The 72089-nt window shown below is 34.6% G+C and overlaps 2 protein-coding genes across 2 annotated transcripts in view; one reads left to right on the top strand and one right to left on the bottom strand.

Annotated features, from left to right (window-relative positions):
* The first annotated feature begins 20839 nt into the window (after positions 1-20839).
* Positions 20840-64643, top strand: LOC145692119 (uncharacterized). The gene is made up of 4 exons (XM_081767415.1): positions 20840-20967; positions 43160-43219; positions 54101-54211; positions 64212-64643. The coding sequence occupies exons 2-4, from the start codon at positions 43166-43168 to the stop codon at positions 64641-64643; spliced, it is 597 nt and encodes a 198-aa protein (XP_081623541.1). The 5' UTR covers positions 20840-20967; positions 43160-43165.
* A 6336-nt stretch (positions 64644-70979) lies between these two features.
* LOC145692118 (uncharacterized) overlaps positions 70980-72089 on the bottom strand; it is a 1680-nt gene continuing 570 nt past the window's right edge. The window contains exon 1 of the mRNA XM_081767414.1: positions 70980-72089. This exon is cut by the window's right edge and continues 570 nt beyond it. Coding sequence (XP_081623540.1) covers positions 70980-72089 — 1110 coding nt within the window.

Raw genomic sequence — 72089 nt, 5'->3', positions numbered from 1 at the left:
ATTAGTCAGAGACTGATGAGACAAGGAATGCTCTAAATCTCCCTTTGTACTACTACAATTTTGACTGAAAAGATATACGAAAGCTGTAATCACTATGAGCTTAGTTTAACCAAACTTAACTTTCCAAAACCTACTTCATTATTCGGAATCTAGTTAAAGTATACTTTACTATGAATATTATAAGAGTTTGAAATTCGAACATGATTTAGAGGACAGACTGTAATATATGCATTGCTTTAATATTCCATATTGTTTTTCATCATATCAAAAAATGTTTCTTCCTCAGTGTACAATTATCATCTACATTTTCCATGCCTGTACTGGAGTGTATATAGGTTAATACAACATAGGATACCCTTCATTGATTTTAATATAAGACGAATGTGAATTTAACATTATATCGAAAATATAAACTATTTTAATATCTGAACTGTTAAAAGCAAAACTGTATATACGCATTAGATGCTTTGTGATATTATTATCTTTTCCTTAAAATAGTATTAACAGTCATTTCTATTGGTTTCAAATTCGTAGACTTTTATAAGAATCTTATGTTTTTATGATATATATTGTGCATTAAATTTTCAAAGATATAAAAAAATGATGTTGTATTATGAAGATTAGTAATTTATAATATCTGGAACTTTTAAAACTAAGTGGCCGCGACTACAATTTTACTCGAGGTAGTGTCTTGAATGTTACCGAGGGTAATTTCGTTATACAATATAGACGGATGTTACTAACAGTAAGACAAAAAAGATTTAATGAACGTTGTATTTACTTTAAATTCTATTGGTGTGATAAAAATATTTAATAACATTTAACGTTTTCCTTGCACTAACCAAATTTGATTGTTTTTTAACTATAAATATTGAATAGATCAACATTTCTGTATTTATTTTTGTTTGTGTTGAAAGGTTCGGAAGCGAAGCATCTGCAAACAGTAAATATCTGAGTGATAAATGAGTATTTAATCTTTCATTCTATTATTTTCATGGAAGTAGAATTTGAAGGAAATGAGAAATATCCATAATTAGATATATTATCATAAACTTCATAAATTGTTTTCAAATTACATCATGCTTTCAGTTGTGAAACTTTCAATGTGATTAATTATGGCTGAGAATTAGTGTGTTTACTTTACCTGTGGAGTTCCGTAATTGTGAGTGTCTCTTATCTAATCATTACTTACTGCTTTAACTATTCAAATCAACGAATCTTAAGAAATTAGTTAATCTTCTGACAGAGTACTAGATTTCCGTCTTATTTATTTTATACTTATTCATGAAGAGTTCTATGTATATCGGTGATTCCAACGATACATCAGGAATGGAAAGCATCTTAGTGTTGTTTTATTAATCCATTGGTTGTCAAGCCTCTAAAAAAACTGCGAAGAGTCTCAATTCTTTAAAAAAAATAAACTAACTTAATTAACAATACAAACAGAATACTAATAAATATCAGTGACTATTAATGCTCAATTGAAAAAAATAAATAAAAATGTGTGCTTGTATTATAGTGATGTTACTAATTTATATGTTAAATCTTATTGTAAGTAGTTTATTTATTAAATAAAAGAAATAAATTAACATTTTCAATTTTTGTTTACATATTTTTCCTACAGTTTTCCGCAGAAATTACGTCTTCTCTTTGGTACTAAAATGTTTAATATTATATATTTTACCACACGTTGGACGACTATGGAAATCGCCAAAAAAAGAAATAATAATAATAGTAATACGGTAAATAAACACGTCAAGTTACTATTAAAATTGTAGAAAAAGAAGAAATATAAATAAAAATTCTGAGCAAGAATTGAATATATGGATCATCGCCAGCAGTGTTTCTTCCAGACACGTTTTTGGGGGGGCACTGCCCCCCCCCCGGAGGAGACCAAAAAATTCTTGTTTAATATAATAATAAATTGAATCGCCAGGAAAGCGGATTTAGCACTCATCGTCTTATATTTTGATGAAGCTTAAAATGGTTATTCCTTTTATGGATTTAAGTAAGCATATTTTTATTTTTTATTTTATTTTTCTGGATTAAAAGATCCAATATATTTCAGGCAAAAAAATTTGCAGGCCTTATATCTCGAGAACTACATATATTGTAATCAAACCCAATCACTTAATTCAGTATGATGTTCTTATTCCGTAAAAAATGCGAAAAATTCGATTTAGATTCGTTCACAAATTTATGTGGCCCCTAATCCGAAAATGCATCAAAAGATCCAATATATTTCAATCAAAACGTTTCTTGTACCCCTTATATCTGGAGAACTACATATAGTGTAGCTGAATTCAAACTATCACTTAGTTCAGTACGATGGTCTTACTCCGTGAAAAACAGGAAAACTAGATTGAGGGTTCGTTCAAAAATTTTGTAGCCCCTGATCCAAAAACTAATTTTTGGCCAAGATCGCAAGTCTTTTGATCCATTTTCTGGATCATTCCTAAATTCTTGTTTTATTTTAATTTATTTATTTATCTATCTCAAGCAGTTTAAGTTGTACAATCTGTTAAAGTTTTTGGAATGTAGCAGTTCTTATCGATCGGGCATAGGGAATGCAATTTCGTTTTCTAAGGAAAATAAATTATATTTTCCTTTTTACCAATCAGTGTTGATGAAAATATTCACCAGTATACATCAATATGAAAGGAATCCAGAAAAAATAACCAGCAAGTATATATGGTCAGAAAGTCCTAAAAATGTTAATTGCAGATGTATTAAAATTAAAAAAAATATTAAGTTCAACGATATATGGTATATCTTCAAAACGTGAACACTCAAAACATTTCATTTTTTTTATTTTTGTTCTAAAAGATATGTTCTACTTATTTCATGCAAAAATAAAATGAATGTTTTTTTTTACACTTTCATTACTTTTTTTACCCTTTCATTACTTTTTTTTACATTATAATGATACAAATCACTTGATTCACTTATGGTCTTGAAATATTGGAATTAAAATTATAACTTAAGAAGGTTATATTAAAAATTGAATATTGTATATGTATTTGTTGGAATGAAAAATGTATGGCTACAGAACTTACCATTAACATTTTTTCAAATTCTAGGTAACTATTCTTTAATATTTTCTAGCATTCTCAGTGTTTGAGGGAACATGTATCATGCATTCTTGAGAAAAATGGTAAATTCTCATAGTACAAAAATTGTAAATTCTCCCTGTATGACTGTACAGCAAACTCTATATCGGATTAATACTCCTTTGCAGTAACCCTTGCATTCAGCATGTAATTCTTCTCTTTCTTTCCATCTTGAAGCACGATTTGCAAGTTATCTTCAATATTCTTTCATGTTTGTAATATCTGTAATTGTTTTCGGTGTGTAATTTTTTTTGATGTGATGTCTTTTGACTGCAGTTTGGTGTGTAAATTTCTTACTTTCTGAAGTATAATTGCGACGATCTTTTAACCATTTTCTTTACAATTGTTTATTAGATTGAGTTGAGTTGATTTTAACGTCCCGTTCAGCAGCGATGCTATATGAGTTATGTAGCAAATGCTATTGCCTTATCAGTATCGGTGGTTGGAGGCGTACCATTTACTACGAGAGGATATTGCGGACCTTGTTTCTGATAAGTCAGTCGTTTAAATAAGTTCCAGAATTTCGTCGGGTTCCTCTCATTCTGTAGTTGGTTACTGAAAAACTGGTATGCATTTTATTTAAATATTAATATTTCGCAAAAGAACAGTGAGCTTTTAGACTGGCGCAGTTTTTACTAATGTAATAAGCTATTCCAAAGTGCTTGCCTATACTAAAAAATATTTCAATAATTTTGACATATTAATATTACCAAACCAAACCACTTGGCTTCACGCCATCTGTTAGCGACTGGTGGAACTACGCCCAGCCTAATGAAGTACACGTGGTCCGTCACCCTATCGCCAACCGGCGTATCAGGAGTTTTCTAGACAGCCGGAAATTAGGGGAGCAACCGGCCGGGAATCAAACCTGGGACTACACGGACATGAATCCAACTCTGTAACCACTAGTTCCCAGTTCCCAGTTTGACAATTAATCATTACCCATTTATTCACGCATGTTTCGTAAGAAGATTCATTTTATAGGAAGTTAGAATCCTATCTTTAGGTATCCAACTAAACTAGTTACGTAACGAAAAAGTTGGAAAAATTAAAAAGAAAAGTAACTGACTTTAGAAACGCACTAAAACGCAGAAAATAATTTTATTAAAAAATAAGAACCGAGTTCAAGAAAAAAACTAAAAGCCACAAGATTGAAAAAACTGCTAAAAAGCAGAGTATAATATTAATAATAATAATAATAATAATAATAATAATAATAATAATAATAATAATAAAGTGATTGAAAGCACAAAATAATTTGTTACTGGTGCATATAAATTGTTTTTCAAAGTCGTGCCAAACCAAACATAATGCTTCGTGAAATTACCATCGAAATAATTTTATATTAGTTATTAATTTCTTCGAATTGGCGTGGTTTATAGGTAATACTGTAGATAAATATTTTTTAGACAATAGTTATAAATTATTTATGTTTTAAACGCTTCATTATTATTATTATTATTATTATTATTATTATTATTATTATTATTATTATTATTATTATTATTATTATTATTATTATTACTTTCTTTGAAGTCCGTTCATATTTTCCTTAATGTTTTGTTGAGCCTTCATTTAAAATTCAGGTATAGTTATGAATACACGACAAAACGTACTAGCGACAAAACGTACCACCGACAAAACGTACCACTTACCCTGAGGGCTGCTTGTGAAGGGTTTCTAAAAACACTTTAAATAATGACAAGCGACAAAACGTACCACTTGCCTGGAGGGGTACTTGCGAAGAGTCTTCCAATCAGCCATCAAATAATGTCAGGCGACAAAACGTACCACTTGAGAGGACGGTATATAAGTATATATATATATCGGCCAAAATAAGGTTAAAAGTTGAACAGATTGGTGGTGAGAAAAGTACCGATGCAAGACCAAGACCAAGAGTAAGACTAAGACTAAGACCATGCCTGCAAGATTCTCGCAACACCAAGACCAGCAAGAATCATGCAATATTTGAATATTTGCTTATTTCCATCACACTTTATCCAGGCTTTGGACCAAGACGGATAGGCATTATTAGAGTGGCGCGGGCGCTTTCTCCCACAAGGGCCACCAGCATCTCAATGTCACAAATCAATTGCACAGTTTTCTTTCTACAGTAAGTCAATAGTATTAACAATTGACAATTAAAACCTGATATTGTTTCATTAGTATATTATTCTGAATTGTTCAAAATATTATATGAAGTTCAAGGAGAACGTATACTATATTACAAAATTAGCAGGTGTTTTAGTGTACTAGATGCTACTGTATCTATCACTTTTGCATACGAAATATTTTTTATAAATCTTTTTCAATAGACATCAACAAAATGTTTTCAAATGTTCCTGAGACATGGTACTTGTTAGCCTATTTTTAATGTATTTCAGTTTATTTCAATTTTGAAAAATTTCTTTCACATGTTACCTGAGTTACGGGCAGTCAATAAAAATTTGTATGCTGGAAACCTGGATAAGTATTACTGCACAAATTACAATTCTTCAAAATTAAAAAAGCAGCACATTGGACAATTTTGCAACACGTTTTGCATTCGCTTTCCTTGTAAACAAATGTATTTTCTCCTAATTCTGAATCACTTGCACCATCAGCACAGTCATTTTTCCTCGGTTGTGCTCGTCATCAAGACTGACTTTCAAGGATATCCACGTCCTTCAAAAGTCCAAGAGAAAACATTTATTTCCTTGCAAACTTCTTAACTGAAGTTTTTCAGAAAATATGTAAGTTTATCGAAAGGCACGTCTGGAAGTTCTGTTACTTGGTTGAAGTGGCTAGGGTCCAAATAAAGTACATTGCTTCTTGAATCTTGAAAAAATACTCAAAACTACCATGTCCAATGTTGTGTTGAATGCTTCGATGCTGTACCTGGTCATTGGATAGAAGCAGCTTCATCTTCATATTCACAAGAAAATCTTTGTCCATCTCTGAGGGCGAATTGACGACAGGTCAATAGAAAAAAAAATGAAAAAAAAGAAATCATGTTCTAAGTCTTCAAATTTGTTATTGGCCCATTCTGCAAAGCTTAATGCTGCATTCTTAACGGATTCAAAATCATGTATCTGCTCTTTCAGTTGGAACAGAGTAGTCTGCACCATCCGATAGGACTTCACTAGCAGCACCCTCTATTTGGAGATAGTTTGACAAAGAGGTCGTCACTTGAAATATCTTAAGGAACTTTTCTGCTGTCCGAATTGTTTTGAACTTGAGAAGATCTTTTATATATCCTTTCGCTTTACACCTAGCTTTTGGTTTGATATTTTCTGTAGAAGCAATTTTCTTAATTGTTATGGTCAACTCTATATACAAAGCACTTTTTGGGTTCGAAAAATGACCAAACTTTTTCTGAAAAACAGTGTGTTCTACCATCTTGTTTCCGCAATAACTGTAAGTCGCCTTTGTTAACATTTGATCTTCCAAATGTATCCTCGTCGCCAAAAGTGCCTTTACATCGCTGTGACGGGTATGTGATCGCGCAGTACTGCAAGGAAGGGATGGTTGCATAAGAAATTGTGATTAATTTTGAAGAGTTTTTATTTTGACTAGGGAATTAACATAGGTGAAGGGAGAAAAGACACAGATTTGAAGCATCAGTGCACTGTTATTGAGGCATCAGTGCACGAAAAGATTCGTATTCTCAGTTTTTCTATTTATTGTTTTATATGTTAAGTTAAACACCACAATATGTATCACTGATATCGCAGATCGTATTATTTTTAAAATCGTGTTTGTAACCTATTGTCAAAACATTCATCTCCAGACATGATGTAGAGAGAAGAGAAAGAGATACGACATCTGTAATATATGTATATGTGATTCACTAAGTAACTGTAGAAATTAGTTAAAGGACACATAAGAGAGCGAAAAGCAGGTCTAGAAGTCTGAACTTTTTAAAAACGTCCTAGATAGGTGAAAATATAGTTAAAAATTGCGAAAGGTATCATGTAATTTACCTTTCTTTTCTAGTATACTTTTTCTTTCACATCCAAACATCTCTATTCAGAATTACAAGATAAAGGTGAGGAGAGAAACATTTCCATTTCAAGAATTATATCAGGAAAAAATCTTTTGACTTAGACTAGCAACCCTTGAATCCATAGCTCAGCGCTATACCGATTGAGCTAACAACTTCTGCAGGAAAAGCCTGATTTCTACAACTACCGGTTGCTGAATGGTATGTATTAACCAAGTTGGCCGAGATAATTGCTTCACATAGCTATTGCAATAATAATAATAATAATAATAATAATAATAATAATAATAATAATAATAATAATAATAATAATAATAATAATAATAAGCAGAAGAACAGAATTTAAAAAGTCGCATATGTTAAAAGTTTGAAGTGCAGAGTAAGTCCTAATATGAGATTTTATTAATTATATATAATCAATGTAAGCGTGGTTTATTCGTGCATGCTACTCAAACTGCGCAACTCACTACCGTAGTCCCATAAGGGTTGTACGCGCATGGTACCGTAGCCTTGCGTCCTCCAACCGTGAAGAATGTTTCAGTTTGAACCTATGCGTGTCCTAAGAGGAAGGAGGAGATTCAAAGAAAGAAAAGTGGTTTAGAAATTATGCAAACGTAGAATATCTCACGAGGTGAGGTGATATAGAGTTCAGCGTGTCTTTCAGCTACTACTCTATACAAGACGTGCATCTACGACTTAACATGAAACCCGAACCACACGACTCCTGACGAGAATCGAAACCCGTATCACCTCTAATTCTATTATGGGAGACACAGGAACATGTAAAAATAATCGAAAATGAACTATATTAATGTTAAATCCATAGCTTTTGAGTACCAAATTTCTCAAAATTAAATCCCCACGTTAAGCGGGTTTGCATATCCAGGCTCCTAACTATGAAAACATTTATAAATACGATCACTCTAACCCCAATCATTTCACAGATTCAACCTGTTGTATATAAGTTATTAGGACGTAAAATTGAACATAATTTATACGAAAAAGACTTTTATGCATTGCAAGACCTGTAACTGCCAAATATTCACCACAAACTTATAGTCGTATCGACATAAACAAAAAGAAGTGTGAAGCAGGAAACTACTTTACCCAAAAGTCAAAAGAGACGCACTGAAGACATAGGAACGGGTCGAGCGGTTTGGGTCATTCTTCTTTCAATTACAAGTTTATGTATTCAAACCGTGAAGTGTGTATTAGTTTTTTTTCTTTTTTTTAAAGTGTGTTCCTATTTTCATGAGTGAACTGAGAACATTTCTTTAAATAAATCTTTGGCAACTACTTTTCTCTCAAATTCCATTAGAAGGGAACATTATATGAATTGCAAATCTAAAATCCACAGCTGAGAACAAAATATTATGTTCAATATTTCATTATTATCCTTTGATTTGTAATGAAAAACTAACTATAAGCATTGACGATTTCAGAAGATTCTCCCCCGGTAATGGTCAATATATGAATGAGAGAAAACTGATAAAACATTATTAGTCCACTTTGAGCATGATCGAAGATAACTTATGGCCACGAAGGGGGAAATTTATATCGACAGAGTCTCAAATTCTCCCACAGGTCATGCCCTGAAATCATCACTGTTTGAAAGGTTTCCTTAACAAATAGAATATTACATTTATTTCTCGTTCTACGTTTTGAAATGGAAAAATCATCATTTTAAAGTGAATTGTAATACGATAAACATAAAGATTTATAGAACTAATGAAGTAAATATTCTTGTGTAAGGTATCGATTTCTAATCAGATTAAAACTCGAATATTCGTTTGCATCGCACTTTAAAGTAAATCCTCTCTATATATAATTCTTACTGGAAAGTATGTTTAACTCCAATTACTTAATCAATATTTTTAATAATATATTTTTATTGTAATACTTTTACTATTCAATGTCATATACACTACATTTCCCAAAGCAAAACCTCGCAAATGTATAGTAGACTAGTGAATATTATCAAATAAATTATCATTTTGTTTACGTAAATACTTCATTGCCTCATTTGCAACTTCGTACTTTAAATAATAATAATAATAATAATAATAATAATAATAATAATAATAATAATAATAATAATAATAATAATAATAATAATAATAATAATCATAACCATACCTTTATCAGAATTTCAGGCTTAGTCAATAAATGAATTCAACGTGGTCTCTATTTGAAGTTCTATTTAATCGAAACCGCTAGAAATACAGAGAGAAACTTCGAGAACAGATAGAAGAAAAATTTTACCTTGGTGGGACTGGAACTAATTTTTAAGAGTTCCTTTCAATTTACAGACAAATGCCTTAATCACTTTGTTTCTTTTCTTTAAGTTAACTGATTCACCGAATGTATCTGAGTAACTTGTCTCGATTTTCTGGTCGGTTATATACGTTTTATAATCATTTCTGTTAATCTTGAACGACAGGAACACGAATACAAAAACATCTAAGAGAATTAAAATTCCAAACTCCCCCACCGGGAATCGAACCCGGGACCCCATACACCTAACGCACACGTGCTAGCCACTAGACCAGCGGGGAAAGCTAGTGAAATGCAATTTGTAGTACAGTCGGCGAGAACTATCTTGGCAGTGACGTCAACGCTCTCAGTTGCAAGGCTACCAACTTACGCTATTCACAAATAGTGCTTAGATGGTACGCTTCGCACGCCACGTCGTAACTACAGTTTAAAATAATGCTGGTAGCGAACTAGAGAGAATTTAGATAACAATGTATTTGAATAATGCTAGCATATATATGTGCATTGTTTCGACAAAGAAAGAAAAAAATAAGATTAGATCCTATATTTATGTCGTCAAACAACAATATCTTTCCTTTTAAAACGCAGTTTTCTATTTCCAATAGATTTTTTTTTAAACCTAAATCCCAACATGCGCAGTATTTGTTGTAATGCCCACACTAAACCTTTGAAGTCAATGCTTTTCTTAAGTTCGCACAATAATTTATTTAAGGTGGCGACAATGTCTTCAGCATAGAGATTGTGAATTGTTCTACGAACTACTACTTCATCGAAAGAATCTAAATTTATTTGTCTTTTCTGTATATTTGGCCTTGCTTTACAGGGTATTACGACGGGTTGTCCAGACTTTACTCCTTCTCTTTCACAATTCGCCACACGGATCTCTCACTGACACATGTTGCTCGAGAGGTTTCATGAACACTGTCAGATTTATTATTGTTTGCTGCAAGAAAAGTTGTAAACATTAAAAACAATGTCTCCTGCATCACAATGCAACGGCTTGCCTTTCTTTAAGGTACTATCACCCATTCTTATACACTAAATTTCGAGAACGGGAATAAAACAAAGGATTGACAACTTTCACCAGTCAGCATAGACTGTACAGCCCTACACAAAGAAAACACGCGCTTTTCAGTTCATTTCATTTCGCTTTTGTTTTTTAATTTGTTTGTGTGTTTTTCCTGGAATGCTGTTCTTATGTTCTATTGGTAAATGTTATACTTTTCGAAGCTACACTCACTAACCCCCACGCTCTGTTTCCGCGACCAGGAAACACATTCATATATCATCCTCTAACTCAAGAACCGTGATAGGTAAAGACATGGGAGTTTCTTTAAAATAAACTTTGGACTCCCCCTTCTCATTTCGTCCACAGCATGTTTGTGTCTATCTTCAATAGAACGAAAGTTTGTAGCATGTTGAAATCTGAGTATTATTAGAACAGAATAAACATAAATGGCTATCATTTAAAATTATTTTCTACATACTTATAATATAAAATTCAAATATAAAATAACCATGTTCTTCATGAAAATTATATAAATATAATAGCAAAAAATGTAGCATTTATGTCTCCTCGAACTCCAGTTATCGTTATACAAAGATGACAAGTATATTTATCAAAAACGAGCCTCCCATTTCGGTTCATTTCCTTTCGCTTTCCTGTTGTAGAGAACGGAGCGTGCTTTTAAGTTGGTATTTGTGTTCGCGCATTTTCTCTTTCCTGGGATTGGACGTTGAATAGAACGAAGCGTCTGCTTGAACCAGTGGGATGGCATTTGAACAAGAGAGAAGTCTACGTCACTGCCAGGATAATTCTCGGGCACTGTAAAAGTTACTTCCAATCCCACCAAAGTAACACTTTTCTTTTACTTGTTCTCGAAGTTTCTCTCTGTATTCCTATCGGTTTCGATTAAATAGAACTTCGAATAGAGACCACGTTGTATTCATTTATTGACTAAGCCTGAAATTCTGATAAAGGCATGGCTATGATTGTATTATTATTATTATTATTATTATATTATTATTATTATTATTTAAAGTACGAAGTTTCAAATGAGGCGATGCAGTATTTACGTAAACAAAATAATAATTTATTTGATAATATTCACTAGTCCACTATACATTTGCGAGGTTTTGCTTTGGGAAATGTAGTGTATATGACATTGAATAGTAAAAGTATTACAATAAAAATATATTATTAAAAATATTGATTAAGTAATTGGAGTTAAACATACTTTCCAGTAAGAATTATATATAGAGAGGATTTACTTTAAAGTGCGATGCAAACGAATATTCGAGTTTTAATCTGATTAGAAATCGATACCTTACACAAGAATATTTACTTCATTAGTTCTATAAATCTTTATGTTTATCGTATTACAATTCACTTTAAAATGATGATTTTTCCATTTCAAAACGTAGAACGAGAAATAAATGTAATATTCTATTTGTTAAGGAAACCTTTCAAACAGTGATGATTTCAGGGCATGACCTGTGGGAGAATTTGAGACTCTGTCGATATAAATTTCCCCCTTCGTGGCCATAAGTTATCTTCGATCATGCTCAAAGTGGACTAATAATGTTTTATCAGTTTTCTCTCATTCATATATTGACCATTACCGGGGGAGAATCTTCTGAAATCGTCAATGCTTATAGTTAGTTTTTCATTACAAATCAAAGGATAATAATGAAATATTGAACATAATATTTTGTTCTCAGCTGTGGATTTTAGATTTGCAATTCATATAATGTTCCCTTCTAATGGAATTTGAGAGAAAAGTAGTTGCCAAAGATTTATTTAAAGAAATGTTCTCAGTTCACTCATGAAAATAGGAACACACTTTAAAAAAAAGAAAAAAAACTAATACACACTTCACGGTTTGAATACATAAACTTGTAATTGAAAGAAGAATGACCCAAACCGCTCGACCCGTTCCTATGTCTTCAGTGCGTCTCTTTTGACTTTTGGGTAAAGTAGTTTCCTGCTTCACACTTCTTTTTGTTTATGTCGATACGACTATAAGTTTGTGGTGAATATTTGGCAGTTACAGGTCTTGCAATGCATAAAAGTCTTTTTCGTATAAATTATGTTCAATTTTACGTCCTAATAACTTATATACAACAGGTTGAATCTGTGAAATGATTGGGGTTAGAGTGATCGTATTTATAAATGTTTTCATAGTTAGGAGCCTGGATATGCAAACCCGCTTAACGTGGGGATTTAATTTTGAGAAATTTGGTACTCAAAAGCTATGGATTTAACATTAATATAGTTCATTTTCGATTATTTTTACATGTTCCTGTGTCTCCCATAATAGAATTAGAGGTGATACGGGTTTCGATTCTCGTCAGGAGTCGTGTGGTTCGGGTTTCATGTTAAGTCGTAGATGCACGTCTTGTATAGAGTAGTAGCTGAAAGACACGCTGAACTCTATATCACCTCACCTCGTGAGATATTCTACGTTTGCATAATTTCTAAACCACTTTTCTTTCTTTGAATCTCCTCCTTCCTCTTAGGACACGCATAGGTTCAAACCGAAATTCTTCACGGTTGGAGGACGCAAGGCTACGGTACCATGCGCGTACAACCCTTATGGGACTACGGTAGTGAGTTGCGCAGTTTGAGTAGCATGCACGAATAAACCACGCTTACATTGATTATATATAATTAATAAAATCTCATATTAGGACTTACTCTGCACTTCAAACTTTTAACATATGCGACTTTTTAAATTCTGTTCTTCTGCTTATTATTATTATTATTATTATTATTATTATTATTATTATTATTATTATTATTATTATTATTATTATTATTATTGCAATAGCTATGTGAAGCAATTATCTCGGCCAACTTGGTTAATACACACCATTCAGCAACCGGTAGTTGTAGAAATCAGACTTTTCCTGCAGAAGTTGTTAGCTCAATCGGTATAGCGCTGAGCTATGGATTCAAGGGTTGCTAGTCTAAGTCAAAAGATTTTTTTCCTGATATAATTCTTGAAATGGAAATGTTTCTCTCCTCACCTTTATCTTGTAATTCTGAATAGAGATGTTTGGATGTGAAAGAAAAAGTATACTAGAAAAGAAAGGTAAATTACATGATACCTTTCGCAATTTTTAACTATATTTTCACCTATCTAGGACGTTTTTAAAAAGTTCAGACTTCTAGACCTGCTTTTCGCTCTCTTATGTGTCCTTTAACTAATTTCTACAGTTACTTAGTGAATCACATATACATATATTACAGATGTCGTATCTCTTTCTCTTCTCTCTACATCATGTCTGGAGATGAATGTTTTGACAATAGGTTACAAACACGATTTTAAAAATAATACGATCTGCGATATCAGTGATACATATTGTGGTGTTTAACTTAACATATAAAACAATAAATAGAAAAACTGAGAATACGAATCTTTTCGTGCACTGATGCCTCAATAACAGTGCACTGATGCTTCAAATCTGTGTCTTTTCTCCCTTCACCTATGTCAATTCCCTAGTCAAAATAAAAACTCTTCAAAATTAATCACAATTTCTTATGCAACCATCCCTTCCTTGCAGTACTGCGCGATCACATACCCGTCACAGCGATGTAAAGGCACTTTTGGCGACGAGGATACATTCGCTGATAAGACTCACGCATAAATATCACACAGTCATTCAGCAGAACAATGAAACAGAATCAATGCAATTTTTTGTCAAATCATATATGACATGATTGAGTATATGAGCGTAACACCACACGTGTAACTGAGTTTATTAGTAGTTAAGCGGTTAGCGTATGCGCCTTTGTCGTGGGGGACCTGGGTTTGATTCCCGGCGGGAGCTCATGTGCTTCGGATTTCCCGTAAATTAGTATGTCCCGTCTCATATAGCCTCGCTGCTAAAAGGGCCGTAAACTCAAAATCAACTGAATCAGACGTGTAACTAATCATAAGTGAATTGAAAAAATCCGAATATTGTCCTTGCATGTTACTTGAGCCATCGGTTGAATTTCAAATACACTTCTTAATATCAAGGTTCAACTTCTGCAGAATTTCCAGCAGTAAACCGCAAAGACACTGGCCTAAAACTACTATATCTTGAGTAGTGTCTAATAGAACAGAAAATATTGGAGCTTGAGAGACTTCTTTCGAAATATCTTCTCTGATAAGTGTGCTGATAGCATTCGAAACATAATTTACAGTGTTTAGTAAAAGTTATGCGACCACTATCCTGCTTACTTCCTCGTATATGACTCTTCTCGATGACCTTATCTAAATTACTTTTAAGCGGAAGATCAAATTTGCTTAAGAAAGGAATAATATCCAAAGAGTTTCTATGATCTATAGCTGTGTCTTTCAGTTTATAGGCTGCTACATTTCCTCTGTAAATGAGCCCTCTTTTACCAATGAGTTTCTGCACTTTGATAACTCGATACATTATCTGTCTGTTCTTCTCAATCTTATACTGTCGTTCTTTTACCTGTTCATGAGGAAGTAGTTTCTTAACATGAAGTAGTACGTTTTGTCACGGATAAATATCCGAAATGTTTTAATTAGTCCATGACAGGTTGTAATTTATATAAGTGGTACGTTTTGTCGTGGAATAAATATCAGAAATGCTTTAATTAATCCATGATAGGTTGTCATTTATGACAGGTCGTCAAAAGTGGTACGTTTTGTCGCGAAAATTCAAGTGGTACGTTTTGTCGCTGGTACGTTTTGTCGGGACACCATAGTTATAACTAAGTTTCGGATAATTATGCATTTTACATGTTACATATACAAATGCGTATTTATAGTACTTTTTAGTAGATATTGCATACTTTTCTTGATAAGTTTTCTTTTAAATCATATTTTATTATTTCTGCTTCAAAGAAGACCACAATTTGTAAGTCAACATGGAAATATGACTCATTCATCGCTGATTTCTCTCAGTAATACGAAGGAAATTCTACTTTCGCGCAGATTTTCTATCTGGTTCAGTGATCTTGCACATGTTACAAAACGCCATTGACCGAATTCCTTGCAATGGAATGCAGTTGAAATAGTTGGGTAGATGGAAAACTCGGCGATCATGTATCCCATCATTTTCAAAGATACACTCTTTGGGGCAAAAAGTTTGTCCCAGGCTTCCCCGCAGGGTCCCAGACGGGGTCCAATTCAAAAGTTCCAAATTTGGTAAAGTGTTTAAGTAGCACATCGTTTGAGAACTCTTGTGAAAGGAAAGATGGTGCAAGTTTCGATCTCTAAGAGAAGCCTGTGCAAAATGTTGACAGGTTAAAATTCAAATAAAAACTTAATTGAAAAGTCTATGGCCACCTTGAATCCAAGAAGGCCGCTTAAAACCTGTGTAGAAAGGATAGGCACTCTGAACTGCTGAAGCTAGGTAAACCAAATTTGGCATAATAATGATCAGTAAGCGTAGGTGACGAAAAGATACAAAATGGTCAAAAACGCGACATCTTGAGTTCACAATGACGGACTAGTTTATTTATGATACAAACAGAATAGGAAATGAAAATGGGAATGAGAGAGAAATAAGAAATAATCGAAATGCTAAATAAATAAAACAATAATAGTCTCGCTCTATGATGTTTCCAATCATCTGCTGGTACGGCTACAGCTAGGCCTACTTTGAAAATAATGTCACAGGTTCTTTCCTGTTTTCACATTTGTCTCGCCGTTTCCGATTTATAAGGGTGGTCATAAATTTCTCAATTAAGTTTTTGGTTACATTTTGACCTGCCACCATTTTGCACAGGGTTCTCGAAGAGAGTCAAGACTTGCTCAATCTTCTTTCATTTCACAACAGCTCTCAAACAATATGCTACTTAACTCCCCTTACCATTTGAAACTTTTGAGTTGGACCACACCTGGGACCCTGCGGGAACCCTGAAGCAAACTTTTTTTTTCTTTTTTTTTTTTTTTTTTTTTTTTTACACCAAACACTGTGCTCTTGAAAATGACGGGATAAGTGTTCGCCGAGTTTTCCATCTTCCCAACTATCTCCGAACAATTTTGTGGCCTTCAGGTATTGCCTATGATTCGGCGTTAGTGGTAAAAAAGTTGTAAGAAGTCTTCAGGTTTTATACCCAAAAATGATAAATGTAACCTGTGTAGTGCACGAGCTTCATCGTGTAGCTGAAGTGGATCGTACACTTTATCCAAAAGTAAAATAATGTGATTTCTTGTCATTTTGTTTTTGAAAGCTCCCAGTCGTGAAGCTAAATTTAAGAAACTTGCTGGAAATATTCCGCTCCCCTTTCTCCTGTTGTAACGTGATGATGGAGTATTTGGCTTGATTCTGTAGCTTACTACACAGATAATATTGAAATAGTAAGTAATGTCAAAGAAGTTGATGCAAACGACGCAATTTGCGTCAAAGAAGTGCAAATAGCTCTTAGTGCTAACGGTATTAGATGTGGCCTTGCATTTATTCATTTGAATTGCATGTGCATTTCAAGGACAATAAAAAAACTTGAAAGAAAGAAATTGTGTTTGAAGGAGAGTTTCGCAGAGGTGAAAAAACTCGAACGGACAACTTTTAACAGGCGTTAGAAGAACAAAAATGTCGGAAAAGTTGTAATATGTGTTGTCAAAGAACTCCGCGTACAACTTTCTACAGCAAACTGATGCAGTTCACGGCGGCAGGGTAAATTCGGGTAATATTACCGAACAAATGTGCTTGTCAGATGTTACTAAATTACAACACGCACCTATTGTTTTGTGCAATGTGGAAAAGGGTGTTCTCAAAATATAAAAATATTCTTCAAGATAATAGACATAGGTTCACTTTTGAACATTTGAAGCAGTACATTGCTATCAAGTGCAACAGTAAGCAATGACTCTCCCTATTTATTCCTCTTCCTCCCCCCGAAAAAACTGTAAACAAAACCATTGTAGTAAGTGTAACAGAAAGCTATAGCTGTAAAATGAAAACTGCTAGTGAAATAATTATTCTTAAAGTACTACGTACAATCAGGTAAGGTAAACACGAAACTTTAAATATGTACTTTTCGATTAAGAATAATGAACAAGTGTTCTTAAAACACGTTATTCAATCCATTTCTGTTATATCTGTTACATTTTTAGTGTTATACTTTTCATTTCGAATGACATACTTAGGAAATTCTAAGTGCATGTTTTGATGAATATTATAGTGATTTTAAGGACATTTTTGCTTGCACATTTAGAGGTTTTTAGTGCATAATTATCCGAAGCCTAGTTATAATCAATGTTCGAAACATTTTCTTCTGATCTATGGGCCAGTTGTAAAAACTAAATGTCGTAGTAATACAAATCTAATATACTCAGTACACACCAGTCTAATAATAATAATCGAACCAATATTCAATAAGTTGGCTTACATGTTTTGGCCGTAATTTAGAAAGATGCCAGATCCGTATTTTCAGTCATATAGCGACATTGCGTCCTTAAGTTTTTGAGCTCTGGTATAGTTACCTTAACATTCCAACATAAATACTAAGAACATTTTAAATACACAAGCGACGAAATCTCATTTATTCTTATTATAACACGTAACGACTACAGTCGTATAACAAAATTGAAGAAATTATTATTTATAATAGGCAGTAAATTTCAGGTTATGTAATACATTAAATGATACCAGAATTGAGGAAAAAATCAATATACATACAAAACAAATAATACAATTGAAGTGCTTAAAGGATAAAGGTGTCATGTTACATTTTTTGAAACGCTGAATTCTGGCGGTTCATGTACGTGTTATATGTTAATCATGCTACGTAACAAATTATTTAGTGAGTCCTGGTCTGAGTGCTGACGTTTAGAAACGATGAAGGCGGTATGTTAACGGACAAAGTTGTGAGACTCAATTTTCCCGTCATATTTAATTTGTTACATAACCTTTATCCTCTAAGCGCTTCAATTATCTATTCTTTCTTCTGCTCCTTGGATATTCAAGGAACTTCAAAATAAAATGTAACATTTTTGTTTACGTCTAGTCTACAGAGCATTTTTATTGAAAAAAATAACATTAAACATTTCGATATTCGAGATGAGACAAGAAATGATTATGATGCGTCTTATCTCGTCTCGAAAATTCAATTTATCATATTTCTCGTCTCTTTTCAACACAAGATCTCTGTTGTTCCCCGAGTAGCTCACAGTAGTTTCACGCGTGTTGAGTAAGAAATGAATTCGAATACAAATGGTAACGTCATTGACAATCTCGGAATGTAAACTACGAGACGTTGAAATGAATTGAAATGGAAAATATTTTGTAAATTTGCAGGAAATGAGGAATCCGTTTTGGCTCACACTGAACTTATGACTTGACATCATCGATACTTTTTGTTACGAACAAGTGACTTATCAAATGGCATTGGTTTCTTTCATACTAGAAGTAGCATTCAAAATAGTATTTGCTCAGCACAGCAGGCACGCACCAGAATATTCACGAATCCGACTACATTAAAATGAAAACATGCTGTGAAATAGTGAAAGATATGAAGCACATGGATGTATACTTGGACACATATATATAGTATTCTCTCTGACTAAAATAGTACGTATATTTTTCCTTTCTTTGTTTGGAACACATTGTGCCACATGGCCCCATTTTATGTTTTAACATTTAAAAAAGAAAAAGCAGGTGCATGGTTGATGGCGATACCTTCTCCGCCTTTAGGCCTTCATTTGTCAAATGAAAGCTTTCGAATTGCTGCAGCCTTACGTTTAGGCTTAGCAGTTTGTGAGCCTCATCACTGTCCAGCTTGTGGGGATGAGGTTAACCAACGTGGCCTGCATGGCCTTTCATGCATGAAGAGCGCTGGTAGATTCGCCCGACATTCCTCGGTAAATGATATAATACTACGAGCCCTCAACACAGCTGGATTTCCTTCAATACGGGAACCTTCTGGTTGTTGTCGTTCGGATGGAAAGCGACCGGATGGGATGACACTGATTCCATGGATGAGAGGTAAATGTTTATTGTGGGACTTCACATGCGCTGATACATACACTCATTCAAGTCTCCCTCTGTCAGTATTGAATGCTGGAGCTGTTGCTAATCGCAGAGAAGCTTAAAAGCAAAGAAAATACAACAACCTTCTTGAAAAGTTTGTTTTCACTCCAATCGCTATTGAAACAAGTGGTGCTTGGGGTGCAAGAAGTCTTGAATTCATTAGGGAGGTAGGAAGACGCATTTCTTGTGTTTCCGGCGAAGTTCGCTCCACATCCTATCTAATACAGCGCATATCCGTTTCTATCCAACGTGGTAACGTCTCGTCGGTCCTTGGCACTTTACCACCTGGCAAGGAACTGGATGAGGTGTTTATACTCTGAGAAGAATTGTCTTTGTAGAAGAACGTAATCAGAATATATATAATTGCTTGATATTGTAAAGATTTTAAATATATTTGAGAAAAAGTTAACTCAAAAGGTATATATTACAAAAGTAAAATTTAAGAACACATCATAATTAGTACTAACGAAAACAGAAATTATTTGTATCACTATATTATCCAGTAAATAAGCGGAAATTTTGGTAATTTTGGAAGATTACTTTTTATTTGTGTTCCATTCTCAGAAAATTCATTTTAACACTGTTCTAATAATCTGTAACAAACATAATTGTTAAATAAAAATTGCATAATACTGTTTTTAAACATTTTTTTGTTATCAAATAGGGAAATTAAAGATTATATTTAATAGTACAAATTATAAATACATTTTTTGGTTGTCAAATATTAAAATATATATAGGGTCTATTATAGTATACATATTTAATAAGATTATGAAATGTCACATTTCTCAGCTTTATTAAGTGGCAAGCCGAAATGAGGTTTGTAATGCAGAGCTCAATTTTTTCCCTCATGCTTTCTGAAGAACTTCTGTATTTAATACGTATATACGTGTTATTTTACATACTACCTATGTTCTTGTATATTTTAGGTAATAAAACTAGAACTAATTGCTGTTCCCAATTTATCACTTCCCACTTCTAGCTCCGGCGAAAACATAGACTAAATATCTATCCAAAGTTTTGCCTACCTTATAGTAATAACCTGCTGTAATGTGACTAGAAAACTCATTATGCTTCTTATCAAAATAAGATTATGAGAAAAGTCTGCAACATATAAGATAGTCCATGTTAATATTGCAATCGTAGCATGCGAATGGTAAAACAAAATTTATTTCTTTTAAGTTATTTTATGACACATCGAGATGATCATGTGTATAAATGAACATGGGAGATCTACCATTGTTTAGTTATATTCTATATTTAAAATACTTTCAAAGTGAATTCGCTTTCTACGCTGTTACTTTCACAAGCTACCAGCATGCTATTACTGACTATGCTACATAATAAAGAAGAAAATGGCAATTAAAAATCATTAGCGTCATAATGTTACGTAATAACAATTAATACATTTGTCATCTTGGTGTCAAATATTTTGCATTTCGGCTGGAGCTACCCTCACATTTCATTGTGTGTTGAACTGTGCTTCTGTGTAGTTTATAACCCAAGGACACTCTGAGTGATCTTGTAACTTATAAAGAAAATTCAGGTCATTACAAAGCCATTTGACAACTAACAGTCAGATTGTGCTAATTCAACATCAGATTGGTAAGTTTACCATCTTTAAGATTCTTAAAGAATTCCAGACGTTTGAATACTCTTTGGGTTCATTTAACTTCATATATACAGTATTTGTTAACATTATAACGTTGAAAGTTATCTAAGTAGAAAAATAATATTAAGAACTTAAAGAAAAGCTATTTTATTTACTTTATACATTTGGTCCATATCAAGGGACATGTGAACAGTTTTCTTTCTTTGGTAAAATATAGTATCCCAACTTATATGCACTTTCTAGTGTTCTCTAAATATACAAATGTTTTGAACTAATGCACTTTATGGGAAAAAAAATAAGATGTGTCACGTCAAAGTACAGTGTGTCCATAAAATACAATCATATTTTAAAGTGGTATTATGTCGCTTTGGATAACCTTATTAAATGAAATCGGTTGCATTTGAAACAAAAATTGAAATATTTTTGTGCATGTCAACAATGAGCAAAAATGTCATTAATGGACGTGGTCAAACGCAGAAAAAGTAAATTCACTTATGTTCATTTTGAGCTTACTAATTGGTAAATACACTTGTGCTTAACGCTCACAATTGGAAGACGAAGGCAATGACTATTTTCCAACAAGATGAAGCACCTCCTTACTGACATTTACATGTGTGGAACATGTGAATGAGCGGCTTCCAGGAAGACAGACTGGACGTGACAGAAATGATGATAATATCGTTTACAAATGGCCTCTGAGGTCACCTGACTTGTCGGTCTGTGACTTCTTTTGATGAGGATATGTAAAGGATTGTGTCTATGTACTCCCATTGGCTCAAAACCTGCAAGAAGTGCAAGCTTGTAGTTGGAGCGTACGTGGCATGAATGGGAATATCGTCTTGATCTCTGCATCTACATCTCCACTTGCAGGCCTCACATTCAATGTCTATGAGGTATAGTAAAAAGTATTTTTAAGTTTTTTCTTTCAAGTGTAACCAAGTTTATTTAAATACTATTATCCAAAGCGACGTAATGCCACTTTCAAGTATTATAGTATTTGTATGGACATGCTGTATATTGAAGTAATACAAACCCTGAGAGAACAATTAAAAATACACCAAAGACTTGATTCAATATCAAATAGTATCTAATACAGTAAAAACAAAGAAAATTTCTGATATGAATTCATGAATTTATTCATACCATGATTCAGATTGACAAACTTTATATATATGTTGAAATTGGATTCTACTAATACCGGTAATAAAATTGAGGTTATAAATTCGTATGTTTTGCGTTTATGTATCTTATCGTGATATAAATCTCTATCTCGTACAACATCATTGCTTGCTTCATGGAAAAGAAAGCTTGATTAATAATAATGGAAAAAGGAAAAAGGATCGTTTTATTAGGGTGACAACCTCTATTCATATCTCTCTATGTAGGTATGTATAGATATAAAATTAGCTGTAAGGAACGAAAAAAAAAACAAATTGCGGAAGTGATAGAAATAGTAAGATGGAACACAAGAAGAAGAATAGAAAGCGGTTAAAGCATTATTTGAGAATTAAATGAATTTTGAAGGAGGCATGTAAAGGAAGAAAACTTTTTGAACCTTTTAAGAACACATTCATCATTACATAACAATTGACACACGACTGGATCATTAACAAACTAGAAGTTAAGCGATCATTTAAAAATACAAATTTTCGCTTATATTGTTCCCTTAAAATGAAAGGTAACTAACGTCTCGTTTAGAGGTTATTAAATAATGGTTCGTAGCTTTTTCAGGTAAACAATTGAAAAACATACACAAAATCAACATGAACCGTGGTAAAAGAATTTAAATCTGTTTCCTTTTACTTGTCAGGTAGAAGTTACGAAGAGTTTATCTATGAAAAGAGCTGTTTCACCGAATCGAGATTAGGATTAGGAATTAGATTTCTGGGCTTTCGGCATCTATGGCCATGTCAGTCCTTCACGTATAAGGGATGACGTTCCTCGATGATCACACTATTCGAGGAAAGGGAAGGAAGGAAGCGACCTGGGACCTGTAAGTTAGATACCATCCCAGCATTTGCCTGGTGTGAATGAAGAAAACCTCATTCAAGATGGCTGGCCTGGAAAATTGTTTACATTTTTTCGGCCAAGTGTCCCCACCGGGAATCGAACTCTGAACCACTCGCATCAAGACGAGAGCGTTAGCGACCACCTAAGCATTGATGTAAATTCGGTGCTGCTGGTACTTGAGATGATGAATTCATTGATTTGAATAATTCAAAAGATGAAATCAAGAACAGCAACTAAATATATATTTTAATAAACATGGAAACCAATTATTAATAAGCACAAAACCTTGGCCTACTGACTAACGGGCGTACTTTCCTTCAATCATTCTCAGTTTGTTTTATAACGACTCTATAGAAAAGCGTCGTCAACCTGGTTCGTTTTGTAACATATAAATTACGAAGCGATAATTACTTTTCTCAATGCAAAAATCAACTCAGATATTTAAAGATTATTAGTCTCACCTTTATTGCTTGATATGTCTTAATATTCTTTTTAAGACCGTAAAATACATAAATTCACTTGACTAGGTCAACACATAACATGTACGTAGTCACAACTATCCCATAATAATCTCTCTTACAGATATTAAAAACATTCTTCTTTTCTGTTAATTTAAAATGAACATTCTACTAAGTATATTACATATTTATGAACACTTTTTGCCCACGGTACAGGTAAATATTATGCAAACTAAAGTATTTCGTTATAGAAAATGTCGCCCGATAAAGGGACTGAATATAAAAGTCATGAGTGGGCTTGGCTTTTATATTCAAGAACCACTGGTCTGATTAGATTAATGTTCGTACATTACGTATGTTCTTTATATTTCGATCACACCTCGTACATATCTTCATTACATTTTGGTTAACCCTCATATATATATAAAATATTAGTTATTATCATTCACATAAATACATTTACAATAAATCTTTGATTTCATTAATATTTCTCTTTTATTACATTATTATTTATTCTTTATCATTAAAGACATCGTCGCTTATAAATATAATTAACGAGGGTGAAATACAAACTATCAAGATTACTAGTTTCGATCATTATTACAAACGATGATATGACAAATAATATTTGTTCTTTTCGGGCGCATTGTATAACAAATAAGTTAGATGTTGCTATTGTAATGTATACATAGTAGCACTAAGATGTCCAAAATAAAAAAAGAATTTCACTCAAGGTAGTCATTGAATAATTGATTTTATAGAATGGATCTTATTCTTAACATAATCTTTGATAATTAAACACAAATCAATCTAATATAAAATAATTTTTGTCTTTAACTAATTATAAATTGAATTATGATTCTTCATATTAATAAGAAAGAATAAAAATTAAACATAACCTACGTTTGAATAATCAAATGGAAGTAAATAAATTTATTTTACAGAAACAAAAGACACCCTTTTGTTATTAAATAAACGCATTTTTCATTATTATTGTTATTTTTCATTCTTATTTATTTGATCAAGAATGTTGGGTGCTACTAACTCTTTAACTAGATGCATTTCAAATATTTATAACCATCGTTTTCATTATTAATATTAACACAAACTTTAAAACGAAAATTCACAAGAATCTATAATCAACATGGGTGTAACCTAATTTCGTTAACGGTAATCATGTTACATTCGCACTGGCATATGAATCTAATAAAGTGCATTGTACCGCACAATCGTGGTTAGGTTCTACATTAGGTTGTACATGTCTTTCATCGTGATTTGAATTTGGATACGAAGTACCATCTCGTGAACAATGATTATATCTATACATAGGATTGGTAGCATCTCTAGGATTTCGATATGTATTTCTATTAATTTTGTGTCTACTTCGGTTGCTTAGGTTAGGCGGATTCCCTACATAACCTTGTCTATTTTGTTCATTTTGATTGCTAGAGTATATTCGTCTTAGGTTCGGTTCATTATTATTCACACTTCGGATATTCAAATTCCGAACAGGGACCAAATGATCTGAATTATTCTTATTTTTACTCATTCCTGGTTGTGTTAGATTCATAGCATGATATTGAGTTTCGTAGCATTGTACAAGCATTAATAAATGACTGAAACTCATACACTGTGTGGAAAATAAGATCTGCTGTAATTTAAATGGAAGCAAATTGCGAATCGATGCAATTATTCTTGATTCCGATTGCAAGGGATTAACAACCTTTAATTCATTATAGACATTTACAACAAACTCTACAATAGATTTGTGCAATCGAGGATTGAAATGTTGATTTCTAAGAGTGGCATCTCTGTTTGCCAGCAAAAAGTCATTTTCGTAATTCGCGATCAATGCCGCTTTAAATTCCTCATATGTACTAATATGATCACGTATTGCCTTAAACCATAAGGAACAAGGTGGGAGTAATACATGGGGTATTAATTTCATGTATTGTGATCGGTCGATAGACATTATATTACATTCGTCTTGGAACTTCTCTAAGAAAGAACTAGCATTTTCATTGCACTTACCACTAAATTTACTCATGGCTTTGATTTCGCTCATCTTGACACTTAACTTAACCTTTCTTTTCTCACTCCTTGTTCTTGTGGTGTGATTGTTCCGGTCCGTAGCGTGCTGTGTCATGATACCATTTATATTTCGTTCATCAGTGATCTTCGGGCAATTTTCCTCTAATATAATATCCTCCTCAGATTCCGGCGAAGGCGTATTTATATCCGGTGATCGGGGAAACTCGAAGCGATCACTGCCCAGATTATTGCGATAAATGTTATCTCTCGCCTGTAACATTTTAATTTCTTCCTGCATAGTAGCCAACTGGATCTTTTGATGCTTAACGGAAGATTCTATTGACGTTAAATCCTTTTTTACAGCACAGATTTCATGATTTTGATGATCGTGCTTTTCTTGACATTCATCGGCTAACCTTTTTAACTTCTCTTCAAACTGCGAGGATATGTCGTTCATCACCTGGACGATTGTTTGTTTCGTATCGTCTGATTTCAGTTCTATCCGTTCTATTCGTTTACTTAATTCTTCATACTCCTTGCTAGCTTCGTTGAATTTCAATTCTATCTTCTGTTCCATGGTCTGGTTAGCTTCATAGAACTTCTGTTCCATGGTCTGGTTAGCTTCATAGAACTTTTGTTCCATGTTTGCGTTAGATTCATTGAGCTTCTGTTCCATGGTTTGTTTTATCTCAGTCGTCATTTGCATAATTTGTCGCTGCACAGCTAACAAAAGTCGATCCTCAGATGACAAACTTGGCGTTGCATTAATTTCATCTGGATTACTGGTATTAGATTCCTGTTGCACTATTTCACTATCCATTTTTCTTTTGATGACCTTACCGCTTCGTAATACGGTTAAGTTCGTATTCATAAATGGTAATATCCAAGTAAATTCAGCCCTACTTTCCTTCTTCGGGAACTGAATTTTCAAAAGTCCCGGGTTTGGTAAACCAAATTTTTATAACGACTCTATAGAAAAGCGTCGTCAACCTGGTTCGTTTTGTAACATATAAATTACGAAGCGATAATTACTTTTCTCAATGCAAAAATCAACTCAGATATTTAAAGATTATTAGTCTCACCTTTATTGCTTGATATGTCTTAATATTCTTTTTAAGACCGTAAAATACATAAATTCACTTGACTAGGTCAACACATAACATGTACGTAGTCACAACTATCCCATAATAATCTCTCTTACAGATATTAAAAACATTCTTCTTTTCTGTTAATTTAAAATGAACATTCTACTAAGTATATTACATATTTATGAACACTTTTTGCCCACGGTACAGGTAAATATTATGCAAACTAAAGTATTTCGTTATAGTTTCCAGATGCAAAGCAGAATAATGGTACGGATCTTAATTAAGAGACGCTAAATTCCAATCAGTTAATTAAGATAAAGTAAATGGAATTTCTCAAGTCTGTAGGGTTAATCTCTTAAGCTAGATTTTACGTTTGATTTGTTGTGGATAGATGATAATGTGTGATGTTCTGTATGTGGATTTGCATTTGAATTTGCGTCCCTTCCAATAACGTGGCTATATAAGACGTAGACCAACAGCTTAACGTGAGATCCGAACCGCATGAACTTTCATCGGGAATCGAACCCGGCGCTCTCGTTCCAAAAGCACGTATACTATCCTCATAGCCAAAAGTAATTTTTGTTAGGATGTGTTATACATATTAATGACTTGCTTTACTCATCATGAGAGCTTGATGGCATGATTCCAGAAAAAAAATAGCTATCTTTTAACATAATTAGTTTAACATAAGTTAGTTAGTTTAATTAGTTTAACATAATTAGCTATAAACCCTGGATCAGAATTGGAAAATTTTGTTATCATCACCGGACAAAATCATTTACGCAGATTTTGAAGAAAATGTGAGATAATTGGAAAAGGCATATATTTATTTGAAAATTTGACATGTTTAACGAAATCGTCAACTGTGCGTAATACGAAACACACCTTCACTTATTTATGTATTTTTATATTCACTGTATACGACTTTTGGAAAGTCACGTATAGAAGGACTTTAGGAGTACAGATTTCCTCTTCAAATATTTACCACTTTTAAAAATACTGTAATGAATGGTGATGAATTTCTAAATTTCAGTATAAAGTGGTATTAACTCAAGTACGTAGTTTTTTATTCGTTTCAAAATCATTGAGGAAAGAAATCTTATAAAGAGGTATATAAATTCGTACTGACCAATAACATTCACCAAATTTTAGGTATTTAGCCTATACACTGTACGGAACAGAAATGTCAATACCATGGAGAAAACGACAAAAAAAAATACTAGTGACCCTCGAATATCTGTTTGGAGAAGATTGAAGAAATTAGCTAAGCGTAACAGATGGAGAAGATGAAAGAAAATTGGCTAAGAATAACGGATGGAGAAGGTGGAAGAAAATTAGTTACCAGTAACGAATGGATATGGTGAAAGAAAATTAGCTGTGAGTAACGGATAGAGAAGATGGAAGAAAATTACCTAAGAGTAACGGATAGGAAAGTTGGAAGAAAATTAGCTAAGAGTAACGGATGGAGAAGATGGAAGAAAGTTGGATAAGCGGAACAGATGGAGAAGATGAAATAAAAATAGCTAAGAGTAACGGATGGAGAAGGTGGAAGAAAAATAGCTAAGAATAACGGGTAGAGAAGATGGAAGAAAATATCAAAAAGTAATGAATGAAGAAGTTGAAAGAGAATTAGCTAAGAATAACGGATGGGGAAGATGGAAAAAAATTGGCTAAGAGTAATGGATAAGTTTCCCTACAAGACAAAATTTGAGGCTGTCTCGTTTCAGAAAGATGTCTCGAAAGTATCTCTTCTCGTATCTTTCCACGAAAATTCTGTTTTGTGCTGTCTTCTGGGCAACTCATAGCAACAGAAAGCAAAATGAAGTATTATGAATAGTAAGGAAGAAAATAAGGATAAAATTATGAATATTTTTTAAATAATGTAGAGAGAATGGTGAAAGCAATACTTTAAAAGTTACATTCTGAGGGAGCAATATTGTGCAAGTAAAACAAAGGTAAGAGTACAACTAAAGAATGAAAAGTTAAATGAGTTGTCAAAATCTATTTTTGTTTCCTTTAGAAATCATACAGTGTTACATTGCTTGGTTTTAGATAAAAGATAAGCTGTGCATGTCCATCAGACAGAATACAATTCTGAAATAAGAAAAATAAACGTAAAAATTTAAAAGGAAAAAAGAAATTGGTTTTAGCATTAACCACTAAATAACAATATAACTCTGAATTTCAAGCAGCGAGTGATGAATTATAGCTCCTAGGCAAAATACCATCAACATATTTAATGGTAATAAAGTTTTTCTATACAACTATTTCAGCATTTCAGAAAGTTTAGAAGTATATTATTCATATTATGATACCATAAAATAATTCTTGTAATGAAGATGGTGAAGAGTAATACTGTTATAGGTTAATATAAAATTCGTGCAAGCGTTAATTAAAGCTTCTTACCTGTACGTACTTACTCATCTAATTAAGGGGAGTTAATACAATATACTCCTTAACCATATGATTACAGGTTTGTCAGTATAACCGTCCATTTATTCGTCTCGATGTATAAACACTCGCTTAGACCGCCATACCGTTCAACGTATCAGCATCAAATTTTAAACTTATGAAGCCTTAAGCAGACATACTAAAGGCCTGACTAGTACAGGAAACATATTTTGGTCGTACTCTTTAGTATGGCACTAATCACGCGTCAAAACGACTCTGCATAAGGCCCATGGTCTTTTCTTCAGGATGGATTCTCGAATTTTCTTCCTACCCTAGAAAATAAGAGCAGTTTACTGAAGAGTGAAAATTTGAAATTATAATTTTCTCGAAAACAGGCTCTAATGATTTTGTTTATATTCCATGCATCAATATTTCATTAATAACGCTTTAATGCGGTATATATAATTTTTCTGGAGGATATCCAGAAGCGATCATTTACTGTTGGGAGTGAGTCCTTTCCGGACGATTTTCTCTAAAACGACTCAGAAGATTTTGTTCATATCTCGTAAATAAATGTTCCATGAAACAGTCAAGTTTCTTGGTCTTCGGATACATAATAATTTGTCCTGGTCTCAACATATTGCAAAATTATGTCATGAATTGTCCTCTGTAATTTTCCTAATATGGTCACTTGTTCCCATTTTAAGCAGAAAAGCAGTACTAACAACATACCATGCACTGTTCCACAGCAAAATCAGATATGGAATAACCTTTTGGGGTTCATAAAGTTTTTATACTCCCAAAGAAAGTGATAAGAATAATCAATAATACTTCATATTATACTTCTTGAAGAACGATATTCAAAGACCTAAATATTCTTCCACTTCCTTCATTGTATATATATGAAACATTACCATTGGTCCACAAGAAACAAGAACTGTACAAAAAGAACTCAGATGAACATGGATATAATACGAGAACGAAGTCACATCTCCAAATTCCTCTTCATAATACCACTTTGTTTTCCAAAACAATTGCATGCAAAGGTATACAACTCTTTAACTCTTTGTCTAATCAAATTAAATCTCTTTTCAAACATGAAAGTTTCAAAAAGTCAGTACGTACTCTGTTGCTAAATCGCTACTTTTATAAGATGGAGAATATCTGCAAACTGATCTAGGCTCTGCTAGGTCTAACGAGGGAACCTATCCAAGTGTAACTCTGACTTCGAGTCGAGACTATGGCCGTTGGATACCTTGTCCCAAAAGAACATAACTCGAAAAGGGATACACCCTCGATCGCAACCGTTGCGGAGATATAAGCGTGAAAAGTTAGAAATTGAGCTCCATACTATACATTACAAAGTCGGATTCCGGGTCAGATTTTCCGGAAACGATCGGGTAAGGAAACTCAGCGAATACATATCAAATTAGTGTGGGAAGCCCAGCACCTTTTGAATGAAAAATGTGTGCCCCGGGGCACTCGCAGGGTCCCAGGCGGGGTCCAATTCAAAATTTGCAAATGGAACCTGGGGTCAAGTAGCATACTGTATGACAGCTATTGTTAAATAAAAGAAGATACAACAAATCTCAACTCTCTACGATAACCCTGTGCAAACGGGCAAGTGGTCAAAATGTCAATACAACCTACATCAGAAAATCTATGGCCACGCTTTAAAATCCGTTAAGTTGCGACAATAACAAAACAGAAAAACACGTTGAAAAGTGCAAGGTATTGAAGTAAAGCAAATTGTTGCAGTCTCTCACCGAGTTGCACAACGGGCCTTATCCAAGTATAAGTATGACTTCGAATGACCAATGGACCATAAAATGACCATGACCATTGGATTTAGTGTCCTAGAAGAGAAAGGATACATTGTTAATCGCAACCGTCGTGGAGGATGAGAAGGTCAAAAGGCAACGGTATATGCTTCTCGCATCGGGACCCCAGATTCACAGATTCCACCGTGAAATTTCTATCGGAGGTTTGGAGAAAACTGGAATAATGATGTAGAAATAAAATATATCCTGTTTTGTTACTATCGCAACTTAACGGATTTAGAAGCGTGGTCATAGATTTTCTGATGTAGGTTGTATTGACATTTTGACCACTTGCCCGCTTGCACAGGGTTATCATAGAGAGTTGTGATTTGTTGTATCTTCTTTTATTTAACAATAGCTTTCATACAAAATGCTACTTGATCCCCGGTTCCATTTTCAAAATTTGAGTTGGACCCCGCCTGGGAACCCTGCGAGTACCCCGGGGACACACATTTTTCATTCAAAAGGTGCTGGGCTTCCCACACTAATTTAATATGTATCTGCTGCGTTTCCTTGCCCGACCGTTTCCGAAAAATCTGACCCGGAATCCGACTTTGTAATGTATAGTATGGAGCTCAATTTCTAACTTTTCACGCTCTTATCTTCGCAACATTTGCTATTGAGGATGTATCCCTTTTCGTGTTATGTTCTTTTGGGACAAGGTATCCAACGGCCATAGTCGCGACTCGAGGTCAGAGTTACACTTGGATAGGTTCCCTCGAAAATGTAATTTATGTACATACTATATTTTTCTACTTTGGAAGAAAAGAAAATGCTGTATGGGTGAGTGATGTATCTTGTTAATAATCCTTCCAAGGAAACCACATTTTATCATGTTTTTCTATCACCTAGAAGATACTGCAAAAGTAGTTATGTTTTTAGAATTATATGAATATATATTTAGTACAATATCATTGACATGTTATATGCTATATGACAATCAGCCAATGTAAATGGTCACTGAACGCAAAAAAATAATTTTAATTCAATTAATAACCTGACAATATAGCTTAAATTGTTTGTCCGAAAATGTTCATATGGGGTAGTTTAGTCTTGGGGGTAAGTTCACTTCGGACGATTTTCTCAGAACACCTCAGGCGATTTTACTCATTTTAAAAATAAATAAATAAATAAATTATTCATCAACATTCTGACCGCATGGCAGAACTCATTTCTCAAGAAGAAATAAATAAGTGTATTTGTTGGTCATTCTTAACTAGCAGCCTTAATATTGAATTAAAGAAGAAATTGGTCAAGTGCTCTATATAGAGTATTGGACTTCATAGTTCAGAGACTTAGTCATTACGGAAGTTAGAGAAGAAATATTTAGAGAGCTTTGAAATGTGATGTTGGAGGAAGATGGAGAAGATAAAATAGACAGAGTGAGTAACAAAGTTTTTTTTTAAAACGGATAGGAGAGAAGAGGACGCTTCTAGCAACCATCTTTCGTAGAGAGACCAATTGGATTGGACACATTTCGCGAAAAAATTGTCTTCTTCATACAGCCATAGAAGGAAAGATGGAAGGAAAGCGAGGAATAGGAAGAAGAAGAACACAAGTGATCGATGATTTAAAAAATAGAAGAAAATATTAGGAGTTAAAAGAGAAAGCTGAAGATTGTGAAATGTGGAAGAAACATTTCCAGGCTCAAACTGAAAATTAAGAAGAAGAAGAAGAAGAAGAAGAAGAAGAAGAAGAAGAAGGAACTTATTAGTCCCAGACCTACCGAAAGCAGAATACTTAATAATAATAATAATAATACCAGAATTATTTAAGTTTTCATCTTTAGCAGTGAAATTTTAGTAGGCTCTTTAATTCTTATCTAATGGGAAATTTTCATTACACTCTGGCAACACTAAAAGCAAATCCCTTCCTTATTTCTTCGTTTTCGATATATATTCTTGTATTCAATCTGTTTTTATAGTTTACGGAAACTCACCTTCTACTAAATTGCATTTAATCTTCTACTACCCGCATAATTCATACTAACTTTCACATAGTGTAAACACATTTTAAACAATGTATTTACTGCTCAATAACGTGTGGTGAAAGCAAACTTGTGAAAGCAGATGCGGGCAAAAGAAAATCATTTTACCAAAAGAAAAAAAAATCATTTTTACACATGAGTTTTGTTATTATTATTATTATTACATTTTAAACTTCCACGCATTTTCGAAAATTCAGTTCGGGAGTTCAGGAGTACGATCACTCATGTATTGTGTCTAACAAGGAAACCGATTCATATGTGACATGAAATTGTTGACGAGTTTATGCCTAAATGAAGTATTTTTATGTACAATTAAACCCATTAGAGGGAAAAACCCCTCGATCTCAACCGTTCTGAAGATATAGAGAGGTAAGGAGAAAGCTGGTGCTCTGACATTTTGTGGATTTTCTGCTATGTTGCGAGTGAATATGTTTGAAAATTGCATTGAAACGTTAAGAAAGATGAACCAGAGCGAATTAGAGTCGTATTGAATGTTAAGGTGAGTGGCGTAGCTTTCACTCGGGGCCCGAAAAAGAAGGGACTATGAGGAATAACAAACGTGATTCACACGAAGAACAAAATTGTGATATTACTTGCTAATATATCATGTCTTTAGCTCATACAAAATGACAAAAGATGATACAAAAATGTATTAATTACATTGCCAAACGTTATTATGTGAACAAAAATGCAAGGTCATATTCTGTGCAAAAGCGTTATAAAAAAACAAATCAAATAATATGAAACATGAACGCATATTGTTGCAAACGTAATTACGCCAGTGTATGTGACATATTAAAAAGAAAACTATGAATCAATAAACAAAATTAGTATCTCCCTCTTAAAAAACGATAACCCGTACACCTTATGTATTGTATATCACATACAGTTCCGATCGGTTAATAATCACAGAAGTTATAAATGTTTGGAAAGTTCGGACGGTCATCATTTTTTACATTTTTCATCCTATTTGATTGATGATGCTTTGATTAGATTCAGCCTACCAAGGATCCTATACATATATACACCTTACACGCCTATTTCAGGCAACAACGGAACTCCGTTATTTTCACCTTCCCCCTCATTCTTTTCGAGGATTTTTTATGGTATCTTTGGCTTTTAACTCTCATGTCTAAGGCGACTTATTACTAAAGTTTCCTGGATGAATTAATTCTTCAATTTTAAAAGTCTCTATTACTTGTACTATCGCTATATATTGAAAAATTCGCAAAATATCGGAGAATTAGTCTTCCCCATATTCCTCTGTATTTCCGGAATGGTTCGTTCAGATCGAGGGGTTTTCCCCCTAATGGGTTTAATTGTACATAAAAACACTTCGTTTGCACATAAACTCGTCCACAACTTCGTGTCACATTTGAATCGGTTTCCTTGTAAATTTCAAACTGGTAAATCCGTTGAAATATGGAAATCGATTGTTTTAACGATCACAATACTTTTTTTTTCTCCTATCGTCTCTCTAAAGTAGAAATGTGGATTCAAATCAAACAAAGAAACACTCACAAAAGACAATAAGAAACCGGATGTAGCGCTTCCAGCTGATCAAGTGGCTCTGCGCGTGACCCTTTGAAGCACAAGGTCCAGGGTTCAATTCTTATTGGGAGAGTTTTAAACTCTGAATTCGTTACGCTGGTTCGGGTTTCATCTTAAACTGTAGGTTATCGTCTCATATCACCTCGTTACTGAAAAGGGACTTTAAAATAAAACGGTTAATATGACAATAAAAACGGTACAAAACAAAGAAGCTTGCCCAGTAAATGACAGTAAACAGCAGGTGAAGAAAACGCTCGTATTAGCAAACAAGGAGGATAAAAGTATAAAACAAAGAATCAAGATTCCAGTATCATCAAACAGGTCACCGAATTCAAGTCTCAATATTTTCTAGTAATAGACTCATAGTGAACACAGTCACGCAGAAAATAAAATTAACATTTTTACCCTTGTTCATGTCATATATATATATATATATATATATATATATATATATATATATATATATATATATATATATATATATATATATATATATATATATATATACAAAAAAATCTGTAAAACGTAAGAAAGAAATGTAATATAAAAAATAAGACAGGCGAAATATAATCATATATTTCATAAATGAAACTTTCATTAACAGCCTTCTAATACGACATAATTCACTAACCATAAAAAGTCCGTAAGAGGTAGTTTACTCGCTGGCGTGTTGTTTGCCACGATGTCGTTTGCCACAGCTCAATTTTCGTGTTGCCTTCCATAATTTTGTCAAAATATTTGCATTCCACTTTAATCAAATCTCATTATCGTGAAGATTCATCACACCTGATGTAAAAGCAAAGGGTTGCCAAGTACCTCTATTTTTTATACATTTTGAATAAATAGAAGTGTTCTCGCGAGAGCGGTCTCATTACCCTAGTTAGGCTTTTAACGTAGAAATATAAATGATTGTCTCGAGTGCTTGAACTCAACTTGATCGAATTTAACTGTGGCGTTAACAACTAATAGCACAATAATCCAATAACATGCTTGGGTACATTCGTACGTATTCTGTTTATAAATACATATAATGAATTGGATTGTTATAATATAGTCATCTGGTAACCTTTAACTTATGGGTTGATTTTGTGAAAATCTTCACGATTATAAGATTAATCAGCAAGGACAATAGAGTAGCAAACACCACCAAAATCGAGTTGTGGCAAACGACACCGTGGCAAACAACACGTAATTGTTTCCTCTTTGAACTGTCATTTTTCCTTACTTAAACACAAACATTTAAAAAAAACTATTCAGTTGAGTTTGTTCATATTTCATAAATATGTCCCTGATAATCCTGTAATATGGTATGGTTAGTTTCTCATACAAAAATCCACAAGCGGTAGTTCCAGGGGGCGATCGGGGCAATCGCCCTTCCCCCTCCAGAAGAGGAAACTTCCTCATTTTATATATAAATAAAATCCATCCCAGAGTTCGGAGCTCTTAAAAGTAGCTAACCCACCGCTATTGCCCCCTCCCTGGAAGTCCGCCCTGGATCCGTTCTTGCAGTAGTTTAATTTTCGGGTAAGTTCTTTTCTTACGATATTCCTAAATATGACTCCCCCTATAATTAATTGTTGCCCTCTTCCCCCTTTTTCGGCGAATGTCAGCTAGTACAAGGAAAGGAAACTCTCAACTTGAATGCTGCACCGTAGATTTGTACTAGAAGTAGATACTTATTTTGCAATTTGTTTTTTTATTAACGGTATGGACATAGCAGACATTCAAGGGGTCGCAAAAAAATGGCTTTTTGCTTAGAAAATGTTGGTCTTTGTAAAATATTTGAAGCTTATTGCAGGGATAGTGGTACGTAGTAGCTTATTTTTTCCATTGTAACATGAGAAAACATTTAATTTATGATTTCTGAAGAGAAAATCCTAAAGAAAATCCAAGAATTAAAATAAAATCAGTCATTCCATAGGACAACAAATATGCAAACCGGTGGGCGCACTCTACGTGGTTCCAATAAATTGTTTTGGAGATATTAGGCTAACGCTTAAAGACAAAAATGTTTTACTAAAATGTTGAATAGTATTAGAAATAACAATACTGAAAATGTAGTAGATTTCGAGGAACAAATTTATCATGTAAAACTTATTAATAAAATAGAACTTTGTTATAACTGTATACAAATTTATTGAAGCCGCTTAATTTCGGTAGAGAGAAATTTTGACACGCTATCCACAAAGTTCTTACTTCTAAATTTTTGACACGATATAACAGTAAACACCCACATAGCACACGGACAACCACGGGACGTCCGAAATTGATCCGCAATGGACAACGGGACATCCCGGGATTATCCGAATTTCCTCCCAGGATAGCCATAGGACCTCAGCGGGATATCCAGATGTCCGCTAATATCCCGAAAAATGGGATATTCAACGAGACCTCAAAGGGAGTCTACTGATAAATAGTGTGATAATGTGGTCCAAGGTATATCCGACGTGGGATTTCCCTGGGATCTTCTGTCCCATCCGGGGCGTCCCCTGGACATCCTAAGTGGAAATCATTTAGAACGTCCTATGCAGGACGTCCAATGGGACATCTACTCCTTGCCCCGATAATCCCGGGAACTATATGGGATAATTGAGATCAAAATGGGACGTCGTATGCTATGTGGGCAAGGAAGAAATTCTGTGTATAATAATGATAAACTAACGTCATAGCCAAAATAGCCGTTTATGGCCTCTAATTTTGTAAATTAAACTCTGAAGTTGGAGATACAATCTTTTCTGAACAGAGAACGAGTTGTAATTAATACAAGATTTTCTTTTTTAAAAAAATAAAAGAGTTCTGTATTTCTTTCTTGGTTTATAGTGTTTTTTTTTTCTTGTCTGTCAGATTGCATCTGGGCAACCAGTAGAACATCAAGATATACGTGTGTATAACATCCAAGAACCTGATAACATTAGGCCACCAAAACAGCATTTGGGATATGGTGGTTGCATAACGTACACTTGCTGGTAATAGCTTACAGTGCCAGTTTGGAAACCAATCAAGACTGTCAACCATGGATTGAACATAGAACTCAGAAGTACTGGATGTTGTAAACGCACTTTCTTAATTGTAGAATCCACTACACCGAAACAAAAGTGGTACTTGAAGAAGAAAGTCTTTAAAAGCTCGATTCGTTTTTTTTTTTTTTTTTTTTTTTAATAAGACAACTTTTAATGGGAAAAAAGTCCATTATTAAAAAATCCGGTTTTTTGCAGCTCTAGGACTCTAGGAAATGAGAACGTCGGTTAGACTATTATTGCACTCCATGATTAACAAAGTTTGATTTCGAAACAATAACTATTGCGTTTAGGCACTTTAAAGTGATAAATACTGGTAACCTATTGGTTTCAAGACAAATAGCTCTTTCATAAGTGAATATACTTCTTTCGAAACAATTTTAAAAATTAGATTTCTTTTTAAGACATTGGAAATGATATTATGCATTTCATGAGCCGTCTTCTATCTCGTCTCGAATTCTATTTAGCATGTGTGGTCTCATTTTTTATGAGACGAAACCTCATCTCGAACAAATCCATAGAAACACAGTTTCTATCTAAAGAGGTCATTAGAATGAGAGAACCAAGAATTATTTCCGAAGAAAGGAATTCACCCAGAGGCTCATGGATGTCTTGAGTTCATTGCTTTCTACGGTTCCTTGAAGTTATTATATATCTGTTTAGTGCTACCAATTTAATTTGAAACAAATGCATTAGTCGTGTTATAACAAACTCCTTTATGCTTCTTGATATTTGCTTTCTTGTGCAACGAAAAGAGCCTCTTATCTATACAGAATTTCTCAAAAATCAAAATGTGGCAACGCAGCATGGGTGTTTCAGCGATCCCCAAGGTACACTTTTTATACAATGAGCGCATACTTTAATTTCTTTGTACGCTAGTGGATTGCACCCAACTCAATAAAGTGACTGCAACGATTTGTGAAGCCTGGGCTCTTTACGCATGATAGAACTGCTTTTTCCTCATTTGTGATGAATCGCAAGACTTCGGTACTTTTCGTGGAGCTGCTTTCCGAACGCACACGAGATAAAAAGTGAAACAACAGGGAAGTGCACCAACAATGCTGTAAATCTCAGATGACATTGCGAACGAGTCGAAAAAAAAAAAACACCTAAAGAACTATAACACCGTAGTCCCTGAAGCACTCGCCTTCGGTGCGAGCGGTCCCGGGTTCGATTCTTGGCGGAGGCAATCGGTCGAAAAAGTGTAAAAAGCTTTTTCCAGGCCAGCCATCCTGAATTAGGTTTTCCCCATTCACACAAGGCAAATTCCGGGATGGTACCTAACATGTAAGTCCCAGGCAGCTTCATTTCTTCCTTCCCATTCCCAGATAGTGTGCTCACCGTGGGACGTCATCGATTATGCATCACGGGCTATATGGTCATTGATGCCGTGACCTAAATCCTATATAGGATCCTATCCTAATATCCTAAATCCTAAATCCTATCCTAATAACTATAACGCGAACACCAACAATTATTCGAACTAAACTGTAACAATAACAATAGCAAAAATATAAAACAACGACAACAGCAATAACAACAAAACAAAACTCAGCGGCAATCCGACAACCCTGTATTCTAGGGAGATGTTATTCGTATAGCGCAAGAGACGACACTGGCAAAAATTTATAGATGGGGGTTGACTATCGGAACACTCCCTCGTGTGCTATGGGTGGTGGAATCAGAAGATCTAGGTCAAGCTTCATGACTCCTCGCGATCACTATAACACTCAATGACATAACGGCCAGTGCCAAATTGGTGTTCAAATTATAAATGTAGACATCGCCCAACCTATTCCCTTCGATATCGTCAGACACAGTTGCGGCTATCATGACGATCTAAACAGAAGACACTTGTGTACTAAAAAGGATAGCAATAGATGAAATAGGAATCAGTAAGTTAATATTTTCAAGGATTGATATCCAAAGTTATGATGGCCGAATATATACTTATTGCTGTCTACTTCCAACAATGTGGAAAGAGAAGTATTACATTTTGAAAAAGGTATGCATTTTGTGTAAATGGTTACTTATTTTCCTGGTACATGATGCTAATTGATGTATTCTACCTTTCCAGGCAGACATTATGGTAAAATGACTCAACATTTACTACATAACCTATATGATTAATAAAATCAACAGTATCAAAATTTCAGTACGAAAGAGAGTACGAAATATCTAAGGAAAACTAAAGAAAAATGATCAGAAGTGCTGATATGCCCTGAAGTGCTAATATTTCATCCTTCACTTGGTTTTACTTTAAAAAAAAAAATCATAAGACCAGTATTTGTGCATATCGTACGTCCTGAGTAAACTTTGTCCCGATCTTCAGCAAACGCAGCTTATTTGTAGACTATGTCCTGCTTAGTATTATACAGGGTGTTTCAAAACAACACCGACAACATTTGGGAAGTGATTCCTGACACCAAGATAAGACGAAAAGTATAGACCAACCTGCCATAATAGCATGTTGGTTTGCAGCAAGTCTTTCACTATATTTGATTTTAACTTGCTGGACTTTCCGTGCATTGTACACCTGCTGCAGGCGTTTTGAAAGAGTTACCCGCAAATGTCGTAATTTGATTTTCACTTGCTAGATTTTACTTGCCTCGGAGGCTTACTGCAATTTTGTAGCAAGTGTGTCAGTTCTAGTTTCTACCAAGAGGTGGCACAAAAGTCTAATCTTAGAAATCTCCCCGCCAGGCCGCCATTTGTAGTAGATGCGAAGTGTGTGAAGCATTAAAACAAGTGGATAATTAAGATAATTACGTAAGCATCCAGTATGTAGAGATAATATATTTGGCTATATTTGGCTACGGGCATATATTTTAAACATGTATTGTTTGACAAAGTTGTTGAGAAAAATATACTGTGTGATTGTTCGTATACAGTAAATGTTCGGTTTGTAAAAGGCATGCAATGCAATGCAAATATATACCTCCACATTACTTACTACATTCAGTTGCTGAAGACTTCTTGTAGACTTGCAATACAAGTATATACTCGCAGAAGACTTACTACAAACTTGCTGTAGACTTGCAGTGCAAATGGTATCCTTGCAGAGACTTGCGTCAAACCTGCACTAACTTGCTGCCGACTTGCTGTGCACTTGCAGTGCAAGTGGAAACTTGCAGTAGGCTTAATGTGCAAGTAAACCCCTTGCAGAAACTTGCTTTGCAAACTTACCATAAACTTGCACTGCAGGCGTGCTTCAAGTTCGAAGAGCGTCAACTAGGAAGTTTGCATTAAACTTACATCAAACTTGCAGACTTGCATCACAAGTCTGCTGCAAGTTCGCCAGACTTGAATTGCAAATCTGCTGCAAGTTTGTTGCAAGTCATTTTTGCTATCTGGGTGGGTGCACAAATGTTTCCTTTCGGAGTTATAGACTGCCAAAAACATGAAAAACTGAAATTTAAAGGTCCATAGCTCCAAAATTATGGGATCTACCGTAGTCGGGGCAAGACTTGGCTCGGAACTAATATGTGCTTTATCCAAAAAATACATGTTTCAGAATCTTAAAGTAGGTACTCACAAAGCAATTTTTATAAAGGGGGTTTGGCTACGGGCATATAATTTGAAGTACTCACTAACTACCTCTATAAAAACGTTAAGAAAGTCCAGCAGGATTTTGAAACATGTATGTTTGGATAATGCGCATATTAGTTCCTAAGTAAAGACTTGACCGGACTACGGTAGGTCCCATAATTTTGGAGCTATGGACCTTTAAAGTTATTTTGTTCACGTTTTCGGCAGCCTATAACTCCGAAAGGAAGCATTTGTGCACCCAAGTTGGTCTATACTTTTTGTCTTATCTTGGTGTCATGAACCACCCCACAAACGTTGTCGGGAGCTATGGATCTTTAAAGTTATTTTGTTCACGTTTTCGGCAGCCTATAACTCCGAAAGGAAGCATTTGTGCACCCAAAAGTTGGTCTATACTTTTTGTCTTATCTTGGTGTCATGAACCACCCCACAAACGTTGTCGGTATTGTTTGGAAACACCCTGTATAGAAATGAAATATTTTCCTTTGTATCCTTTTGTAACTCCAAGCTCCACCTAGCGTAGTCGCTAACTTTCTCGTCTTCCGTGCGAGTGGTCTTGGGTTAGATTCCCAGTGCGGATACTCGGTCGAAAAAAGTGTTTAAAAAAGCATTTTCAGACCAGCCATCCTGAGTGAGGTTTTCTTGGGTTTTCCTTATTCACACAAGGCAGACTCCGGGATGGTACCTAACATATAGGTACCAGGTCGCTTTCTTCCTTCCCTTTCCTCGGATAGTGTGATTATCCCTCATATGTGACGGGCTAACATGGGCATAGATGCTGAAAGTCCATAAATCTAAATCCTAAACTTCAAAATCTCTTTTGAAACTCAACTTAGCAGTCAAAACTGCATTTGGATTCATGAAATTCATGAATATATCGAATTGCTATTTAGGACAAAAGTACATGGAGCATATATGGTAAACATTTATTTGGGCCACGAGAAAGAATTACCTATGTTATAAATGTAATGTAATGTGTGTTTATAAGAAAGATTTGCTAGCGTCAATGCTGTACGGTTTTCTTCGCAAATGTTGCTACTTATGGCATCAGTCTGAGATACATTATAAAGTTATTCTTGCAAATACAATCGCTTGCTAATGATTATTATCTTTCACTAAATACTGATGAGCAAAATCCCTCTTAGCATATGATGTTATTTACGCATTTTGAATTGTCTAAGACAGGGGTTCTCAATATATTTCTTCTCCTGACCCATTTTTATCATATCCTCTTGCCAGTGATTTCCAGGCTTGTTTTCCCGGTAATTCCCGGCTTGTTTTTCGCTTTTTATCACTTGTGAAGTCCAGTGAAATCACTCCAGGTTCAGGCTTCGCACAGGCCTTTATGCCTAGATACTATGTATTGAGCTGTATTTCAACATATATTTCTTCATCACTTTCACTCTTCTTTAATTCCTATTCTTTATCAAACGATTTTTGATCTGTTTAAAATTTTGTTTGATATTCTTTCTTGTATTTAAAAATTAGCATGAAAATAGAAGTATATCTATTAAAATAAGAAATTCAAAATACTTCTTACAAATATACTTTCCGCTGCTAGATTCTAATTACATTAATCTTTTTCACCTTCCTTCACCCTAGGCCCGTATTTAGGTAAGTGCTATTCTGTGCTTGAGCACAAGGCGGTAGAATTTAGGGGGCGGCAAAATTTTGGATTTTTATTTTGCAAGATTCACAATAAAGTAATATTTAAAACTAGCAATCCCCATAGTACCGCGCAAGTGCGATAAAATATGTTCATGTGTTTAATTCGCTCTAATTAGAGTAGTTACTAATTAGCTAGCTTATCTGATTATTTATAAAAAGTCATCCTCCCCCACCCCACCTCAAGGGTGAGGATGAACTTGAGCATCATGAAAACTGATACCGTCAAACCCAGCGACTTGGAAAACTATGAATTCAACACTAATATCTGTCTCGATTTCTCTCCCTATCTCCCTGGGGAGTGGAGTATGATCTTGAAGTTGAATTGGATTAAAACTGTTACTATTCATCTTAGCGACCCCCAAAACTATGAATTCAACTCTAATAGTGTACCTTTTCGGAGGGAGGGAAGCAATTTTGTGCAGGGAGCGGAAAATTATTTAGAGAACAGGGGCACACAATATATAAATACAGGTCTGTTCACACCCCAATGACTACTTCTCACGACCTTCCTCATGTTGAGAAACCTCGGTCTAAGACATCGTAAAATATCTTGTAAATGTAAAATATATATATTGACAAGTTAAAGCAGTCACTGATTATATTGTCTTAATTTTACAGCTCAAGATGAATACCAGTTGCTCTAAAATGTATCCAGTCTTTTTGTTACTTCTTGTAATGGTAAGTAACACCTCTAATCTCACCTTCATATAGCATAAGAGTTACTGATTTGGAAACAGTCCGAATTTAGATAAAATATTTTCATTTTCTTTCTAAACCTTCAAATTTTAACTATGAGGAATCATATTTAAACGCACACGTAGTAGTGGTCTGCACGGGCTCGGACAGTGCCCGCGGGCCTAAGCCCGACCCGTCCCGAGGTCCGGGCTCGGGCCTAAAAAGTATATATTATTTCGGGCCCGGGCTGGACTCGGGCTTTAAATTTTTAAATATACAACCATATTTCACGGGCCTTTTCGGCCTAACTTTGTAAATATACTGCACAACGATATATATATTTGCCCCGTTCTTTCTGGAGAACTTTTAAAGCACAACTGCAAAATTAAATCTGCAAAGCACAACTGCACAACTGCAAAGCACAACTGCTCGGGCCTAAATGCTAAAACATATTTCGGACTCAGATCGGGTCTTACATTGTAAATTCACGGGCAGGGCGGGCCAGGCTCGGGCTAAAAATTCCGGCCCGTGCAGACCTCTAACACACAGTCTGACTTACATATATTAGAACTCCGGGACAAAATTTCGTAACATATCTTCGTCTCTCTTCTTCCCTAATTACATTTGCAGACTCTGATAATACAAACCAGCTTTCACTAACAATGAGTGTGAAGATATATTTTAATAGATATGCTTAGCGTATTATTTTTATATTAAGTATTAAACATTCGTCTGATAGAACATGCAATACAACTTAATTACATGTTTTGTACAAAAATGAGCAATGGATAACACTCTACATATTCGTTTATTAAGATAACATTTTACAGCAATGTTTTCTGTATTAAAAAATAATTTTATAAAGATGTAAATACATAATAGACATTGCAGCATCAAGAAACTCTGTAATAAAAATTGGCTATATACGAGACAACTGCACAGCTACTATATCTCCTTCCACAGTTATGGCTGCGATACAGGTATTATGTCAGAGTGTACTATGTTTTGATGAGTTGCATCTTGCTTCCAAATACCGAAATTCTATTTATTTATTTGTTTATTTTATTCAGCCTCCACTGTTGCATCTCTACCTAGGTCAAGTTCTTTTGGTCTCATTTAGGGCAGACGTAACTGCCTCTTTCAAATTTTCTATTTCTACTACATCTATTAATTCGTTTTTTTCTTCATTTTTTATGATTTGACCTCAACAGAATGAGGCGAAGTTAATTTTTTTTTTACATAACACCTTTTTATTTTAAATCATGCCTTTTTCTTTTGTTCTTATTTACCTTTCCTTTTTCTTGATTTAATTGTTTATTCTACATTAAGATAAAATACAGGGTGTCTCAAAAGTCCCCTGACACAGGGTAACTTTGTTATTAAAGACTTACAACAAAATATAAGAGGAAAAATCATCTGCAAATATAATTTTCAATCTAAGGTGAAGGACTTTTTTTTTTTAATCGGACGAGCCGTTTGGACTGTACACTCTTTATGCGCCCACTGTTAAATGAAAATGCAACGTTGCCATTTACCTGGACCCACTAAGTGAATGAAGTTACTGTTTGAAATGGAGGCTGGTCATCAACATGTTGGCGCAAAAGACAGTCTTTATATTATCTCAATGGTGGATCCGCGTAGCGCATGCGCTGATGCTCTCGCCTTTCTTGAGAGTGGTCCCGGATTCGATTCTCGGTAGAGACACTTAAGTCGAAAAGATTAACAGCTTTTTCAGGCCAGCCATCTTGAATGAGGATTTTCCTCGATTTTCCTCATTCACACCAGATAAACGCTGGGATCGTACCTAACATACAGATCCCAGGCCGCTTTCTTCCTTCTCCTTCCCTGAACAATGTGCTCGCCATGGGAATCCCTTGTACGTGACAGGCTGAAGTTTATAGATCCTTGTATTGTCCAGAAATGTAAACAAATAAATAAATTGGCTTGGCTTACAAGCTTGTGAACGATAGGTGGGGCGTCGACTTAGTATATTTTCGAATCAATGCAGAATGACTTGTTTCTTTTGCAGTTAGAAAATTTATACTAAAAAACTATTTTCCGAGTTTCAGTTTCAGGATTTACCTTCCCCATTCTATTTTTATTATACTGATCTGTCAATATTTGATGCAATGGTCTCAGTCAATTGGTTTAGAGAAAAAAATCATTTACTTCCTTACTATCCAGACACTCGTCATTTCTGTACAAAATAAATTGTAGTAATACACTTTATTCAACTCAGTGACTAACGGATTGGGTACAAGATTCACCCAAAAAGGACACATGTTAGAATAACCGTAGAAAGAAGAAGTCCTATGTGACATAATTCGGAAATATGAACAGCAAGTCTTCATGTAGCACAACAATTTCAATGGCGTTTTTGTGGAATTGATATCTTGAACCGTTCCCTAGAGCTATAAAACGAACTGTCTTGGGACTGCAACACTGCAGAAAATCCTACAGACCTTTCAAACCACAGAAACAACGGCGTAGCGCCTGAAAAGATTACAGAAAAGTTGTGGCACGAAAGGTAACAAATCTGTTACAAGAAAATACGTCAGAATTGATTAATGACCTGTTTTAGGTACCCATCAAGAATACAGCAAACGGTAGCATGTGAGACAACGATGAAGTTAAAACATACTGCATTCAGGTTACCAGTAATATACAGGCGCAAATTATTTTAACATAATACATCAATACATACAACAGAAAAGCCATATATATTGTGGCAAAATACGTACATTTCTCGCCCTAGCCACACACTGGATATAACATATCAAGCCCGTTATTCACTGGATGCTGTGCATACCGTGGTTTACTCCCTATTGTAAATTTGTTCCTTCTGCAGTCCTGTTATTGTTGTACATTCGTTCTTTTCATTGTAAGGACCCCATAATTTCTCAACTTTAGAACCTCATATGTCCCTTGTTTGGCAATACTGATAACCGCTTTTTGCTTATTTTCTTTCACGTTTTATGTCAATTGTTTTAATGTCATAAAATGGTATATTTTCTATTTGAAAAACTATAAGTTTGTGTTGGGATGGCAACACTGCTTGTGTGACAGTATTGCCATGTTCTTGGTCATGAGTCTCCCTCCCGTAGGGATCACGTTACCTGCACACACTTTTCATTTTCTGCCTTTTTCCGGATTTTTGGAGTATAATACTGCACAGCCTCACCCGGTCACTGCTTGGCATATGTATTGTACGTAGCGGGTAAACAAGGCATTTCCGCATCGAGTGACTATCAGAACAATGATTAGAAATCCACAATTAATCAGGGTACCAATTTTCATAAATATCTAGCTGTTACGGTTTGAATACGTCCCTTGTAAGTAAACAATAATTTTGGGAATGATAAAAAAAAGGGGGGGGGATCAAAAGATTGCAATCTTGGCCATGAATTTTAGGAATGATCAAAAAATGGATCAAAAGATTGCAATTTTGGCCAACAATTAATTTTTGGATCAGGGACCACAAAATTTTTGAACGGCCCCTCAATCGAGTTTTCGTATTTTTACGGAATAAGTGCATCATACTGAGTTAAGTGATAGTTTGGGTTTGACTACAATATATTTAGTTCTCCAGATGTAAGGACTACAAGAAAATTTTTGACTGAAATGTAATGAATGCTTTGATCCAAAAAGTAAGGAAAGAAACTTAATTATGTATTTTTCAAAGACTTTCGAGAGACGTTTGTCTATGGACATATTCGAAGTAATACAGATGTGTGTGGACTTATATATAAAATTGTAGAACATGAAAAACATAATAGCATCGAATTAAGTATAAAATACCATAATGCTGAAGTACTTGAAATATACGAGTATTAACATTTATATATTTGTTAAACACAAGTATACATCAAATAATAGCGTTCAGTTTGCATACTACATGTAGCAGTTATGCCTTACATGTACGATTTAATAAATAAATAGAATTCAGTTTCGATTCTATTATATATACTTATTGTAAGGGCAGTGACGTATCGTACTGTTGGTGCTACTCCAATAAATTGGATACTTGTGTAGAGATATGAAAAACCTCATTATGTGGTTGCGCTGTTTTGTTCGACATATGAAACCCTATTGTCAAGTTTTCTGAGTTTATGTTATGTAATAATTTATGTAAAAATGTCTGGAAGGAATGATTTTTTAGGTTATTGTAATGAGTAGTTGTGTGCTACGCCTATTTACGTTTTAAATGTGCTATATTCTTTTGGTTTTTTTTTTTCCTACTTCAAAAAACGTGCAAATTTTATTTTGTATTGCCTGCTATGCAACCATATATAAAACGTAATTAAGTAGTTTTATAAACAATAAATAGGGCATTCAGAGCAGAAGGGAATAAACCCATTTAGCAAAGTAGTAAGGAAAAATATAAGTTTAAGGATCGTATAGCACGGTTAAGTTGATGGTCCCAGCTCGCGCCAAGTGAACTTTGTGTGCGTGGGTTTTCTCCGAGTTCTCCCGTTTACCCCGACTTTCTTCATTCCACAATTTCATTCATTTCTTATCACCGTCTCCTTTACCCTAGCCGGCATAATCGTGGGACGTAAAACTATTTTTCATTCCATTTCATTTCTTAAGTTCATGGAAAAATTACCTGTCACGCGGGAGACCGGGGTTCGATTCCCCGCCGGGGAGCCATGTTTAATTTAAATGATTTTGTTTACCTTTTAGTATAGTGGTTAGTATCTTTTTCATAATAATAGTAAAATTGTTAAATTTAGTAGTATGTGTGAAAAGAATAGAATTTTTAAAATATGAATTTATTATAAAGAATAAAATGTTACTTTACAATATGCACATATAATAAATTAAATGTTAATAATAAATAAGTTTAAGTTTGTTTGCAGTGATTTATAATAAAGAAATTAATAAATAAAGCAAAGTTTAAGAATTTGTTATTTATGAGGCCTTTAGCAGAAGACTGCCATAAAAGAAATTACTTTTTTTTTTAAAGATTAAAATTATTTAAAAGGATGAAACTTACATGTGTAGTTTGGAGGTCTCTCTCTCAACTCAATGTTGACCATTTTTATTGTGGCTTTTAGTTTAAATGCGAGACGCAAAGTATGATGTAAGATTTGAGTTGATGTTTGATTCCTGATTCATAAATAGTTTTAATTTTTTGAAGCTTATATACTGGTTGGAAAGAGTGAACTATGTGACAAACAACTTATTTCTTTTATGACGTATTTTGTTATTTGTCTCATGACGTATTTTGTTATTTTTTTAGTACTACACTATTAAAAAGTTTATGTTTGTACATTTATATAAAAAGTTTTTTTTAATATTTTAATAAGATAATTATAACAATATATTGCTTGTACGTGTAAATAGATGACATGATATTTTACATAGAAGTTTACATTTCCGAATTTTCTCATCACTGGGTAGGACTTTTCTCTGGGTACAGATTATATGTAAATTTTCACTGTACACACGTATATAATAAATGCAGTAAAACCTTTGATTTAGAAACAGTCTCTGTAGCATGCCCACCTGATTAAGTTGACCATATAAGTTTGAATCAGCAAAATCAAAGTCATGAGCTATATTAGAAAGAAACATACATTTCAGTTGACCATTCTGTGATATGTTTCAAAGAAACTATCCAACACACAAGAAGCTACTTTACGGATTAATAATAATAGCGCATGCCCTATATAATCGTTTCATAGATAAGGACAATCTTTGCTGTGTTTAGTCTGTATGTTATCCAATTCGATACACTTGACATTTTCGTTTAAATCAAGAATAAACAACTTTTATTACTGAATATAATGGGAAAAGTAGTGACTTTGATATTTTTCTCTGTGTATATATAGATGTTAAGCGTGAATGACGCTGAAGATGTTACAACTACTTCGGAAAAGACCTTCCAGCAGGAGAAAATAGATCCAAGATTCTTTCCGGGATACTTGGCCCTCTTCAGACCATGGCTTCCATTTGGAGACAATGGCCATACTACTAATGGCCATACGAATTTTGCACAATTCTTTGGTTATACTGTTGGATGAACTTATAATGCACTTGTAATGCTACATAAAATGAATATTGTGGACATCGTATTATTATTAGTTCCTTACTAAGACGCTGATCAATATTTAGAAATCACGAATTAAGCTACAAATGAACACTGTGTTCAAGACCTTCGAAAGCAGGCTATTAATATCGACACAAGGACAAAAATGCGTAAAATTAAGACTTTCAAGGACTGATGTGTGAAAATAATATGTTACTATGCAATATGTATCCATAGTATTGTATGTATGCACAGTATTGTTTCCGTTTCAGTTTAGATCTCATTGCGCTACATTGTTTTTAATGTAAAGCAAGAGATAATTGACATATAACCAAATTAAACATGTAAATTAGTATACAAAAACATCCTTATTTTCCATATTTCTAACTGCAACTGGTAGAAATTAGACTGGCTACAATAACGCCAGGGATAGCACCGTTTGTTTTTCAAATGTTTACAACACAGGAACTAAGCAGGTTGCAGCACTTTCCAATGTGCCAATGCGTGGGAGACACATCTGTTGTTTTTGCGCGTGAGTTTATTTCCTGTGGTGCAACGTGTGTGCTTTGTGCAGTTTTTGTGTTATCAACGGGTGGTATCACGAAACTTATGATGACATATTGCCTCTTACTGAACACTGCTGTTCTTGATCCACCTAATTGTACTTGTTCCAGCGTTATCTCAGTTCATTGGTTTCATGATAATATGAATAATGATAACCTGGCGCTATTGTATCCATAGTGTATGCAATACCGCCATTTCACTTTCAGCGACATTTTTGTGTATTACTTGTACTACATATATTTTCTCCAAGTTCTTTGCACTATGTTGTAATCACTGAACACTAAGCTACTAAACAATACAACATGTATTTTCTCCGTCAAGTATTAAATGTGAAATCCTCGAAAAACTAAGAATGGTGGCGTTATTGTAGCCACTTACCATAATAATAGATTTTCTGTTCGAGATAAAACCATTTCCATGTATATTTTGTTAAGTTTTCAATTTGATTAAGGCTCCTCGGTGAATTTCATAGCATGTTTTCACTTTTTTTCAATCAAAGAACTTCAAAACATAAGAGTTGTCAAAATTGGACAATCTAAGTTTATTATTTGTGAAATGCTAAATATATATATATATATATATATATATATATATATATATATATATATATATAACGTAACCTCTTAGAACTTGTAAAATAGTCTAATGCATTATAGCTTTTTGATAGGTGCAAAGTGCTATGATGAAACGTCACTTTTTATAGTAGCCACTTGAGAAATGCTGCAAAGGAAAGTAACTTTTTAGCGTTTGAAAAATGTTATAACACAACATAACATTTTAGTACTTGTAAAATGATGAAATACAACATAAAATTTTAGCATTTACAAAATTATAAAATAAACGTAGCTTTATAGTACTTGCAAAACACTATAATAAACTGTAATGTTTGTACCAAAATATTGTAGTAGAACATAATCTTTTATCACTTACAACATGATATAATACAAGGTATTTTTCAGCACTTGCGAAATGCTACAATGGAACGTAACTTTACTAGCACTTGCAAAATGTCATTGTCTAATACAGTGTAACTTTTTACTTCTTTCAAGGCACATTAATTTTACGTTGAAGGCACATTTCACTTAAATAGTTTAGCAAAGAACCTTTTCCACTGATAAACAATGTAAATTTAAGATAATTATGATCTCATATGTTAGGCTAACAATCTGTTCAACAGTGAAAGTTTCATGCAAACATTATATATTTTAAATTAAATCATTTTGTTCAGTAATAAAGAATCTTAATTACTTATTTTCATTATTTACAATATTTTCATTTCTTGAAATACTGAAAAGAAACTGGTCAAGACACTGTATGGGAAAATATAATTCTCTATAGAGGAGGCATGGGGAAAGAAAAAAAGGAGAGGAGGAAAGGACAAAACTTAGAGAACAATGTTAAAATTGGTAACTGTTAACACGAAAAGACTATGTGAAGACTGTATAGTATGAAAGCTTCTCAAGTTATGGCAAGGAACCTGTCAATAATGGCACAATACTTACCATCGTGATAACCATGAATTTAGGGAAATGTTAAATTACTCCATAAGAGTCAAGGAATATCAATAACACATCATGAAATTAAAATATTTTAATTTTAGTAGAAGACAATAATAACTTTACAGCCCGGATTTATATGCAAAATGCATGTTTATGGTAACATGCAGAAACGTGTGGAAAGTTTTTTTTTCTTTTTCTTCTCAACGGACTTGTAAGGATTCGTTTGAGACCCATATAACAGCACATGTAAGTGCATATTTTGGATGAATTTCGATGTGCATGCATATTTCGTAAACTTTGAAGGATACTGCATATTTCCGAATTTTATTACTGCATACTAGCATATTTCAGAGTATATAACAAGAAAATAGGTTATATTTAAAGTGTACTGAATCACATTGTAAATGCAGATGTAGAATAAAATGTTCTAAAGAATCATAAAATAAAGTGTTGTATACTAAATTAGTCCACCTGACTTGTATTACACACGGTCTTCATGGCGTAGCACATAACAAGCAAATGCCAATATTTGAAAGTAGATGCACTTGTATCAAATGTAAAGAAAGTATTTGTGAAAGCTCGATCGCGCATAGGTATCATTCGCGAAGTTCCGGAAAATGTTCCGCTACCTCCGCAACAAGTTTTAACACGATGGGACTTGTTGCAATAAACTGTGTTGTATTGTGCACATAACTTCTATCAAGTGAAGACAGCTGTAGACTCACTAAATCCCTATGATAAACCCGCTATTTACACCGCGTATGTGTGTTAAAAATGTTTCTCTACATGTGGCATTGTGAATAAAATTAAGTACATCACAATCACTTCTACTGAATATCTGAAATTATCACAGATGGAATTCCTTATCAATGGTTTGTAGCATCCACTCTCCTTGTTGTGCAAATTATCGCTGACTTTGTCCAGTGAAACTTGCGGTGTTGTGAAAATAGCGTCAGATAAACTTTGCCAAATATTACGCAAAAATCCCGGGTACAAAACAATCTGTGACATTGTAAATGTATTTAATGGTGAAAATATGAACATAGAATTAGAAGCGAACCTAACACATGAAGACATTATTTCATGTTTTTCATATGCATCAGTGACTTCTGCTGACATAGAAAGAAATATTTCGATCTACAAAACATTTCTCACTGCTAAACGCAGAGGGTTTACAGAAGAAAACCTAAGGAAGACGCTCATAGCTCATTGCAAAAGAGGTCATTAGGGCAGGATATTTTTGTACGTAGTTGAAATTTTATTTTCTTAATGTATATTTCAGTGCATATTAAATTTTTAAATACATATTTTAGTGCATATTTTTTATATTTTTCGTGCATATTTGCATACATATCTTGGGGTTGGTTTGTGCATAGAAATTCGGGCTCTAAATATCGTAAATCTTCGGTAGGCAATTCTCTATACCAAATAAAAGAATACTAATACACATATGGTCGATAAGTACGAAAAATCCATTTTCGGAGTGTTCTAACTTGAAAACTATTGGACCTATCATAAGGATATATTAAGTTATATGAAAAAAAAAAAGTAAGTCCTATATGAGTACCAATATTTATGGACCAATTCGTACCTACAAAATACAACACATATTTAAAAATTCAGTACTTCTAGGAAATTTTTTCGATTTCTTGCATTATTTTCCAAACTACGTGCCGTTCGTACGTTACGGTTCGTAATTTGTCCAAGTTTTTGTATAATTGCTCAAACTGCTTCAATTAGCTCCCATAGTTTTCAAGCTAAAGAACTTTAAAAACTAACTTTTTCCGAAATTTGACACCTTATAGCTTTGAAAGGAGTATTTCTCCATTCGTTTTTTTTTCTTCTTCATCCATCACATATCATTAGCAAGCTTAATCCTGAGTTCGATCCCAGTGGAGAATATTTGCTTCAGATACACTTTCAGTTCTTTGAATTTTGTTTTCGGCAGTAGGAATCGTCTCATATGGCTTCTGTGTTGAAAATATTAAATTCCAGTCAATCAAATCAATGTGATATACAGATTGTGAAAATGCTTTCTACAAAAACAAAATGGAATAGAGTTAACGTCTAACAGTATGTCCTTCAAGCTAAAGGAGATAGATGATTAATGATTGTCATTGATACTTAACCCTATATTGCATATTGTTATTTGCAGGTAACAAAATGTATCTTTGTTTCTAATTATCCGGTATAAATCAAATATTATCATTATTGCATGTTTTTACTCTCAGATAACTTTCGTGATTACATCTTCCGTCACTAGATGTCAACTATCACTGCCTTGATGGAAAATGAAAATGATTTTTACGTCCCACGATTATGCCGGTTAGGCTAAAGGAGACGGTGATGATGAGAGATGAATGAAATGGCGGAATGAAGAAAGTGGGAGGAAACGGGATAACCCACGCACACGATGTTTGTCCACCACAAAGTTCACTTGACTGGAGCAGGGTTTGAACCCAGGACCCCGAGCACCAGAGGTGAACGCTCTACCAGTGAGCCAACGCACGATCAGTGCACAGTGTTGCTCGATATCCCCCAAATGAAGGTGATAACTGTGAAAATAGCAGATCTCCTATAAGTCGATTCACTGTGTTATCCTCAAATAAGTACACAAATAAGGTCGTCTGCGTGTAAAGTTAATACAAAATACATTGTATGGTATTGATTTTTAAAAAAGTTACAGTAAATATGCAAATTTGTAAAATTTTATTTCGATGATATTGTTCAAAACGATAATAAAAATGTTACTTCCTTTTTAATTACTAAAATGACTTTGTTCTTCTTTAGACCAGTCACTTATGCAAAGGGATGGTTGTTCGTCGTAGCACTGAGACCAATGATGATGGCAATGATGATTATGGAATTAATAATAAACCTGAAGACAAAACAGAGATCATTGTAAGTGAGGCAACCAGAGAGGCAAAGATTCTGAAAGGGTTTGGTTCTAACGTCTTAAGGCCTTGGATCTCACCTGGAGGCCTTGGCGGAGGATTTCTCGGAGGTTATGGAGGGTATCCCGGAGGTGGAGGTTTCAACGGTTATGGTGGTTATGGAAATTACTATGGAATTTATGCTGGTTGATAGTCTAAAATGTTATTTACAGTGATTCGTTTTCTAATTATGCCTCTAAAACACATAACTAAACATGGACACAATAAGCATATGAAGTATGAACCGAAACACCGAACATAAGTACATCACGAAGTCTAAAAGCATCTTATGGTATATGTACTGTATAAAATATTTATTCTAGCTCCAATTTAGCTCCAATGACACGTTAAATAGCCAAATTAAATTTAACAAATACACCACTTTACCTATACACAGTGGTGTATTTACGATTTTGTTTCGGGGGGCTTTGCTAACTTTCGGAGGGGCTTTGCCTGAAAATGTGAAAATTCTGCAAAATATTTCATATACTTTACTATAGTAAGTAAGATGTCGGGGGGCTTGAGCCCGGAAGCCCACCTAAATACGCCACTGCCTATACATATCCAAACTAGCAGTTTTAAAACCCTTGACATTCAATAATCACAAAATACTGCTTACGTTTCAGTATCGTAGGTACAAAAAGTATGTATATAAATCTCATATAAATCAACGAACTTTCCCGTAAAGTGTATATTTAAATTACAATGTTAATAGTGTTGTAAACAGAATCTTTTCTTACCTCTCTAAAAATGTTATATTAATATTTACCAATTGAATTCAAACCACAGTAGATCTGCTTTAGTTTTGTCGTTAGTTAATAGCTATTCTGAATGTTAGATGTCAATGTTTTATTTAATATAAAATGCATAGCTTTTTAATTATTGTACATATTTAATTAAACCTTTATTTATATTTTGTAAAACACTGTTTTTCATTTCTTTAATGTGAGTGTCAATTATTCTATTTTCATTTCACATTTGTTCGTATACTATGATGTATTACCAGGAAACCTGCAACGATAAGTTTAATAGGTATCTTTATTTAACAGACAATGATTGGGTGTAGTATATTGAATGATATCTTGAACAACTACTGGAATTGGCCTATGTTTAGCAGAAGAGGTCCAGCTCTTTTCTGTAAAAATTTTACAATTTTAATAATTTATGTTCAGATTCGGTTAGTTTAGGGTAGGTTACGTTAGGCTAGTGTAGTTTGTTATATTAGTGTAGGGGTCCCGTATAATTTTCCAAAAAATGATAGAGTTTCGCTTATTTCTAGCAATATTAGGTTAGTTCAGGTTAGCTTAGCTTAGTTTATGTTAGGTTAGGTTAGATTTGGTTACGTCTAAGTACTTGCATCATTCATTTCTCCTGTAAATTTTGTGTTTTTTACATGCTTCTGGACCCCTTGTACTGAACATACTTGTATAACCTTTGTAAATGCCAATCAAAAATTGACAAATGATTTATTCAAAATTCAACATTTTAGAAGTAAATATAATATTTTTATTTTTTCAGAAAATGAATAATGTACAGGCTATTAACGAACTCAATGTCATAAATTTAGGATGTGATCTCTCATATCAAATGAAAGAAAAAATTCCAATGAAAATGGAAGAGAAAGTCCCATTTTTTTAGTTATAAAGTGCAGAAAAAGTGAAACATGACGTGACATTTTATTAACCCATGGCTTGAAAATTAAGGGATTTCATGAAAGTGGCTCAAGGTTTTACACAGTAATCTGTATGTGCTCCATTTAAATATCCATGTTTCACAATCCTCTGGTACTGACGCAACGAGTGTCACTAGGTAAATCTACTTAAAAGTGTATATCAGTACCTCAACTTACTTTGTGCAATTCGCTACTAATTCTTCTGTAATTTCTTGAACCGTTTGTGAGAGAACCCCGTAATTTTAAAGTAAGGGGTATTAAAACGTGATATTTCGCCTTGGCGGTTTAAAGCTTGAAAGAATGCGTTTCCAGACCAATATTTATTAGAAACTTTCGTTTCATTTCTTTCTTGCATAAGAAATCTCCTATTAAATGTATTATACAGATTTTATTAATACCATGTATAGTTTAAACCGTCAGCACAAAATCAGGTGAGTGAGCAAAGATTGGTTGTTGCCACTTCCATGTGCTCAAGTGCTTGTCTCAAGTAGGGGAGAGTTGCGTAAGTTGGGACGGCTCATAAAATGGGACGTTGGCAACATTGCTCTACTAAGCGCGTTGCATGACGTGCTTTGAGTGTTAGCGTGTAGAGGTTGTATGAAGAAGTGACACGACTATAGTTTAAGGATCTGCAACAAGAAATACATATGTAATAATTGCAAGTATGTTTGAACAATGTGCTTCTAAAATATTTGAATGGTATATAAAATTCGCCTGGATTGCTATAAGCGAGAGTTTTTACCTAGTTTTTCTGTGCTGACAAACAACTATATAGCTAAGTATGTGAATGCTGACAAAGCATGAAGGCATCACAGATATTATGGTGTCTTGTAAAAGGCGACAAAGGTGGAATAGAAGGATAGATACTTCGTAAGACGGGACAGTGGTTGAAAGCTTAAGAAAGGACAACGTCCCATCTTATGAACCTGGCTCAAAGCATATATCACCATCGTAGAAAAAGTGTAGAACGAAATATTTCTCGTTTTAACGTTGGTGAATAGCTCAATGTTCCTCGAAGAAGCTTTCGGTTTGCTTAACACAAGTTTATTTGCTGAGTATAGGCAATCAAAAATAGACTACTTCAAAGAAGGGAGAATTTTACTTTATTTTAAGGCAAACTGGCATCTATGGTATATGGGGCGTTTAATCATTCTAGTCTACAACCAATTCTGATGTCTATGTTTCGCATAAGCGTAACTTTGTCCAGATGTTTGGGGTGCAAAGAACTTGTTTGAAGGGGGAGAAGAAAAGGTCAAAATTCCAATTTCAAACTAAAGCAAAAATTAGTTTTAAGTTATCGTTTATAAAGTTACAGGAAATTTGAGGGAAGAATTTCCCCATCTCCCTCTCGTATTTATGGATTCAACAAAGAACTGCTGGTAACATCTACAACTGAGATGAAACAGGCAAGAAAAACTGTATAACCGTCGAAAGTACGGAAAGAGCAAGTGGGTGATAGTACTACTGCCGAGAGGGATAGAAATGTGTCAATGCATGTAGCGGAAATGTTGCACCGGCATTTATTTTCGCAAGAAAAAGGAAGCAGCCAATATTATTAGACAAAAGTACCCGCAGGTTCGATTCAGTTAGTAAGAATAAAGGAATAACTGCAGAATTGTTCTTTGCATATATCAAGCATTTAGCTACTCATGTTCAATCATCACAACAAAATATTGTACCGCTGACTCTAAACGGACACAGATCTCATACTTTACATCTATCCACATTTTGCTTCTCAGAAGGGAATCATCCTTCTCATCTTGCCCTCACATTGTGCTCATAAGGTGCAGTAATTGGATGTTTCCATATACGGCCCATTGGAGAAGTACTACCACCAGACTGTTCAATGTGGCTACTCCAACATCCTGGGAGATCCTTCACAGAATTAACTGGCAGAAACTTTCAATATTGCACATGGCAAGGCAGCTACCGTAGCCAATGCTTCAAATGGCTTCAGTAAAAAACAGGCGTTTGGCATATTGATTGTACTGTTTTCACTGCTCCTTTATCTGAGGCTTCTCGTAGTGGCTCTATGATTTCTGCAACGGCTGCTTTCAAAACCCACAATCACTTCATGAATGCAGCTTTACTGCGACATAATCTACAAGTAACGCGGTCATGATAGTGTCGACATCACAAGAAGTTTATAATATTGAACTACCATCCACATTCAAGTGCTTTAGCCCTACGTCTGAATCATCACATGTCAGCTTTGAGCAGATAAGTTCTTCTCGAAACTATTTCCAAATTACAGAAACAGGAATGAGGACTGTTCGTAGAAAGAAAATGGAAGTACAAGTACTAACTGCATCACCGTACAAAACCAGTTTTAGTGCCGAAACATCATTAGCATCTACACGTAAATGTCAACTCCACAACACAGCGCATAGTACGAAAAAGAAATATTCGTCTCATGAAGTTTCATCTCAAGTTATACCTTGTACACGCCGCAGAAGTAATAAATTTGATACGTCCGGTGTTGTTTAATATATACATACATCCGGTGTTGTGGTATTGTTTAATGTATAGTGAACCGTACACTATTTCAACACAAGAATGGATTTAGTGCTTGCAGTGCAAAGATTGGTCACACTCTTTTAGTGTTCTAGTGCAACTGCGGACGTTTACTTTTGTATAGAGTGTGACGACACAACATGTCCCATCTTAAGACACGTTCTGTCCCGACTTGTTCATAAGATCGGACATTTGCAGACTTTGTTTCAAATTATTTCTTTGCACATTTGTTATTTCTTTGGTACAAAAATATTTACATGTCTTTGAATACAATGTCCAATGTATCCAATGAACATATTTGTCTTTAATTTTTTGTACTAGAATTTGTAAAATAAATATGAATTCCAAAAGTGTCCCAACTTATCCAACTCTCCCATATTTATGCTTTAAAAAAAATCGTCCAATTAAATGCACGAAAAATGTAGAAATTAGTCTAGTAATGAAGCTTTTATTCATAATTTAAACTTTTGAAATGAGATGCCAAAACTAATGTAATCCTAAAAATTCATCACATGAAAGTTTCAATAACGAAGTTTCGTCTATGTCTCTAACCAACACTAGGAAGGCACAAAGGCACAATGGCTGAATGGTTGAGCGCTCAACTCTAATGCAATGGACCCTTATTCGATCATAGACCATAGAAGATTATGGGATTATGGTATGAATTTTCTAGAGTCTCCCGTTCCCTCTGACATTCTTATTCCACTATTTTTGCATAATCATTCAATTTTATTAATAATCTAGCCTACAGAGAATAACCGTTAGATGTAAAATTAAATATTACATTTCATTTGTACCTAATCCTCCAAATTTTGCTGTTTATCTGAGACATTTTAGAAAACAATTATAGTTTATTCAGACTGCAAGGCATCTCTGAGCGAAACAAAGATGTTTAACGAGTGAATATTCTTGAGTTCTTAAAGAAATATCTGAAGTAAAATCGAAAAATATTTGATGCGTTATTTCACCTTAATTATAGTAAAATTATTAATAAATCTATTTCTGGCATCTCTCTGTTCTATCATAAAATTAGTTAAAGGTGGGTCATTTTGGTACAGTGTTGTACGAAGCAACATCCACATTATTCCCATTCATTTTACGGAAAAGTCGGGTAATTATTTTTATTAATGTTGTGTATTTTACAAGATTGAAAAGGAAGTCATGGCATCAGGTCCATGAAGAACAGATATACTATTGTAGAATGTACAAACTATCTCATGTCTTCAATGCAATCTCCAATAAATTTATGACCAGCTGATACAGTGGTGGAAGATGCTGGACGCAGCAGCAGCAGTGTCATTTTCATTTATGTACATGACATAGTGCCTTACCACATGCAGAATGGAATCTCTAGTGAGAAAGTGGCGGCCTCAAAGTGGTTTCTTCAGTTGAGTGAAGATATCAAGGACATATGTGCCTATATTTAGGGTATATGGGGAATGTTCAAAGACTTCCCATCTCCACCATAGGAGTAAGTAGCTCACAAGAGCAGCATTGTAAAAACTAATATTGTGCGGATAATGTACTGACGAGCTCATAACAGCTGCTCTTCCTCCACAAAGAATAATGAAGATAATGCAATATGACAGCCTCCATATCATACGTCCCTATCAGTGTCACTTTAATATTTCCACCTTTTGGGCACAGTTTGTTGGGTCGGTGGTAATATGGCTCGTCATTACGCTCAGGTTCCAATTCTGGCTGTTATGATAACACTCAAGTTTCATTCATGAGGATGATACGGTCCAGAAACGCATGTCCTTCCACATTGTACCGTGCCAAATGGTCACTTGCAGTGTATGGCGTGTCTACTTTTTCAATGTCTCCAAGGTATAATCCACATTTCCATCACGGATCTTCTCAATCTTGATGCATGCTCATTGTTCCAACTTCGGAATTATAAGCTTAAGGCAGTCCAATTTCATATCAACACTTCACAGCTACTTCTCTGCCTTTCATATTATCTGTTTACATTTTATGTTACTTTTCTTAGTAACATATAGTGCATATAAAAAAAGCCGAGATAGTGAATAATATGTCGTAAACATTTAGGCAAGAAGAAATGCAACTTATGAAACAAACTGCGATAAAAGGACGAAATTTATACCAATATTTTTATTTTAGTTGCCTTTTTAATGAGATGTGGTTTGAGTTTCAAAGTAGTCAGAAATAACCAGACAGAAAGATTAAAAACAATTTACTGCCTGCCAGTATTTAAATGGAAGTAATGTTTAGGAATGGAAGTAATCATGTCAACGATTATGACAATGACCTTGACCTACATTTACAGAATTTAAGTAACGATTACAGAGCCCTCTGTATTGTATTTAATCATATTTTCTATTTATTCAATCTGGTTCTTTTCTACTAAATTTATTCTCTATTGGTTATTTTTTCTACTCAATTTGGACAATGATTAGCAGAAGGAGTCCAGCTATTTTTTCTTAAAAATATTATAATTTCAGTAGTTTCTGTTCAAATTAGGTTAGTTTAGGTTAGGTTAGTTTCGTTTAGGTTAGGTTACTTTATGTTAGATTATATTAGCGTAGGGGTCCGGCATAATTATCGAAAGAATTATAGAATTTCGCTTATTTCTATTAATGTTAGGTTAGTTCAGGTTAGTTTAAGTTAGGTTAGGTTAGATTTTGTTGAGTTATGTTAGGTGTAAGTACTTGCATCTTCCATTTCTCCAGTAAATTTTGTATTTTTACGTAGTTTTGGACCCCGTCTGCTAAACATTTACCCTAAATTTATTAAGTGATTGTTATTTCTTATTTGAAATTTGCATTTGCATGGTACCTCCGGAATGCGTAATAAGGAGGTTGGGGTTATGGCACAAAGAGCACCATTGTAATTTTAGAGGAAGGACGAGAAAAAATAGTTGAAAAGTTTTACTCAAGTCAGATACTAAAGGCTTGTACGGTATTTAAAACGTGTGATTTATAGGGAAAAAAAAACACGTTTTAAATATGGGTACCGGAGATAATTTAAGTATCCGGGAATGAGGTATTTCCTACGATTGCCCACATGTAACCTATACCAATTAACTTATTTTGAACAAAGGAGTTGATTCATACTGAAACTGGACACTTCCGGTACACGGTACATAATATTTTACTTTTCTTTACGGTACCTGAATTGATCGATACAAGAGGCGCATGTTAAAAAAAGGTCGATAATTTTTATAAAGGATTACTCAGAAGCATGCCTTAGTATTCCGTGATTGCACGAGAGAATCGTCCGAGTGGAGTTACGTATGCGAGTAGCAATAAAGTGCAGTAATACAAAACCCCGCCAAATGTGAAGTGATGTCTGCCATACGATTTCTGAACGCCAAGGGATAGAATCTAGCTGAGATCCATCGAGGATTATGTAATATTTATGAACTAATTAACTAACTAACTCTATGGCCTATGGAACCCGGAGGTTCAATGTTGCCTTCACAAAAGCTTTCCACTCCTTAGCCAACTGGATCCAGTTTTTACTTCGTATTCCTATCTCTGCGAGATCCATCTTAACATTGTCCTCCCATCTGCGCCTAGGTCTTCCTAATGGTCGTCTTTTGATTGGTCTTCCATTCAAGACTTTGAAAGCGTTTCTACTTTCTTCCATCCTAGCTACATGACTTGCACACGTAAGCCTCCTAGACTTGATGACCCTAACAATGTTTGGTAAAGGGATAAATTATGTAGTTCCTTGTTATGAAGCTTTCGCCATTCCCCATTCCCGTTCCTCTTGGATCCAAATATTCGTATCAGGATTTTGTTCTCAAATACGTTCAGTCTATGTTCTTCCCTTAGAGTAAGCGACCATGTTTCGCAACCATACAGAACAACAGGCATGATTATCGTTTTATATATTTTAAGTTTCAAATTCCTCGACAGAATTCGCGACGACATGAGATTTTGAACTGAATAATAACACGAATTCCCTGCTTTTGGTCGACATTTAATTTATTCGTGAATATGATTTTCGTCTGTTAATATTGATCCTAAATATTTGAAAGTATCCACTTTATCAAAAGTATTATTTAATATTTTAACGCATCCATAATTTGCCGTATTACGATCCCTATGCACTTCCATGTACAGTAGGAAGTCGAAAATCAGAATTAATTGGGACCACGGGTAATTCGGATTTCGAAAATGACCAAGAAAATGCCATTTAGGTTTAAATATACTGTACAGTGTACTCTTTTATCGATATAGTGGTTATACAATACATACAGTAATTACAACACTGTACGTAAAGCTACTTTCATTTAATGTTTCTGAAGAACCTACTTGTAGACTAAATTACACTGTTCTTGTAACTCACACTTAAAACTTAACTTATATAGGCCCAAGAGAGAATAAAAATATGTATGACAAACAAGTGCATAAGAATGAGCTTTTGTAAAAACACTGACTTCACACAACCCCGACGGACAATCCTATTGTTTGTTTATCGCTAACGCGAAGACAAAATGTAAGAAGCTTCTACGGACCGCATTCGGATTTTTGACATTCGGATTATCGACGTCCTACTGTCTTTAGTTTTCTAAACATTTATGAACCAACAATAATAAGTGAAAGGAAGGTCAGGCAATGGTGTACAAAGTGTCGGAAAGGGCCTTCAAATGTTAATTACAGCGATCTGGTAGAAGATGTTACGAGAAAGTGCTATCCAATTGCTAGTACACCATAACTGATCTCCGCAAAGTTTCTAGAAGTGTCTGCGAGAAGAGTGAATCGAACAGTGACTTACAAGCTGGGTTATCACAAACTGTGTGTGAGGTGGGTGCTAAAAATGCTGATAGTCGCTCACAAGGAAGTAACAAAGAAGAGTGTTTACAGCGTACAATACAGGTATTAAAGTTGCTTCAAGATTTCAACATGATTTGGAATACGAAACGATTGCGGTGAAATTTTCCAGAAGTTGGTCAGGAACTAAAAATGTGTTTCATAGTGAGTTTCGCATGAAAACTCTTTAAGGAAAGTTAAGAAATCTTACTACATTTTAAAATTTTTTTGAGTTTGTGCCTACTATAAATATACATTTTTCGCTGCCCCTAAAATTCCAGATTACTAATAAAACTCCAACTGACCAAAGCAGTATATATATTTTAAAATTATACATTTGTGTTACAGTTTCGGCTATGTTACATAGCCGAAACTGTACCACAAATATATAATTTTAAAAAATATATACTGCTTTGGTCAGTTGGAGTTTTATTAGTAATCTGGAATTTTTCAAAGCTACAATGAATAATTTACAAGTAAAACTAAAATTCCAGTAATGCTTTTTGCATCATGACTTCCTCTGTGAGTACCATGCCTTAACAAAGTCACTATCAAAAGGGTTGTTAATGGCTTTAGAAAGTTTAAAAATAGTGCTACTTTTGATGGGAACATGCCAGTAACAGAATTTGTAGAGAGAATAGCAGGGCCGGATTAAGGGGAGGGCTTAGAGGGGCTATAGACCCGGGCCTCCAGCTGGACAGAGGTCTCCACTCTGATTAAAATCTCAACTGGCCAAAAGAATCATGAAGAATCATCATAAAATAAAATATGACCAAAAATATGAAACATATTACCCAATTTTCTTATTGTACTTTCACAGAAATGTATTATATGAAATAGCAAAGTACACGTATTTTTTCTAGCTCCGGGACTCCAGATAGGTTAATCCAGCCCTGGAGAATAGGCACATGTGATATCTTACAACTAAATAATACAGTATGATATTGTTAGAAAATTACTTACTTAGTAAAATTTTAAATATTTTCTATTTTTTTTTACAGGATACTATTGGATCCAATGAAGAAGAAAATAATGAAAGTTTAACTGAAAGCTCTGCTGGTACTACTACGTATGAAATGCCACAAGCGAAATTCCTCTACAATCTATTCTTGACAATGTTGGAACCACTGTTCTTTGGATATAGCCATACAGTAGGCGGCTACGCAGGAGATTATTATGGGGGAATCAGCACAGGATATAGTCAAATATCGCCATACAGAGCTCAAGGTCATGAAGCTAGGATCGATAGTCGAACCTCAACAATTGAAGCTTCGCAGAGGATCTCTGATCTTACTCACGATAGAGGCAATGAACCAGAAATACCTGACAGATTAGATCCAAGTATTTTTAGATCATCCTCGTTTAGAAAAGCTTTCATGGAGAGAATTCGAAAAATTCAACCTCCTTTTGTACTTCATAGTAGTTCTGAATAAATATCTGCTGTGAAACTCAGACATGTAATCCATTTTTTTGTTATTTTCCTATTAGCACTAATGTTTTTTGTATCTTTCATCACTGCGCACACAAAATGGATCGGATACAATTTTAGAATTAAATTCATATTGGAAACTATAGTGACCATGATGACTGATGTCTACTTGATTTATAAAAATGCTTTCCCTCACAGTCATACATCGGAAAAATTCGGTACGATTCGTGGAGCTGCCTTCCGAACGCACACTTGAGAAAAAGCGAAACAGCAGAAGCGCACCAACAACGTTGCCAACCCTAGAGAACATAGCAAACGAGCGACAAAAAAAAACAGCACTTAAAGAACTGTAACATGAACACTGACAATAATTCGAATTGAATTTAAAGGTAATAATAATAATAGTAAAAATAAAATACGATAACAACAATAAACAAAACCAAACTAAGCGGCAATCTGACAACACTGTACCCTAACGCGAGAGACAAACACTGGCAAAATTTCATGAATGGGGGTTGACAACTGGAACACACCCTCTCGTCCAATTGGATGGTGAAATTCATAAATCTAGGTCAAGCTTCACGACTGTTCGTGGTCACTATAGTGTGAACCAAAAACTTATACACTTCATAAACATAAATAAAGTGATAACAACTATTGCTTGATAAAATGAGTATGCAGTACGTTTAATAAGACGCAGCAGTGAGCATGGTTGAACCATTTAAGACTGTCTTTCTAAAGCTTTTATCATGTAGGGACCACTTTTATTTGTTAAGAGTGTTCTACAAACTCCTTGTCTTCTTCAAAGGTATATGTTAATACTAATATAGTTATACTTGTATTAACAGGTATACTTGTGCATTTAAAACTAATATTAATTAAAATTATGTTAACTTTCTATTAGTTTTAATAGAAGAAAGTGATCGTATATATTAATTGTTTTAAAATATTCGAAGGCTGGCAGGAGATAGCAATAGACCTTTCCATATATAATTTCCAAACAGTGAAATTCTCAACTATAGGGTCTAGCACGTAACTTACTTGGACTTCTTGTTTCTGTTTCAATAATGTTCAGCCTTTAAAAAAAAAAAAACTATAAAGGGAAAACTTCAGGACAACAGTTTGAAAAACCCTGGTCTAAGGTATTTGGCTGACACTACATAAGATCTGAAAGTAAAATGGATACCATTGATATAGTGGTTTTATGGACTTTTCGATCTGACAACATTCAATTTGAAAATAGTCTGAAGTACTGTATGAAGAAGTCAGAATTTTTCGGAATGGAAAATTTAGTGAACTGCAAAAAAAAAAAAAAAAAAAAAAAAAAGACAGCCGTATCTTCAATACGTTTACCTCAAACTCAGTCGACTTCAGTTGTCAAAAATCAAAAATTTTCTGATAAAAGCAAATGTAATAGTCTGGTGTATCCATCCCACCAATGAATGTGCGAAATTAAAGTTCTATCCCATGATGAAAGTCTCAACTGCAAGCTTTAATTCTTCTGGTACGCCTCTGAAATAGGCCATTTAAAAGAAGTAAGAAAGTAAAATTTGCCAGGTGCTCTTAGTTTGAAATTTGAAATCAGATTTTGCTTTTGGGGGGAGTGATGGGTTTTAATCTTCCTCCTCATCAGGATATTAAGTAAAAATAATTATTTATCATATATAGATGTAAATACCTAAAAAAATCGCGATTTTTTTGAAAAGATATGAAGTTAGATGCTTGAACCCAAGGACGCCGATTTCTTGTAAATTTGGGGGGGGGTGGAATTCAAGTGCAGACGACATATATATGAGGATTGTAAGACAAATTGCATTCAAATTATGGCAAATATTGTATATTCACAAATCCAATGTGGGGCCACATGAGCTTTGGGGGAACCTTGCCCCCAAGAATCGGCGCCCTTGCTTGAACCCCTTCATGAAAAATTCTGAATAAACTGATTTTTTTATTTTCCTTTTCACATACTTATTAGCTAATGCCCCTAATTATTAATGCAGGTAATCTTTTCGTATAAAATTCGTCTTAATTAGAGGTCTGACACGAAATACCAAAGCTTGGTATAAGCATGTTAGCGAACCACCCCCACCACTCTTTATTCCATTGTATGTCAATTTTGAAAACAACACTGAAGCACGTGTTAAAATGAAAAGTGTAAATATCAAATATAATGTCTCGAACTTTACGAAATACGAAGTATGGACACCATGTTTTAATAATTTAAACTACTATTACCTCTCCTCCTTTCATGCCAAATTTCTATTCTTTCTTACTAATACCTTATGTTTTGGTTTGGTTTTAAATGACAGAAGTCATTATATAAAAAATGTGGACTGTATTTAAATAATGTTACACATTAGCTTCAAATTTTACACAAAAATTGGTTCAGTGCCACCACAAGTCCGCTTTCATGGCCTTACACATCGCCATCGACACACACACACACTCTCCTCTCTTTTCAGTGTTACCAGATCTTATGTTCTAATGATAGCTAACTTAAACAAAAATTACTAAAATATATAAAACCCAACATGCCCCCGCTCTTGAAGCCTTCGCTTCAACATATACTTACATATAATAATTACAATACAATTTTCGATTCATTCAATTGTTCAAAAGGCAAGATCGAGACTTTTACAATAGGCCTCTTACATTCTCCTTGCGCAGTGCGTACAGTTACCACACGTACCAATCCATCTGTACCCATATGAACCTTTGTGATCCTACCCAGTTTCCATTGCTGCGGTGGCAAATGATCATCCTTCAGCAAAATCACGTTACCAACCTTTAAATTTTCTTTTTGTAACAACCATTTAGGCCTCTGTTGTAACCTTGACAAATATTCCAATCGCCACCGTTTCCAGAATGTTTGAACCAAACTTTGAACAAGTTTCCACCTAGATATCAAACTTATCCTACCTACTGTACAATCTCCACTGGGTACAGCTAATAATGCCTGTCCAACCAAAAAATGCCCTGGTGTCAATACATGCAAATCATTAGGGTCACTAGACAATGGAGTCAAAGGCCTAGAGTTTAAACATGCTTCAATTTGAGTTAACACTGTTGTAGTGTGCCGCACGCGCCATCTCAATTGGCGCCAAAATTTTTGCCACACTCCACAATTACTCAAACCATTAACGACAATTATTTTTCTAATTGCGTAGACAAGTTTATTTTATTTTTTTTTTTATTTTTTATTATTTTTTTTTGCTTAAATCTTAAAACAAGGAAAAGCAATAGAACAGAGAGATGTTAGTCATTCTCTTCACGCTCATTCGGTTCCTTCCAGCTGTCTTTATTTATTATTTTTTTTTTTTTTTTGGATGAAATATTCTGTCTGCTTCATCCCTCCCAGCCAGCTGACTGTCTGCTCAAGCAGTTAAACTATAACCTTTCTCGTCTGAAGAAGATAATATTTCCTCCTACAGGAAAGTAATAGATTCCTACTTTTGGTTATCCCAATCTTAAATAAATAGGGACGACAGAATTAATCTGAATTTCATTTAGTTAACTTAAAGGTTAAAAAGGTCATTTTGCTAGCCAGTAATATATTGAATAACTATGACACAGAGTCTCTTTTTCTCGCAATACACCCACAAGTGTTCGATTATAAATTTGATTATTCACTCTGCTTTTGGACGTTTTAGTAATATAAATTGTCACAGACCTAAGTTATTATTTTTACAGCACACTTGCAAAGTTTGAACTTTTAAACTCTTGAAATTTTATTGGAAATATAATGTGTCTTTAGAGTCATGGTATAATTAAATTTGTCTTAGTAAATTGTACTATCTGTAACCAAACGTGACTCTTTGTACACATGAGGTCAAATGTCAACCTCCTCAGGTTATCAGGGTTTTTGTATCAAGAAATTTTCCCATGTAAAGGAAGCTTTTAGGATACGCCCTCCGACTGCTTGCGCAGCCGCAAATACTCAAATTCGTTTCATAAATAATTAGAAATCCAATCAGGTAAAACCCTGGCGTACCCCTGCATTCACACGTCCCTACCCTAGTGCCGTGTGAACATGATAAGGGCAAAACAAAAAGTGAGTACATCTCTCTTTTTGGGAATTATTGGGGAATTCTAATCGGGGAATAACTACACAGTTTTCGAAGAGGCGCGGGCTTACGCCCGTTGCCCCCTTCGGGGGGAATTCCAATAACCTTTCGAAGCGGCACTAGCTCCCGCTTGTTGCCCCCTTCGGGTAAAGTTCCATCAAACTACAAGACATGGACTTATCGTCCGCAGTCTAACTTGGAATTTACGCCGGAACGTTGACACTCTCATTCTAGCCTGTTCTTCGGTCGGGAGAAACTTTGTTACATTCCTCACCGACTTGTGCTATTGTGTCGGTAGTGACTGTTAAATTCCATCATACGGCGTAAGGACGGTATTTCTTTCACCACGGTCATTTCGTAAAGATTCATCATTGGAGACGAGCAGTGTGTGTTATCGCTAATTCAATCCTAAGTGCTCAACTGGACACTACCCCTGTTCTCACTGTGAGTATACAGTCAATCTACAAACTTAGTTACTACTACTCAGATTCTGCTTTCCTAATCTGAGCACTGGCTCTACACGGATCTCTTCAAGATCTCTCATTAACTCAACTCTTGTGTACCCAAATGCTTCCTAAAACAATATTAGTTAACCTGTGCTAACGCTGAGTTACGTATCTATACAAGACCTCATGTAGGAAGTCACACCTGTGTTGTATGAAGTCCACGGACTTATTCGAGCTAGCTAATAAAATTCTTCCTAACTCGAACTTGCGTTGTTTACGTCATTCAAAAACATTCTCAATACTTCCTTTTGGTGAACGTTTCATAATTCTCTCAATATCTATATTAACGCCTCGTATCGACGTGCCCATGTTGTAGTCAACTGGAGACAGCAGATGACCTTTGGAATGAAATCCTGTTGGACGTCGTTCTAACCTGGGAACTGCATTTTCCATTCGACTCACCTCTATTCCATCGTCCATCCAGGAGAAGACCAGCTTGTGCGAAGTCCCAAATTTCCGAAGACTTCTAATCCCGTACGAAGCTCAGTGACGACATCGTCTTACATGAAGTCCTGACCATCGTCCGTCTATCCTGCTCTTGTATTTCAGCCGCTCGAAGTACAAGTGAGAAAGTTTATCGTAATAGTGTTTTTAGTGCTTTTAAGTGATTGTGCTACCTGGTGCGTACGAAACGGCTACAGCAACGTCGAGGTAACCCAGAGTCTTCCCATCTCGACTTGGAGTGCCTGGAGGTAGGACCACGGACCTCAGGTGGGTTACCACTGTTTATTTAATATTTTCATGTACCTGCCATTTGTATCTCTTTTTCATCAAGTCGCTTAACTGTAAAGGGGATCACCTCCCAAGTAGTTTCAAAATTACTTTGAAACGTTTTGTTGCTTAATATCGTTTGTATGAATTGCTAACTACTTTTGATTTCTAAGATCTCTTTTAATTCGAGCAGTAATCTCGTGTTTAATTATAACGATATAATATGTTTTGATATGCTAATTTGCTAAGTATTCTGAACTGGCTAATAGCAGTGGTATTCCAACTCGCTGACGCCTACTCGCTAATATCATAATACTTGTAATCATTCGTTCTCTTGCGTACTGACCACCCTCGTCCTTATTCTGACGAACACCGCCCTGCTTTTGTTATTTGTATTGTTACGGGACCCTAAACCTGTCCCCTTGACGAGTGGTCATTCGATAGCCTATTTGCTTGAGATGGACATCTGCGTATTTGCGCCCTGACTCGGTTGTTATTGAAATTGTATGTTATTTAACCATCTATCATCCGAGCTGCATAGCTCCTCTTTGACACGGACTAATTTAAAGTCCCTATATAAACAGCCTTTTTCAAGGCTACCTCTCGCTATTGTTCATTATTATTGTGCTAATAACAACCTCCTTCACCAAGACATACTTTGGTGACAGATTGGTGGAATGTGCTCGCGCGACATAATTGTTGACAGCTTGACATGCGATACCCAGCGTCACACACATAATTTGATGACAGAATCGTTGTGATACGTACCCGCTAACATAATTTGGTGGCTACATTGAGATTCGAACCCTGGCCCACATAAATGGTGGCCCTGATGTGAATTATTCTTGTTGTGATATAATTATCCTCTGGCGGTATATAAATACTTGTTGTTCTTGGCTATCGTTCTCTGTCGGTGTCTTCACACCTTGTCAGTACGCCCATAAATTAGTTGAGCGCTCGTGTATATAAAACCAATATTTTGAAATCTACCAGAGCTTACTTGGGAGCGTGAACAAACTATTCGTTGTTCTGTGAATGCAAATGATAGAAGCGATGTGTTTACAATTTTCTAACACTGAAAATCCTACCAGTCGACCACGAAGGTCTAGTGCCCCTTGGGACCGTTCGTGGGCGCGACACTGTATACAACTCCTCGAATGTTAACTTTACACTACCAACAATACGTTTTAAGTGATATTTTACTGATTTTACACCTGTTTCCCAGAGTCCACCAAAATGACTAGCTGTAGGAGGATTGAAATGCCATTCAATACCTTGACTATTAACGAATTCTGATAACTTTTCCTTATGTTGTGTATCTAACATGAATTTCAATAATCTTTTTAACTCTACATTGGCACCAACAAAATTGCTACCGCAGTCAGTATATACATGTATTGGTTTTCCTCTGCGCGATACAAATCTTCGTAAGGCAGCAAGAAATGATTCAGTACTAGCATCACTTACAAGCTCAAGATGTATGGCCTTAGTAGTCAAACAGATAAAGAGTACAATATAACACTTGTAAGCTCTCTGGCCTCTAAGCTTACTAGATTTAACTAACATGGGCCCAGCATAATCAATTCCGCAATAAGTAAAAACCTTACCAGGAGTAACTCTAGCCAACGGCAAATTACCCATCAATTGTGTAGTCGTGTTCTTTTCAAATCGATGACACAATACACAATCTTTTATTATACGTCTTACAACATCTCTGCCTCGTAAAATCCAAAATCTTTGACGCAAATTGGCTAACACCAGCTCTGCACCTCCATGCAATGTTTGTAAATGTTCATTCTGTACCAACAACTCAATAAAATGATGTTTACTGGGAAGTACCATTGGAAATTTTTGATCTTCTGAAATTTGAGCATTACGTAGTCTACCTCCTACACGAAGAACTCCCTGCTCATCTAAGAAAGGATTTAAACTCAATAATCTATTTTTATTGCTGAGTTCTTTTTTGTTCTCTAAATTTCTAATTTCTGTTTGAAAACTTGAGGCTTGCACTACTTTTACTAAGGCAATCAAGGCCTGACCTAATTCACTAGTGCTCAAAGTTCCTTTCAAATTACTTGACGATCTACAATTGTAAATAAACCTTAGACACCAAGCTACTGCTCTTAGCAACGTAGAAAATGATGAAAATCTTTCTATCATTACCGTACA

This window comes from Thermobia domestica, chromosome 8 (assembly GCF_964235325.1).
Source record: "Thermobia domestica chromosome 8, izTheDome1.hap1.1, whole genome shotgun sequence".
NCBI lineage: Eukaryota > Metazoa > Arthropoda > Insecta > Zygentoma > Lepismatidae > Thermobia > Thermobia domestica.
This window is presented reverse-complemented; position numbering and strand designations above follow the sequence as displayed.

Excerpts from the sequence above, each read along its gene's own strand:
- LOC145692119 (XM_081767415.1), top strand. The coding sequence starts at position 43,166 with ATGAATACCAGTTGCTCTAAAATGTATCCAGTCTTTTTGTTACTTCTT. Across the intron at positions 43,220-54,100 it reads TTTTGTTACTTCTTGTAATG|ACCAGTCACTTATGCAAAGG; the intron begins GTAAGTAACACC and ends GTTCTTCTTTAG. Across the intron at positions 54,212-64,211 it reads AAGACAAAACAGAGATCATT|GATACTATTGGATCCAATGA; the intron begins GTAAGTGAGGCA and ends TTTTTTTTACAG.